This window comes from Marmota flaviventris, chromosome 15, assembly GCF_047511675.1.
Source record: "Marmota flaviventris isolate mMarFla1 chromosome 15, mMarFla1.hap1, whole genome shotgun sequence".
In the NCBI taxonomy this organism is placed as follows: Eukaryota; Metazoa; Chordata; class Mammalia; order Rodentia; family Sciuridae; genus Marmota; species Marmota flaviventris.
The window spans coordinates 20,592,172-20,664,260 of NC_092512.1; the positions used below are offsets into that span (position 1 = coordinate 20,592,172).

At 38.4% G+C, this 72,089-nt stretch overlaps 1 protein-coding gene across 1 annotated transcript; it reads left to right on the forward strand.

Moving 5' to 3' along the window:
- Positions 1-24,108: 24,108 nt before the first annotated feature.
- Tnfrsf11b (TNF receptor superfamily member 11b) lies at positions 24,109-51,491 on the forward strand. The gene is made up of 5 exons (XM_027952792.2): positions 24,109-24,367; positions 42,258-42,627; positions 46,491-46,682; positions 48,326-48,550; positions 50,290-51,491. The coding sequence occupies exons 1-5, from the start codon at positions 24,338-24,340 to the stop codon at positions 50,676-50,678; spliced, it is 1,206 nt and encodes a 401-aa protein (XP_027808593.1). The 5' UTR covers positions 24,109-24,337; the 3' UTR covers positions 50,679-51,491.
- Positions 51,492-72,089: the final 20,598 nt, after the last annotated feature.

Below are 72,089 nucleotides of genomic sequence, written 5' to 3' on the forward strand. Positions count from 1 at the left end.
TGCTAGATTTAATATGAAAGGACATCTCACTGATCTTCAAAGCACAGCTCCACCAACACTCCTTCTCATGTGGGAGAAGGCAGGACTGCAGAAGGGGCTTCTGCCTTCCCACCCCAGTGAGATAAGGCCTCACACCACAGAGCTCAGGCCCTTTGCTAGGAACCTAATGAGGATTGTCACTAAGCTTCACCAAATACCATTCATTTCCAGAAAGAGAGTGAAGTAAACAGCTCTTGGGTTTGTTCCTTCTCAGCTTCTTCTGAAAGCCATCCTAAGGCTGTGGCTCAGATGGATCTAATATACCCAGGTGCTCAGAATAGGATGGATGGAAGATCAAGATGGTGAATGTATGGTTTTATTTTGGAGCAATGCGATAGAAAGGGGCAGGCAGAGTGTGAGTTCACATGGATGAACTAGGCATGTGTTCCCTAAAAGGAGGGCCCCTGTGTTGGGTACATCAGGGACACATGGTGCCAGGGAACCCAGACAGAAGGATCAATAATGTTGCTCTGACCAGGCAGGAATCACATATTTAGGTATGACCAACATCAACCATGTTATGTCCATTGTAACCCAGCAGGTCTTGTGTTCTTGATCAACAATGACTCTTTTTATCCCTACTGTCCTTATCTAATAAGTTTTGGTCAGTCTAGCTTTATTCTCCTGCAGGAATGTGAAACTTTTATGAGTGCTTTGTTCAGTTTTGGAACTGTTGATCAACTCCATGGAGTCAGGAGCCCTGTCTGCCACACTCTCCGTCGTTCTTGCTGTGCATGGCACTCAGATGGTATTCAGTGAACTTTCAATAAGTGAGTAAATACTTAAGCCCCTGACCTCACCTCTCATCCTACTCAACAGGTTTCTATGGAAAGCACTTCACATGCCATTCCAGGTGAGCTTAGAATATATTGTGGCACCACAACATACACCAGGGGTTTAGTTCAGCGCCATGTCACCCTCACTATTGATCCCACTTTTAAGATAAGGATCCTGAAACTTAGGGAAGTCAGTTGTGTTCATCAAGGAAGTCAAATAGTGGAGACCAGATTTAACTTCAGTCATTCTATCAGCCTACTGAATCTTGCTACTATCATATTCTGTAAGAGGGAGACAGAGAGACGCTTTTAAGGATGTCTGGGCCTACAGTTGTTAAGGCCCTGTGTTTGGAATTGGTGGATTAAGCCCCACAGTCCTGTGTATATGTAGGCAGTACCTCAGATCTTTAATGTATCCTTTTTCTTCATTGGAAGTAGTGCTACTCTTTGATCAGGGTGGTGGCTACTTACCTAAGGTACTACACATCTGCCAGCACCTCTTCATAACTATCGCTGATAATTATCCATGCTAATGATAGATAATATTCATTAAAATTATTATAAAATTCATATTCATACAAAAACTATCCTTTCCATGACAAATTTTAGTAGCTTAGCCATCAGAGGATTGCCAATTCAGACTCTACCGCACATTCTTCTTCCCACATAGAGAAAAATACTTCCCAAGTACTGAGATGAGGATGTGGACTTGTTGGGAATGACAATTTCCATTGGTTAATAACCGATGGACTAGTTCTGTGGAGCAATGTGCCCTTTCTAAAAAGAATGTGTTGATCTAAAGTGCTCTCACACTGTCACAAGTCTTTGAAGTGATCAGAGGACACTACCAACTAACACTCAGGCAATGCACTGAAGTAAATATAATAGTCACAGAAACCCAGTCTAGCCAGCTTGCATAAATGAAGGAACTTATTACAAGGCTCCTGGGTAGTTAAAAAATTTAAAAGCGTCTCCACCTCTGAAAGAAATGGAGACAATGAAGCTCTAGGGATTGGGTATACCTCCATCAGAATCATCAGTTCCAATATTCTTTCTCCTGGGGATCTCTCTATTCCAGATTTTAATACCCAGGGTTCTGATAGAAACATTCAGAAAGGTATAGCATGGATCATACGCTTAATGCAATCAGCACTTGGCAGATACTAGCAGCAAAATAATCAAAGCATCTTTCAGATTCTCCAGTGGAGAATCCACCCCTTGCTTTTCCCAACTTTTAGAGAATGTAGGCATTCCTTGGCTTATGGCTGCATCACTCCAGTCTCTGCTTCCATTGGCTTAATTCCTTATACTGATTGGTCTTCTGGCCTCCTTCTTATAAATTTGGGTATGATTAGATTTAGCCTATGGGCAAAGCCCAGATAATTGCTCCATCTCAAGAGCCTCACTCTAATCAGACTTGCAAAGTTCCCTTAGTCCTGTACGTTGATATATGCATAAATTTTGGGAAGTGGAATATGAAAATCCTTGGGGGGAGGCACTATTCAGCCTCTCACAAAAGCCCTGTAATTCTGAAGCTCTGGAAAACTCACAGTATTGATGCTGAAGACAGAGACTATGGAGACACCTAGTCCGGTAGCCTGTGGAATTCACAGTCTATCACATCCAAGGTAACAAAGCCATTCTAGGGTAAATTAGAATTTCTGGAAGAGTATTTTGTGTGACACCTTTCTGTTGAATGATCCAAATAGTTTTCTTTTAGTAAATGTTAATGTCCGCTTGTGTACATAGTTCGTAATGTTAATGTCCCTGAAAATATTATTGTGTCCCTCTCTCACTTATAATTAAGAATTAAAAGTAAAAATTACTCTAAAGCACAAAATAAGGTTTTTCTTTTAGAAAAATGTTAATGTCCGCTTGTGTACATGGTTGATTTTTTTAAAATGGTCTTATTTGGTGTCCTCTTCTGCCTTCCTGCTGTACATTTCCATGTGTAATCAACAAACAGTAAGTACTTTATTAGGACCCACCAATTTTTTTCCACATCCCAGGAATCATCTTACATTCTGTTGTTTTCATTAAAACCCCACGCACTGTCTCCTCAGTAAACTTTCACTTCCTAAGATCTGATCTTTCCCCACTTAACTCAGTTTTCTTCCCAATTTGCTTTTAGATTATTTAACTAATGCCAAATTAGATACAATTTTAAAATGATACCACCACTAGCCCTCTGATGTTGAATTAGTATTTCAGTTGAACCACCCACTAGAAATATCTCTATGCCAAAATTTTGGAATAAGAACAAGTTTAGTTATAGTGGTTTTTTTTTTTTTTTTTTTAATTAACTCCACCTCCAAAATGGCATCACTGCAAGGGACATGGTCTAAATTTCTCACTCACATTGAATTCACAATCCCTAAAACTGAGTCAGACTCAAGACCAGACCAAAAACCATCAGGGAGCACCAAGACTTGAAAATATTATTGTGTCCCTCTCTCACTTATAATTAAGAATTAAAAGTAAAAACTACTCTAAATCACAAAATAAACATACAGAGCTAAAACAAATATGTAACTTATCCATGACTAATTAAATGTTTTGTTTGGAAATGCCTACATTTAATAATTTCATTTTTAGCTTAAAACCTGTCATTTTTTATATCTTCTTATTGTAATAAATAGATTCTTAATTATAATTGGATAATACAGCCCCCGATATTTCTAGCCTATAAGAAATAATACCATCCTTAATTACCCAAACCAGTAACTTCCAGATGTCATCTGATGATACCTTAGGGTCTTGCTAATGCCATTAAAGGGGGCTGTGGCATTTTTTTAATATTTATTTTTTAGTTTTAGGTGGACAAAATATCTTTATTTTTTTTTTAATTTTTTTATGTGGTGCTGAGGATCGAACCCAGTACCTCAAGCATGCTAGGAGAGTACACTACCACTTGAGCCACATACCCAGATCCGGGATTGTGGCATTTTTGATGCTAACATAATTACTTAAATTAAAATATGGGCCCAACATTTGTAATAAGAAGAACCTAAAACAAAATTCCACATAGATTTAGGTTTTTAAACTTTCTATCTACAAAACCAAATGTCTTTGTTTATAATCATTCGTGATTTTATGTGCTTTTAATCAAATACACTATTTAACCTACATTCTGAGCCTCTCCACAGTCAGGGATAATAGCAACTGACATTATTTGAGCCATTTTTTGTGTGTGTGCTCGTTTCTCATCAAGTATTTTATAATAATTTAATCTTATATGTAATACATAATTTAATCCCCAAACTACTGCAGGTTTTATTATTATACTCATTGTCTAGGTGAGTAAACTGAGGCCTGGAGAAGGTACAACAGAGCAGAAATTTGAATCCAGGGAGCTGATCTCTTAACTAATACACTATGGCAATTTTCAACATCACCATACTGGCAAGTTATCATGTTAGTCAGATGCAAGAAGCATTAGTTTTCTTCCATTTCTTTTTTCTTTCTTCTCTTTTGATGGCAAGTAGACCAATTGTTCTGAACCAGACTGGTTCATCATCAAAATACTTCCAATAAGTACTTCTAGTGTTTGGGAGATTTCTTGGAAAACTGGGAATGGAACCACCATTTGACCCAAGCTATCCCTCTCCCCATCTGGGAGATTCTGATTTGGCATGCCAACCCCAGTAGACCCTCTGGAACTCCAGAATGAATGCCTGGGGAAGAACTGCTTTATTAGATCTTATTGGATATTGAAAGTACATCACAACCCTCAAAAACTTAGAGGAATCTAGGGACTACGTGTAGCATTAGGAAGTTGATCAATAAAGGCAGAGAAAGTCTCCAAAAATATGAATTTAGTTCAGATGGAAAAAAAATTTACAGTGGAAACATGGTACTTTGGCTTGAGACATCATAACAGACACTATGATTTGGAGACACTTAGAGATGAATCAACCTCCTCTGGCCCTTTGTGGTTTCTTGTCCTGTGTTATGATTTGCCTTTGCATTCAGGAGAAGAAAGCCAGAATGGAGTGGAGACGAAAAATAAAACTCCAGATGAAGAAACCACTGAAAATACATGGAAGTTAAATAAGTGTTAGTCATAAATAAAATAAGATAAAATAAAGAGCAATCTCATTCAAAAAAGAATGGCAGGAAATAACCCCATGTTCATCTCTGATAATTCCCATTCTCCAGGAAAGCTCTCCCAATTCTGCCAAAGGATGTGACAAGGCTCAGAAAGATATGGAGAAAATCATTTCAAAGGATCAGTATGCTATGACAAGTTCCTACTAATTTTGAAATCTCCCTGAGTTACTTCATACAAATTATGTAAAATAATTCACCCCTTCAATGAAATGACCCATTTCTTCGTTTAGTCTGGGTGATTTTCTTTTTGTTGTTGTTGTTATAGTCTGAAAACAACTATTGAGCTTTTTATTTTGATTGTAGTTGTGGAAAAGGCAAAAAGAAGTTTTTCTCTCAGAAAAATGTTAATGTCCGCTTGTGTACATGGTTGATTTTTTTAAATGGACTAATTTGGTGTCCTCTTCAGCCTTCCTGCTGTACATTTCCATGTGTAATCAACAAACAGTAAGTACTTTATTAGGACCCACCAATTTTTTTCCACATCCCAGGGATCATCTTACATTCTGTTGTTTTCATTAAAACCCCACGCACGGTCTCCTCAGTAAACTTTCATTTCCTAAGATCTGATCTTTCCCCATTTAACTCCATTTTCTTCCCAAATTGCTTTTAGATTATATCACTATTGCCAGATTAGACACAATTTTAAAATGATACCACCACTAGCCCTCTGATGTTGAATTAGTATTTCAATTGAACCACCCACTAGAAATATCAATAGCCCACTCATTTAAGTGACAAAATTAAAATTCTTTTTCATCTGGTCATGGGGCTGAAAAGAATAGCTGATTTGACCACCTACTAGCCTGACCTGCTGTTGATTTTCTGTCTTCATGATAATGATTTAACAATCAACAAATATCAATTGAATGCTTATTGTGCAGAGAGTAAAACCATGCCAGACTTTGAGCATGAGACCCAGGAGAAACTCTCACTCCCTTATTTTCTGGTATTGAAAGAGTAAGTCAGAGGCCTACACAGCAATGTCTCCATCTCCCCCTTCTTCCCTTTCACTCTAACACTTCTTTCTAGTAAACAGATTCTTAGAGCAGTTTTGATTTGCATTTCTCTAATTGCTAGAGATGATGAGCATTTTTTCATATATTTGTTGATTGATTGTATATTCTCTTCTGAGTAGTGTCTGTTCAGGTCCTTGGCCCATTTGTTGATTGGGTTATTTGATTTGGGGCACTTAGCTTTTTGAGTTCTTCATATACCCTGGGGATTAGTGCTCTATCTGATGTGTGAGGAGTAAAACTTTGCTCCCAGGATGTGGGCTCTCTGTTCACCTCACAGATTGTTTCTTTTGCTGAGAAGAAACTTTTTAGTTTGATTACATCCCATTTATTGATTCTTAGTTTTAATTCTTGCGCTACAGGAGTCTTATTAAGGAAATTGGGGCCTAATCTCACATGATGAAGATTAGGGCCGACTTTTTCTTCTAGTAGATGAAGAGTCTCTGGTTTAATTCCTAGGTCCTTGATCCACTTTGAGTTGAGTTTTGTGCATGGTGAGAGAAGAGGTTTAATCTAATTTTGTTGCATATGGATTTCCAGTTTTCCCAGCACCATTTGTTGAAGATGCTATTTTTTCTCCAATGCATGTTTTTGGCACCTTTGTCTAATATAAGATAATTGTAATTTTGTGGGTTAATCTCTATGTCTCTGTACCATTGGTCTACCAGTCTGTTTGGGTGCCAGTACCATCCTGTTTTTGTTACTATTGCTCTATAGTATAGTTTAAGGTCTGGTATAGTTCTTCACTCTTCCTGCTAAGGATTGCTTTAGCTATTCTGGGTCTCTTACTTTTCCAGACAAATTTCATGATTGTTTTTTTCTTTTTCTATGAGGAATGCCATTGGGATTTTGATCGGAATTGCATTAAATCCATATAGTGTTTTTGGTAGTGTGGTCATTTTGATAATATTAATCATGCCTATCTAAGAGCAGCTATTATGAAGACAAACAATAAGTGTTGGTGAGGATGTGGGCAAAAATGTACACTCATACATTGCTGGTGGAACCACAAATTGGTGCAGCCAATATGGAAAGCAGTCTGGAGATTTCTTGGAAAACTGGGAATGGAACCACCATTTGACCCAGCTATCCCTCTCCTGGGTCTAGACCCAAAAGACTTAAAACCGGCATACTACAGGGACACAGCCACATCAATGTTTATAGCAGTACAATTCACAATAGCTAACCTATGGAGCCAACCTAGGTGCCCTTCAGTGGATGAATGGATAAAAAAATTGTGACATATATACACAATGGAATTTTACTCAGCAATAAAAGAGAATAAAATCATAGCATTTGCAGGTAAATGGATGGAATTGGAGAAGATAATGCTAAGTGAAGTTAGCCAATCCCCAAAAAAACAAATGCTGAATGTTTTCTCTGATATAAGGAGGCTGACTCATAGTGGGATTGTGAGGGGGAGCATGGGAGAAATAGATGAATTCTAGCTATGGAAGAGGGGTGGGAGGGAAAAGGAGGAGGCTGAGGATTAGCAAGGATGATGGGAATGTGATAGACATCATTATCCAAAGTACATGTATGAAGACACGAATTGGTGTCAACATACTTTATATACAACCAGAGAGATGAAAAATTGTGCTGTATAAGTGTAATAAGAATTGTAATGCATTCTGCTGTCATTTATTTTTTAAAAAAAATCAATAAAAAATAAAATAAAATAAACAGAGTCTTCCATCTAATGCAGAGACAGAAATGCCAAGTGTACATTCCCAGCCTTCCCTGCATGTAGAGCCTGGGCATGTGGCCCAGCCACCACCACTGGAACCTCAAGAAAAATCAGCTGAGACTGGGGTGAGATATGGGGGAAATGGGGCAAGAGTATTGTTTTTCACTTTGGTAAAGAGAATTTTGGGAAAAGTTGCCTCTTCTTGGACTTTATTTTAATAGAGTTGTATAAAAGCACCATGTCAAAACATTTGGTAGCCATCATGCCACCATGAGGGAAAAGCTTAAGAACAGAACCTAACATTCTAAGGGTGACAGCCGAAAGAATGAGCCTGTCCTCAATGATACTGTGAGCCACTGAAATGCCATTTGAGCATGAAATTCCCATGCTTCTCTCCTTCATATTAGGTGGAATTACAATTTCACTTATTGGATCCACTTTTAGTTGGGTGGTTTGACATTTGTAGTGGAAAGTATCCCATGTATTATCCCTACCTAATCCTTCCCTTTTTTCAAAATGTATTCAAGATATCAATGCCCTACAAAGTCTCTTTCAATAAACTATTTGATCTACTCCACACTACTCCCTGCCTCTGACACCTACCCAGATAGAACAAAATAACCCTCACTTTCAATTCCCATGGTACTCTGCATTATAAGTAATTATTTTCCTGCAAATAAGTTTTCAGACTAGTATCTCATCCATTAGCTCTAAAATCCAATGCAATCCCATCTAGCTGATGTCACCCTTTGTTCTACCTATTGATTCCAGGTATATTTGAGTGTCTTTATTAAGAGGGAGAGGGTGATGGGACTGACTCTGTTCACACTAAGAGAAACACTGATTGTGTTTGAAGATTTAGAGGCAAGGAGGATTCTAGGTTGCATTATATTGAAGTCATCAAACTATCAGTCTTCTTCTCAATATCATAAGCATTCAAATAAATGGATTGTATCCTACTTTTCTTTCATCTTAATTTCTTCTGTGCCCTGCAGAAAATTTAGCAGCTTAGGACATAGTAGCTCTTCAACTGTTAAAATGGACTAATTATTATTGTATTTATTTATTTAGGTACGGGAGATTGAACTCATGTGCCCTCAACTACTGAGCTACATCCCAAGTCCTATTTTATATTTTATTTAGTAACAGGGTCTCACTGAGTGGCTTAGTGCCTCACAGTTGCTGAGGCTGCCTTTGAAATCATGATCTCCCTTCCTCAGCCTCCCAAGCCACTGAGATTACAGTCATGTGCCACCATGTCCAGCCTTATTATTGCATTTAAATGTTAAAGCTCAATGATGCCTTAGAGATTCTCTAATATTACTTCCTAATGGGAAGGTAAAGATACTGAAGACTGGAGTAACTTCCTCCCTGTAAAATAGGGAAAAGTCAGAATGACCATCAGGCCTACTGTTCTACCAGAAAGGATCAGCACATGCAGATACAAGTGCTGTATACAGCTGCAAAGAGTGTGGTTTGGACTAGGATAATGATTTTTGGCTATTATATGTGCAAGGGGGGTTGATAGTCAGATTCTAGGATTCACTGCCTTCTCCCTTCTGGTATCAGCTTGGGATGCATTTCCTTAGAGAGGTCCTCCCTGACTTGCCAATCTAAATTTGGAAAACACTCCAGCCCCATTTATTTGCTCCACAGCACTTTCAATATTTTCAGTCCTCCCAGCTGCCCACAAAATCTCGTATTTGTTCATGCATTAATTTATTTGCATGTCTGTTTTATTTGCATCCCCTCCAGGAGGGCAGGAACCATGTCTGTGATATTTCTCACTCTATATCCAGCAATTCATTCAGCTTGCAACACATAATAGGTGCTCAGTATCTATTTGTCCTTCATTTGGTCAACAACTTTCCAAGTGATGGTGGATACAAAAAAGAAAAGGGCAGAAAAAAATCCATGCCCTCTCAGAACTTATATTCTACTAGGGAAAGAGAGAAAATAAACAATAGAGTGTAAGTAAAATGGTACGTATTTCAGGAATCACAAAAGCCAGTGTTCCAAAGATGCAGTGCTATTTTTGTGTACAAATGATGGAGAGGGCATAATGAATTCTGCCATGCTGCTGGTATTTTCATGCATCCTAACGCTAAGAGATGTAAAAATGTGAATAAAAGTACTCCTTAAAGTTGTTGAAATACAGTATATCGGATGTTAAATGATGACAAGTGGTAAAGTGAAATATAAAGGTAGACAGGATGTGTCAAGAGATAATTCCTGGAGCCAATGAATAAGTTCAGTTGGAACTAGGTGTGGGTAGAAGTGGGTAGTCATAAAGAATAGACATATTGGTCAAGAACCAACTTGTATTCACAGGGTATGAAGTAGCTTTAGTGGCAGATATATCCTGACTCCAGCTCTGGCTGTCCTTTGTTCTGGGGACTTGAACAAGTGTTTGAATCTTTGTTTCCTAATTAGAAAATGGGCAATGTGTACAAAAGACCCTGAACTTAATGATATGTTATAAATGGTTGTTTTAATTCACTTCATCATTTTATTCAGTGACTCCTCACTGAACGGCAGTGGCTTTCCTGCTTGTTTTTTGGACCCTGGGCTCTGTGCTACCAGGCCTGGGCTTCTACCCACTTCGTGAACCCCAATAGCACTCTGTGTTCTCTTTTGTACCTTCTGTTTCCACTTGTAACTAACCCATCTCCTCACTAGATAATTAATCCCGTGAGCATATGAACCCTGACATATTTATAGCCAATACTTGGCAGTTAGAAGGTTCTTGTAATATTTGTTGACTGGGTGAAAGAATGAATTTGGGTGAGCTAGTTACAGAAGAATAAATACTGCTGATTCCACTTATATGAGGCATCTATAATAGTCAAACTCACATGAGCAGAGAATACAGGAGTGCTTTCTGAGGACTGAAAGGTAGGGAAGTATGGAGCTATTCAACTGACATAAAGTTTCAGACTAGATAAATAAGTTCTAGAGATCTGTACAGCGTAGTACTTAAAATTAAAAAGAGAATTTGTTAAGAGGGTAGATCACATATCCAGTGTTCATACTACAAGAACAATATTAAGGAGACACAGGTCCCTTGGGAGATGTTGTATATCTATTACCTTTTACCAAGGGACAGTATCACAGGTGTGTATATGGCCAAACTCCTCAAACTGCACATCAGATATTTGCAATTCTTTGTGTACCAATTATGCCTCAATAAAAATGTTTGAAATCTAATTTATTGGATAAAGGATCTTGCAGGTAAAAGGAATATTTTCATTATAGCCTTTGTGACCAAATTATGAGGCCTCCATCCATTCACTCACCAAAACTTCATTTGAGCACTGACTGGCCAGAGCTTCAGAGGAGAAGTTAATTTGTTCCCTGGAATACCCAGGAACCTCTGATGGAATGTTAAAGTCAGCACTCATCCTGGGCTTCCTTGTCACATCACCACAGATAGTGACTCCTCTCAGTGGGACCTGGGTATGCTCCCTAGCAGACCACAGTCAAATGTTACCTTACAAGGTTTTAAAGACACTGCAAATGATCTTCTGCATTTTTGCATGGGTGCCAGAATTGATATTCACCACTGCTGTGCCAGAGACCATGTGGGCTTTTAGGTAATGCAAGAGGTGGGCCATGACAGGTTCCCTGGCCTTATTTAGACTAATAATCCTTGGAGAGCCTACGTAGGCCCACTAGCTGACGTGCCAACTTGCAAAGCACTTCTCCAAAAGTGACTTTTCATTTCTTAGGAACTGAGTAGAGTATTAAAAAATATCCAGAACCAAATTCCCATTGAAATTTTGAGGTCTCTCTAAGCAATAAAAACCTCCTGGCTTCAAAGGTCAAAAAACTATTAGAAATAAATAATGAGGGCTGGGGATGTGGCTCAAGCGGTAGCGCGTTCGCTTGGCATGCGTGTGGCCCAGGTCCATCCTCAGCACCACATACAAACAAAGATGTTATGTCCGCCAAGAACTAAAAAAAATAAATAAATAAATATTTTTAAAAATTTTCTCTCTCTCTCTCTTTCTCTCTCTCTCTCTTTAAGAAAAAGAAAGAAAGAAAGAATTGCTGCTCAAGGATGGTCTCAGGTCCAGCTACCCAGGAGCCAAAGCCAACACCACTTTGACGCAGATGGGTAACCCATCAGAAAAGGTAGGGCTCCAGGGTCAGACTTCCCCTGGGCCTCTGTCCTGGGAGTGAAAAAAAGGAGAGGAGAGGAGCAGGAGGCAGCCAGGAAATCAACGAAGTGCAACAGGTCTCACAGCCAAGTAGCATGGCAGAGTCCCTCCGTGCTGCTGACCACTTTCTGTACCATGCAGAGGGCTAGCTCCTGAATCAAACAACTTGTAGTTTTCCATCTTGGCACCCATCCACGGACTTCGAATCCATCAGTCACAAGCAAATAAAGATCCTAATCACAATCAAAATACCCTTTATCCTATAAATCATTGATAGCTTACTTGCACATGATGGATAATAGTTGCAATGGATTTAAACAGAACCAGCTATCAAAATATGATGGACCACAGAAGTTTTGAAAGAATCTGGAGTCCAAGCTTTTGCTTTAATCTTGGGTCCCTTTCTTTTTAAACATATCACTTGGGACTGGTCCTCCATCAGTCTTTATTTCCTCATTTCTATACCAGAAATATTAATCATATTTTTAATCTACCTGTCAGTTTACTTGGAAGATCAAATGATTAAATGACCAAATAATTTTGTGTAAATTTGAAAGGACTATGCAAATGTTAGATTTTGCCTTGTGGCTTAAATTATAAATTGATAGTATATATTTAAATATATGATGTCAACATAGATATAGCTTATGAATAAGGACATTGCTTCTTATTAAAACATTTGACACAGTCTCAAAGACAAGCAAAGTTTGTTTCCAAACAAATGGCACAGCAGGGTGGAATAAGCTCTTGTCCACAAGTCATCCATATGGTCTGTTCCCCTTCATCCTCATTCTTTCTAGGACATGAACAGGACACTTTCTTCCTCTTCTTGCTTTAAGAGCAATGGGCATAACTAGGCATAACTAGCACATTCTGGCTCCCTATGCAATGCACAGCATTGCTAGCAGGACAAGATGAAGTATGAAAAAAATACTTTAAAAAGAATAGTCATTTATAAATGGTGCTTTAAGCTTAGGTCTGACTGTGCTTGAAAACATTTTGAGCCTCTGCCTCCTAGAGAACAATCCAGCATTTAGCATTCAGATTCATCCACATGTTCCCTTAACCCCTTCTCTCTCTGTAGCTTTAGCTCTAGTGACTAGGTCCTCTCTCAGCTTTGCACATCTTCTCTCTGTTGGAACCACAGAATCTGCAGCATTTTGTTCTTCTATCACCACTAACAATACCCACCTCTTCTGTCTACTACAGGGCCTTCAGTATCCTTGCTTCTCCTGTCTGAAAGAAATCTTGTTTCTCCTTCTCATATCTGTTTGTCAAAGCCCTGCTAGTTTCTCAAAACTCCTTTTTCAAGAAGAATTTGCAGACACAATCTTCATCCAACTTCAATGCATTCCATCCTGACCCCTAAACTCCTAAAACTTTAAACAAAATATTTATAATTATGCCTTCTAACCCTCTTCACCACTACATTTCTCAAACTTTTTGAAAAGCACGTAACAGGATAGGACAAGCTTGGATTAAGAGATCAGACAGGTGAAAAGGAAGACACATCCATGTGCTTATGTACATCAATATCAGTATGTCCCACAGTGTCTGGCGTGGAATATTGCAGGTACTTGAGATACTTATGTTCTAGCTCACTTGACTGCCAGGGTCATTGGGAGATTTTGTGCTTTGGACATCTAGCTCATACTATCAAATAAGTACTAACTGTAGCATGAACATTCTGTAAAATTATAAAATCTTCCTGTGCAATGACCTTGACGGCCACGTTGACACAGCACAAAGTTCAATCACTCTAAGGTAATTTAGCAATGAATTTGATTGCAGATAGGAGCTAATGTTTGTGGAGAGCTACGGCTTGCCAGACATTGTTTTATGAAGCTTGCATATATTTTCTCATCAAATACTCAGAATAATCCTAAACCAGGCATGGTGGTACATGCCTGTGATCCCAGCTGCTTGGGATTACAGGCTGTGACAGGAGGATGGCAAGCTCAAGGCCAATCCTAGCAAGTTAGTGAGACCCTGTTTCAAAAAAATAAAAAGAGCTGGAGATATAGTTCACTGCTAGCATTGTATGTACCAGGCCCTGGATTCAATTTCCAGTACTGCACAGAGAAAAAAAAATTAAACATGGATATTATTATTAGACTGTTGCTAGCATCTCCAGTGTCTGGATGGTGAAACTGAGGCACAGAGAAATGAAAGGACACAACTAATGTGCAAGAGAGCAAGAATCCAAACGCCAGCAATTTAGCTTGAACTTGAGCTCTTAACCACCCCATCCTATTGTTTTTAGTCTATAAAGGCCTCAAATAACTTGACCATACTTGCTAATAAACTGCCAGATCTTCTTCCTATGCTATCCAAGCCTTATCTTCTGTCGGTTAAAAAAAGAAAAAGAAAAGAAAAGGCCACCAAAAGTCCCCTCTTTGCACTTCCTACTGTGCCTGCTGTTGGCACTTCTGCTTTTCTCTCCCTTTCATCTCCCTTATATCTAACAGCCACTAAAGAAGGGGTAGAGCTTCCTTCAAATGTAAACTGTGGTAAGTACCAGGTTGTTTGGAACCCAGGGAGCTCCTGAATCAGTCACTGTTTGCTGCTCCCTCTAACAAATATCTCTTTGAGATTCTGGAATGACTCAATTACACGTCCCACACCTGCCAAGCAGACTCAGCCGCCAAAGATCTGAGCTGTCCTGAGAGTACACAATTTCAAAGGGCGAGCCCATTTATAGAAGTGCTCGGTACAAGGATGCACTGGAGAGAAGAAAACAACCTTCCTTTATGTAACATCGAAAATTCAGGATCAGTATCCTGGACAAGAACTCCAGAGGATAAATATTGAAATATGACAAGTGATGATACAACAATATTATTATTAACCAAGGTACAAACATCACTTTTAAAAAATGAGCAGCAAATGTTTCATCATACTCCAAATCATTTCCCCCACTGAAGCCATAGGCCATGAACCTTCTGAAATTGAATGAGACATCTGTGTGAGCCTATGTACCATTTTTCTGGGCAAAAGACCCAAAGTTCCAGCCATGAGGTTTTCTCCTGCCAAGAAAACATTCCTGCCACATACGGACTGGAGTCCAACTGCTAAGACATCCTCTGTAGATCTGGTCTTCAGTTCCACAGTGCAAAACACTCCCACCTGGTCTGGTTTAGAAGTTCAAGTGTACCTTTGCCTTTACTGGAACTCCTTCTAGCAGGACTGGCATGTCTTTTCAGAGAAGAAACCAAAGCATAGATACTGTCCTTCCCACCAGAAGCCAAAGGTGACCTTGACTCTTTTCAAGATCTACTGATTTCATATTCCTCTCAACCAATGCCTTATGGTGCTTACAGAAAAATGAACCTTCAAAGGCCATTTCATGTGCCCAAGGAGGAGCGTTAGCTACACAAAGTTGGGCTGCTGGTCTTTATGTATTGTTAATACTCCTGCAGAGCCAAGCCCCATCCTGTCTCTCCTTCCCAGAATCGAATCTGGGCTATTCCCTACACACAAATCTCAACCTACTCACTTGTTCATGATCCCTATTATTATGTCTATAACTCATTTTAAACTACTTTAGCATGGGCATTGTGATCTTGTGGACACCTTAGTTAGGTTGAGCTCTTCCCTAAAAGTAGACAGTTGACTTAACCAGGATTCCCAAAGTCATTTTATCATAAGGTCTACATGCCAGTGTTTCAACCCTGAAACAACTAAAGCTTTGTTACTCAGCATAATGGTGGTAATTTTGTTCTCATTGGTGAAATTATGGGTATTCAAGGTGCTGGGTTAGCTTAAAACATGCATTCTCAATGACTGAGGGCAATGTTGTCTACAAATGGGCAAAACTTGGTTCTTAGAGGTTGGAAAGGTATTTTTAAAAAGTCTGAGCCAGGCCTAATGGTGCACACCTGTAATCCCAGCGGCTCCAGAGGCTGAGAGAAGAGGATTGTGAGTTCAAAGCCAGCCTCAGCCAAAGCGAAGCACAAAGTTTTGTCTCTAAATAAAATACAAAATAGGGCTGGGGATGTGGTTCAAGGGTTGAGTGCCCACTACGGAAAAAAAAAAAAAAGTCTGACCTTCTACTAGGGTTTGGTGGCCTGCTAATTCTAACCTGATAAAAATGCATTCCTTTGCACTTATCTCATTAAATTAAATTTAAAACTTCTCCTGTGGAAAAATAATAGCAGTACCAAAGAGGTGGAGAAACACTAGTTTAAAGCACTCTAACAACCTCTATGCCTTGTAGAAATGCCGGGTCTTCACCCTTTGTTTTCAGGCTTGATGTCCTAGGTTTGATTCTTGAACTGTCTGTACTCTACCTCTAGTTCTAGAGATACTTGTTTGATGGGAGCGCTGGAGTTCATTCTGCCACTGGTCAGTTGCACCCTTGATTCAGCCTGACCTTTTATGCAAATTAAGTTCAGAGCTCCCAGAACCCAAGAAAGCTGAGACTTTATCAAGATTCTAGTTCAGGGCTGGGGATGTGGCTCAGGCGGTAGTGCCCTCGCCTGGCATGCGTGCGGCCCAGGTTCTATCCTCAGCACCACATACAAACAAAGATGTTGTGTCCGCCAAAAAATAAATATTAAAAAAAAAAGATTCTAGTTCACACTGTGTCACTACTTGGGGACTGCTTACTGATAGGTATGTGCATCTGTGGCAGATTTTGGTCTAAGAAGAGAAGCTGACCTTTATCTTCTTGTAATTCCCCACTGCTCTGAAGATACACCAAATACCTATAGCTCTGTGTGATCAGACTGACTTCTAGCTTTTAAAAACCCTCAAATTTAGACCAGCAGCAGAGCTAGTGAAGAGATAAATGCTGAAATTAGACCACCTAGGTTCAAATCTTTCCACTAACTGTTGACATTATGCATGTTACTTAACCTCTCTGAGACTTAACCTCTCTAAGCCTGAGTCCTCTTTTCAGTAAAGAAGGAATGCAAAATACTGAGTGTGGTATTTTATAAATTGTAATCACTCAAAACTGTTATCATTATTTAGAGGACATTAAATACCAAATATTTAGAAAAAAATATATAGAAACTTCAAGAAATATAAAAGGTTTATATTTGCACTTAGAAGAAATGTTTCTTATTGTATCTCTACTTATTGTTTTATGTGGTTTTTTTTAAATTTGACATATAAAAATTGTACATATTTATGGGGTACCATGTAATGTTTCAATACATGCATACGTTGCATAATAGTCAAATTAGGGTAAGATTTGTCTGTCTCCTTAAATAGATTTTGTTGTATTAAAATATTTCTAGTGTTTTCTCCTGAAATACATAGCACATTACCTGCCTTTTCTACTATTCAATTGTCTTGTGCCTTTCTGTTCATGTTGAATGCTAACAAAAAAGAAGCCCCAGGGACATATCTTTAACTAGTAGTGATGGCAATTTACATAGCTCTTCATAACTTATAAAGTCCTTCACATACTTTATCTGATTCTCCTAGAATCCTTAGGAGGCATGCATAGCCACATTAGGTAACTAGAATGTCCATTTTATAGCTAGAAAACTCCGAAGCTAGAGACTCTCAGAGGCTCAGAGTGACTTAACCAAACTGTGCTGGAGCTGACTCCTCTTTCGCCTCTCAGGACCTGAAGGTGCAATGACGCTTGTCCTGGTGATAACTCAGTGGTCTCCTGCTTTACTCTGGCCACGTTTCCATCTCCCAGAAGTATCCTTTGGTATATGAGTCATATCATATCATTCACATTCAAGGCATCCCAGTGGCTTCAGACTCTGTAGACTGTGGTGACAAATTCTTGCCCTGGCCCTGAAGACTCTCCACAGACTGGCCCTGACCAGCTCTCTGACCACTACGGTTTAACTCTCCCTCTTTCTCCCATTGCCTCCTGACATTTCTCACATAGGCAATCTCACGTGCTCTTCCCTCATCTCCATCGTCTGGTCAAAATGGAAGGAAGGGAGGAGAGGAGGGATAGGAAGAGGGAAGACAGTAGAAGGAATTGGACATAACATTCCTATGTTCATTAAGGAATACACAACCAGTGTAACTACCCATCGTGTACAACCACAAGACTGGGATCCTAATTAAAATAAGCTACAATCCATGTATGTATAATACATCAAAATACACTTTACTATCATATGTATCTAAAAAGAACAAATTAAAAATTGCTTCCTTATTAAGGGAGCTAGTTCCTAAGAAGCCAGCTAAAGTAGCCCTTTTTAGCCACTCACACCACACTGACTTCTGTGTTGGACTTCACCTCACTGACCTTGCCCAAGAGTGCTACCTAGACTGAACCTAGAGTTCACCTTTAGGCTTACTTGATTATTTTCACTCCTTCATCTGAAGTGAAGTTTCCCTTCCCTGTGCATTAAATAGTTTTGCTCCTCTCTTTAGCATAAAGATATTCCTTTAGAATGTTTTCATATAAAGATATTCCTTTAGGCTCAACTTTTGCAGTCAAAATCTTAGTTTAGAAGGTGACTCCTTCTTGTAGGCTCATTTCTCTGAAGGCTACAAAACCTCTGTTTCTAAAGCTTTGTTTTAGTTAAAGGAGGGAACTTTCCCAAATAGAAGCACTGACTGACTATTAAGAGAATACTTCTAGGAATTCCCATCCATAATATCTTTACCATGTTAGGTGCTGACTAATTGTATGAATATTGGGGGATGATGAGAATTTTTGAATTAATACTAGAGATGACTAAATTCCATCTTGAATTTTTGAGGAAGAACCTGAGTAAGCATCCAGTGTTCTTACCATTCTGTGGATATAAACATTTGTTTGCTCAGAAGCCTTTGAGCAATTGCTTATTTGGGATATGCACCTTTATTTAATTAAGGAACCAACTTCTTGGGACTGTCTAGGTACCAGATGGTTATCTGAGTTTCAAGAAACTCCAGTTGAAGTGACTGTAGTGATTTTTATCATCAAGGGATTATGCCTCTTCCTCCAGCTGATCGAAACAGACCCTCTGTAATGGTTTACTGAAATTTTTATTCCTTATTTCCAACTTCTATGTCCAGAGGTATCATAAACTTGGCTTCCTCCTGTATGTTTGGATCTATGACCTTCAGAGGTCAGCAGGGTGAGGTTCAGAAAATTACACCCCACATCAGTTATAGTGGTCACATCACATTGCAATGGATTGAATGTTATATCCTCACAAAAATTCATGTTAAATTCCTAAACCTCAATATGATGGCATTAGGAAGAGGGGTCTTTGGAGGTTACTAGGTTATGAGGATGGAGCCCTCATCAGTGGAATTAGTGCCCTTACAAAAGAGACACAGAGAGCTGAATAACTCTCTTTCTGTCATGTGAGCACACAAATAGAAGTCAGAATTGTACATCCCGGAATGAGGCTTTCATCAGACTCCAACCAGGGTTGCTCCCTGTCTCAGACTTCCAGCTTTTAGAACCTGACAAATACATTTCTGTTGTTTTTAAGCCACCTAGTTTGTGGTGTTTTGTTATAGCAACCCAAACTGACTCAGATACCCTCCCATACTTAAAAATAAATGAATAAAATATACCAAAAATTACTGATCACTTTGCACTCACAGGTATGATTTGACCAGAAGAGTTTCAATGTCTAATGTTATCAAGTTTTTCACCCTAAATAACAAAAATAAATTAAACTAATAAAGAACAAGGAGACTCTAGGGCTTTATATGGTTCTTTGGAGAAAGACTGGACTCCATTACACTTCGCATCCTGAACACTCAGCTCCCCAGCCTTTCCCATCCCATTCACTGCCTTGCTCTCCATGCACCAGACACACCAGCCCTCTCCTAATTCTTTAAAATCACAGCTTGCTTCCTCCCATCTTGGGGCCTGCTAAACAAAAGATCTAACTGCTCCATTCCTTCTCTGCATCTCACTAATTGTTAACACGCTCATTTTTCAGAGGTTAGATATTCAATCCACAGATTCAGGGTTGCCTATGGCAACTTCTTTTCTTTCCATGTGTTTTAGTTATCTTTTTTGCTACTGTGACTAAAAGACCTGACAAGAACAACTTTAGAAGAGGAAAGGTTTATTTGGAGGGCTCATGGTTTCAGAGGTCTCAGTCCATAAAAGGTCAGCTCCATTCCCCGGGCTGGAGGTGAGGCAGAACATTATGGCGTAAATGGAGGGAAGTGGCCTACATGATGATGATCAGAAAGCAGAGAGAGACTCCCAATGACCCACCTCCTCCAGCCACACCCTATCCACCTTCAGTTACCACTCAATTAAGCCCATGGGGGAATAATTCGCTGATTGGGTTAAACGTCTCATAACCCAATTCATTTCACAAATGAGCTTTTGGGGGACACCTTATATCCAAACCACAAAATCATGAATGAACACATAATTTGGTTATATTTATGGGATTGTCTGATAAAGGCTAATTTTGAAAGAAAGTGTCACTTTACTGAATGAGTCACACAGTATTTACCATTGAGTAGGGAGCCCTAACTAGTGCCTGCTGACAGTGGCTCAACATTTTCAATCAGATCCTTAAGCAACTGGTGACTCCCTTCACCAGAAAAATGCCTTTGCTGGACAGCCTTGCCTTTTCAGCTATGATTTTTATAAAACAAGTACACATGCAACCCTGAACATAGTCTACAATACCTTTACAGTCAGAATATTAATGTTTAGAAGGTTAATTCAGTTAAATTTGTCAATGAAGAAACTGGCAAACATTAATAAAATCAGATCATTGACTTATTTGCACAATACTTTCTTTCTTTCCCTCTGTTCCTTCTAGGAGATCAGAATAAAGCTTCTTTTGATAACAGTGAAATAACAAGGAATTTAGTTTTGCTCTTCAAGTTGATATACTTTTGTATGCATAACCTCAGAATGAGTATTTCTTTTCTTTTCATTTTTTTTTTCAGGTGAAGAACAGAAGCACAAGATGTTTTAGACACTTGATCAGTCACCTCAGAGTCCTTGTCACCTCAGAGCAAGCCTTGTCTCCCAAATCATCTAAATCAATTGCTGTCTGAGCTACAGCCCTTCCCATGATGCTGATGATAACGAATGACCTTCTGTACCAGGTGCTGAACTGCTGTGCAGAAGAGATGGACTACATTCCCCATGGGAGCTCCCAGTATTCAGGTACCATTTATCTTAGAGCTGGGAGTGGGCAGAGTAGGGGATTGGGGGAGATGACAGTGTGTTTTCAAGGACAATCAGAAATACCAGCAATGAGAATGTTTTAAGTGAAGAACTTGATTCAGAGAAGTTTAGGGAAGAGAAGATAAGGGGTATCAGGTGAGGTCTCTTCTAGAAAGCTAGTCTCACACATTCTTGGTGCCCAGAAAAAAAAAAAGGTTAAATTTGTGGAACCCTGCTTAATATCACAAAGGCCTGTGCCTACAAGGGATCTCTCTGTCACAGGAAGAAGAATGTAGTCTGCCAAGTTCCTATTCAAATACCCCTCATTGGGTGCAGTCAGGAATCACAGGGTCTTTCCAATTAAATCTTGAGATGAACTCTAGCTTCAGTGTTGGGAGCCTGCTACCCACAATAGTGGATCACTTGGGAATATCCCGGGGGATTGGCCAGATTGGTCCAGGAGTATAATAAATTAAATGACCAATAACTCATGGTCTCTGTCAGTTTCCTTCCAGGGAGTGATTAATGAACAGCCTATAGTCAGGTTCTGAGATACTTAGTCAATACTGAGTCTATTTTGTGATTCTAGATAAATGGTATACCAATCTGACTCAAGATTTCAGCTAATTATCAGTCCTCCCAGGGCCCCTACAAGCCACCAACATCACTCCATTATTTATTGAAGTTGAAAAGAGCTAAAGCTGAGCTAAAATCTTCAGGGAATACCATAGGAAAATACAGGGTTCCTGCTCTCAGGGGCTTTGATTCATCTTGTGCTCATGTAAGTATCTCAAGAACCTCATGAGAAAAATGCTAAAAATAATAACTAACACTAGGTGCTAGATATTATTTTTAGTGTTTTACATGTTTTATCTAATGTAATGCTCATAAATCCCTTAATAATATGGGTAGATGTGATTATTATTGTTTTTACCCAGATAGAGAAATCAAAAGGAAACAACTAAGTTAGGCAATTGCTGAGGTCACAGAGCTAGGAAGATGTGGGGCTAGAGCTCAAAACTACGTGTCTGAATCTAAAGACCAGTATTAGTTATTTCCCTAGAATAATCACAGCTAGAATTCAGTAAATATTTCCTACGGGCACTGTGCTAAGTTAGTTTCAATGCATCGTTTTATTTAATGCTCATGACAATGATTATGATCTTGTAATGCTTTTAAAAATGTTTCTATTTGCTTTTTCTGCAATACCAGATTTTGTTTGTTTGTTAGTTTGTTTTGTTTGGGTTTGGGTTTTGGTTTTTTAGCCCTATGAAGAAAGAAACCGAGGCTTAGAGAGGCATGAACGTTTTCCAGGTTTAAGAAAAAGACTTAATCTTTGATCAGTTTTCTCCAAGGCCTAAATCTCACATATTGGTATTGTGTTATTGCTTCGAGAAAAAAGTGACTTCAAATAATATCCTAGACAAATATTACTCTAACAGAAACAATAGCACTGCCATTTATGTAGGCCTTTATGATTAGCACCTGAGTTTCATGTAAGTCTAAGTGTAGTAGGTTAGGCTGTAACTGTCAAAACTGAAGTTCAAAATATAAGGGGCTCCTAGGGAGTCCTCCACTTACTAATTAGTTGACCTACATTATCAATAATTCACTTGACAAGCTAGCATGTTGGTATGTGCCACCTTCAGAGAGACAAAGTTGAATGTGACTCCCTCTGTCCCAGAAATCAGAGTGGAAATTCATTTTTCCTGAAATTCATTTTTTTTCCAAGAATTTTCTGCTTAGTCTGTGGATGAGCTGGTGGTGGAATGGTGTCCATTTGAAGGGGTGGGCATTCTGATCCTTGTTGACAAACTTGCCCTCCAACAGACCTCTTTCCTGATTTCTCACTTTCCTCTCCCTGAACTTTGGTGAAAAGTAGAATGTGCCTTTCTCAAGTGACATATCACGGAACCCTTGGCCCTAATGGGGAAGTCAGTTCTGCAGGAACTTTTTCAGTCATGTATAAACAGAGTTTGTGTCACAACCTGAAAGCTGTGATCCCTGAACTGCACACAGGATACTGGCATGGAAATTCAGTTGAAAAATGATCAAGTCAAGCTGTGTGTGTGGTAGTGTACACCTGTAAATCCTAGTTATTAGGGAGGCTGAGGTAGGAGGATCACAAGTTTAAGGCCAGCCTGGACAATTTAGTGAGACCCTGTCTCAAAAGAGGTGTGTGTGTGGGGGTTGCTGGATATGTAGCTCAGTGGTAAAGTACCCCTGGGTTTCATCCCCAGTACCATAAAAAATGAAAAAGGAGGAGGAGAAGGAGAAGGAGGAAGGTGAGGGAGAGGAAGAGAAGAAGAGGAGGAGGAATTATTATTATTATTATTATTATTATTATTATTATTACTAGTAGTAGTAGTGGTGTTGGTGTTGGTGGTGATCAAGTCTTACTTCCAGACAAAGGAAGTGATTGGTTCCAGACAAGCAGCTGGTGAGATTGATGAGGAAGACAAGATCCCTTTATGAAAAGCACCAAACTTCTATTTAAAGTCTGGGGCAGTGGAATGACCCTGAAGAATGGATCTGGAGGTTCAATGTATGGTATACTAAGGTACCAACAGCACTTTAAGGATGATGTAAATAGTAGGTTGCAAGGTTGTCCCTGAGTTAGGCAGTAAAATTCATTCTTCTGATTCTTTCTGGCTCTGAATAGCCCAGACAACAAGAAGTGAACGGTGGCAAGCACGGGCTTTAGACTTGGACATCACTTACGGAAGTTCCTTCTTCTTAGGTTCGATGCAACCTTGAAGATTAATTGTTGCAAACTTCCCAAACAGTGCTCCCAGGAACGCATAAATGAGAGGCCTTGTTATCCCAGCTCTCTGAACCTGGCAGAAAAGGGGCCAGACAACCGGGCAAAGCGGAAACTCACAGCTCTCCCAGAGGGGACAAAGTCTGGGACACTCCAGCTGTGTCCGGATCTTGGCTTAGTTGGACACTCTGGGTGGAGGAGCCACCAGCACAGCGGCTACCCAGCGTGTGCCCAACCCTCCCACCGCTGGTCCTGGCTGCCAGGAGGCCGGCCGCTGGCGGGAAGAGGCTGGGAAACCTCAGGGCCAGCCGCGGAGACAGCTGCCGCCTTGTTCCGCAGCCTGGTGGCTTTGCTTTCTCCCCCGCCCCCACCCCCACCCCCTTGCAGAGACCAGACATCCCCGCCCTCCCCCACCCCTGCCCCACCTCTCAGGGGGATTCTTTCCACCCGGCTCTGAAAGCGTTAACCCTGGAGCTTTCCGCGGCCCCGCACCCCACCCCCCACTCCCCACCGCCGGCTCCCGCCCAAGGTTCCTAAAAAGGGAAGGTGCAAAGTTTGGTCCAGGACAAAGAAATGACTGATCAAAGCCAGAGATACTTCCTGTTGCTGGAACGTTATATAAAACGTCACCAACGCAGTGGCTGCGGAGAAGCACCTAGCGTTGCTGGCCCAGCCGCTGCCACCGCCGCCGCCGCCTTCCAGCGCCTGAGGTTTCCCGGGGACCACAATGAACAAGTTGCTGTGCTGCGCGCTCGTGGTGAGTCCCTGGGCCAGGGGAAGCGGGCGCCGGGCCTGGACGTCTGGGGCGGCTACCTGCCACCTGGTCTCCGGACCTCCCAGCCCACTGATGGGGACCCAGCTTAACTTTCTCTCCCAGGAGGGATCTGGGGTCAGGTTGGAACAGGAAACCTCTTTCTAGCTATTTCGTGCCTCCCCTGGGGCTCCTCTTCACCCTGCAAAGTTCCTTAATGGGGAAAGGAGACCAGAGATCCATTTGATTTATTTTCTTCATCTCTGCTCTCATGTTGTTCATTATATTTTTGCTTAATTATCTTGGTCTTTTTATCATTTAGCAATGCTGTGGCTCCTGAGAGTATTTTTTGTTTGTTTGTTGTAGTGCTGGGGATTGAACCCAGGACCTTGTGAATGTGAGGCAAGCTCTCTACCAACGGTTTTAAAAACTATTATATAGAACACAATTTGGATGCCATGAACATAACATAACACGATACATCATTAGGCTCACTTTTATAAGAGTTGTGGTCAATTCGGAATCATTAGCAACAGGGAAAAGATATTCTCTCTCTCTCTCTCCAAACACACACACACACACCATTCACTGTGACATTTAATATTTTAATACCTTTATTGTTAAAAAAGATTATTCCAGTTCTCAACTTCAATATAATGTGGTAAAATGTTATTAAGTGTATGCAAGAATACATTTAAGTAATTGAAGTTCAGCACTACTAAATAAGGCTAAGAACGATGTTAAATGCTGTTTGGAAAATAAAGGATTCTCTGTAATTTATTTTAGGTTGGGTTTTTGATGGATCATTGTTAAGATCTGTATGTAGGTTGTTTTATAACCAAATAGCTATTTCCTTTATGTCAGTAAGAGTGTTGAATATATTAATTTACTAATCAGACATTCATGCAAGGGTAGGAAAATTCGTATATAAGCCACATTTGTGTTTTGGATGTGTTAGAGTAAATGTTTAAACTTCAGCCTCTAACCCACAAAGTGTGAATGGAAGTCTAGGTAGTGTTCCACTTAGTTCCTGTGCTAGACAGGCCCAAATAAGTACATATAACAAAGTCATCCAAGAAAAGTTGGACAGGAATTCATGTATGTCAATTATATATATCATCTATACATATAATATATATACATATATATTATATATAAATTATATATGTATGCTAATACAGATACCCTGGAGAACTTTTTAGAAAATGAAGCTTTATAAATATATAACAAAAAAATTGTACAAGTTGTTAAGTGCTAATGAAATTTTCAAATTGAGCAGTTGTGAGCTGACACACAGATCAAGAACTACATTACCAATACTACCTGAAAAGTTTCCTGTCCCCATCCCTGTCACTGCTATGTTCGTGGCCACAAGAATCAATATTCTGAATGGAACAACATATGTATATTGTGCTTATTCTTGAACTTTATATTTTAAAAAATCTTTGTGTGGTTTTTGCATTTGGCTCCTTTCACTCAAAGTTCTGTAGTGAAGTTCATCATAAGTGTTGGGAGTACAGTAGTTTGTCCATTTTCATCACTGTATAGTGTTCCATTGTATGGATACACAACTAATCATTCCAGGTTCTGGATAGGATATATAACCCTTCTGTAAATGAGGGAGCATTTTTATTCTCTCTAACCCTTTTTATTGTGTCATAGAATTTATTAACAATAAACAGATTGTTAATAACTTCTAAATTTGGAGATTTCTTCTAAACTACATGTTCTTAATAGCAAGCAGAAATATTTGTATGTAGTCTATATAGGGAAATAGAGATGTATGCAGGTAACACAATTTTAGGTGCTACAGCATTATCTGAAGACAAAATTTGTGTTTTGAACACAGCAAATACTTCAAATAGGAAGGATTTCACTTTGCCCTTCTTTAGTGTCTGAGATTGTCTTAATTCATGAATAATTAGAAGTGGACACTTTGTATTTACACATACAGAGTCTGAATCCCCTTTTATAAGAAAACACAGAGAGGCAATTCTAGGAATCAGAAGCAATATAGCTACTTGGTCTTGTAGCAACATGCCACCAGCGGGTCAGGACAGATTGAAAACCAGGATGGACACCCTGCTGCCCCCATAGAACTCAGCGCCTAGTGGAGAAGGCAGATATAAACGGGTTAAAATGATATGCATACATTCAAAAAAACACACAGAGTTCCTGCTCCATATTAACAGTAACTTCTAACTTTATGTTCACAGCTAACTATAAGATGATCTAGAACCAAGTGAATATGTAAAACAAAAAGAAAAAAAATAATGCAGGTGATACTCAGAGGAGGGAGAATCACCTGGAAGGAGGGGTAGGACATTTTCACTGTTGGAGATGAAGTCAGGGCATCCTGAACCCAGCACGTAGAAGAAGCAAAATTCTATGTTAAAGCAGAATTCTAGATTCTTTTTGTGAGAGCAGAGGACATTTCAGTTTGGCAAGCAGTGAAAGGAAGGAGGGGGTATCATCCTGGGCTTTCCTTGAATGCTTGAGTGTAGTTGGGAGACACTTGCTCTGAAGGATGAGATAGTAATAACACGATGGTATTTCTTTTATGGTTGCCCATGAATTACTTGGTGTCCTAGGAACACACTGGTCTAGGCCTGTGTTTTAACTGGTGGCTGGAACTTCCTACCATGTACTGCCAGAACCACCCACTGAATTTAAAGCTAAGCTCAGAATTAATCCAAGGACACTAGAAGTTTGGATGGAGGGGTGGGAGGTGTAGAGATGATTTTTCTTCAGGCCATCTTCCTTTATCCTAAAGGATAAAGATGGTCTGACCATCTAACTTTAGAATAAAGCCCTTTGGGGCTTTTGACTTTTTGTTTGTGTTTATTTTGGTTTCCCTCCCCTTCTTCCAGTGGCTGAGTATGTGTATTTGCCTAGCCATTTTTTTTTTTTTTTTAAGAAAATGAGTACTGTGCAGTTTCTAGGAGAATCTGACATACTCCACTCCAAACAGTGCTGATCCCCCTCTACTGCAACCTTCCTGGCCTCGGTCACCTAGCAACCTTCAGGCAGTTCCTAATTTCAATCTGGTTGTTCATTTTACTTTTTAGGCTAAAATCTCAGCTGTCAGATATCATTGGTGGAGAAAGAAAACATTCTGTGTCAAATGTTTTATCCAGTTTGTTCTAGAGGGAGAACTCTGGCAACGTTCACCAAAAGGACAGTGAACACCCTCCAAGGTTCTTGCTCTTCCATCCACTAACTCACCTCCTGGGTTTTTCCTCTCAAGAACCCTCAGCTCCCTGACTGTGCTCCCTTTGCAGGAGAGTTTTCTGTGAAAAGCATTCTTTTCTTGAGCATCTTATTAACCAACAGCATTCTCTTTAGCCTGCACTCTCTTTTTTTTTGTAATCAAAAATGAATAACTAGCAAAATTAAAAAGAACTGAGGAGTAGACTGAAGAGAAAGAGTAATCTTACAAAAATTTATGTATGCATTTTTCAAGGTCTTGCCTGATGACGCCTGGCTGCCCCATAGGTCACTGTGATGGAGCAAAGATGACAAAATTATCAGTGTGTTTGTCTGCTTTACCCTGCAGGGCAGTAGTTCTCAATTATATCAGACTCCTTCCCTGCGCTTGTATAATAAATCTTTTGTAACAACCTCCTTGTCTCCTGAAATGAAATTCAGAGTACATATATTTTGCTTCCACATATAATTGTTATAAAATCAATATCCTGGCATTACTATACTATAAAAGAGTAATGAAAGAAAAGTAATTTATAATAAAATAGCTTCTCTAGAAGTCATAAAGAAGTTATGATCTGCTGTCATCTTTATGTGGAATTGCCACCAGATACACCGCAACGAAGGGAGGCTGGGCTTGTGTGTCATACTGTGGCTCAACAGTGTGACCAGGGTTGGCTTTGGTGCTGTGATTTTTTCTAAAATGGTGGACAAATCTTGTTAGAGTTTTAAACATCACAAAGTTCCATCATCTCTCAAATTTTATGTAGACAAATTCCTGGAAAGTACCATATGTAGAATAATTATGTAAAAACTACTCTGTGTATAGATAAAATGGAGCTCCGATCTAGGCTCAAGTAGGTTTTTCACTTAGATTATGTATGTCAGTTGTCAATAGGACATTTGTATGCATGTGGTACATGTATTTGTTCAGGACACCAGCAGCAGTCATAGTGCCCTAGGGACGCCCTTCATGTTCATATTCCCAGAACTTCTCTGAGGTCAACCAAATATGAGCTCTTTACATGCAAAGATTTTTATCTTACTCATCACAGCCCTGTGGTCTCCATAGTGCCTGACACAAAGGAGCTATGGTGAGATTTTCTAAAGTATTGGTTAATCCACTGTCAGTTTCCATGAATGTTCCAACAGAATTTAGCTTATTCCCAGTAAACAACAATCTAATATTGGCTTTGATCTCATACTAATATAAAACTCTTTCTAGCTGACCAATATTTCAAATATTTTTTTTTCAAAATACCTTTATTTTGTTTATTTACTTTTTCGTGTTGCTGAGGATGAAACCCAGTGCCTCACACGTGCGAGGCAAGTGCTCTACTGCTGAGCCACAACCCCAACCCCTTAAATATTCTTTTGTGCATTTCTATTATGAAGATTTATATCAGGAGCTTGGATGTAACTCAGTGGTAGAGCTTTTAGATAGCATGCATGAGGCCCTGGATTTGATCTTCAGCACTACTAAAAAAGAAAGAAAAAAAGAAAAGGTGCATGTCAATACTGTGTGAAAGCTCGCACTTAAGCAAGCAACAAAAATAAGCCACATTCATATATTGGTCCTCAAAAGTGCAACATAAGCTCAACTGAACTAGCTTTCTTACTTTCCCATCTGGTTGGATTGTGTGCCATCTTCGGTGATTATGGGGTTCATGGTATTAATGTTGGCCATTAAGTATTCATTTCGGATTTGAGAAATGTTCTATGTTTGTAAAATAATCCAATAGAGCTTCCAACTAAGTATTTAGAATAAAGAAATTTTAGGCCATAGGAGAAACTTGAACTGGAAATAAAAAAATTGGGTCACTGTCCTAGAGAGTCATAGAGAAAAATGACCTTTCATGGCAAAAAAAGGAGAGGGTAGAGCTGTTCCCAGACCACATTTCTGATATCGATAGTCTGGTAAACAAAATGCAAATAAGAACAGCACTAGCAGCCATGTTTAGAAAAGAAAACAAAAATCAAAATAAAACTTAGCAACCCACAATAGCAGGAACTAGTGAATAGGAAGTCCTAGCAACATCTGTAAACTATCTATGCAAGAAGAATGAGTGAGGTACGGCCAACTTGAAATAGATACAAGGACAGTATTTTTATGTGACATGTAATTAGTTTTTGGAACTCAGTACCACAGAATATTTTGGGGTAACTAGCATAGAAAGTCTAAAAAAAGAATTTTTTTAGACAGTTGTAAGGGATAAGAATAGTGTTGCAACATGATAGGTGAGAAGCTGTGTGGTACCCACTCTCACACTTACCTGGCCTCTCTAAATTAATGTTTCACAGCCAGAACACTTTACAGACATACCAAAATGGTTTCTTCCAGCTACAAGGTGACATAATTTCCCAGGTGCTTGGGTAGGTTTTTAACTCCAATTTCTCGGAAGCACCTGAACTAGCCATATCGTAAATGGATATAAGACGCTAGAGAAATGAAGTCCTTCTAAAATAGTGATGAGCTATTCATGGCCTTGATTTATCACTTTCTTATAAGTTTTTCAAAAAATGCAATTCCTTAGAATTTTATAACCTTACCATGAAAATACTCTTAATCTCCTTGAATCATCTTGTTTTAAATTTGTATTTTTATAAAAACTGTATATATTTAAAGTATATAATATAAAGGGTTTGCTAAACATTGTAAAGTGATTACTACCATCTAATTAATGTATCCATCTGCCCAGAAATGTTTTGGACTTATCTTATCCTGGTTTTATTCTTGGCCTTGGCCTTGGCCTTGTTCTTGGTCTTGCTCTTGGCCATGTGTTTTATTGATGAGAAGCAAAAACTTTTTATTACTTTCTTATTTAAAAAACTGTACATTTTTTTCCTTAAAAATATGCATTCAGGACCCTATTCATTATGATTCCTCTCACCATCACTTTGCATCATCACCACCAGAAACAACAAAGTGTAACTTAGGAGTTCAGTTGTAAGCATTGTGACAATACTCTGCAACAGCAAGAGCAGAGGAGAGACAAAGATTTGAATTTCTTAGTCCTGCCTTAGACTTTGAGGGGCAATCAGTGACTCCACTTCTCTGCGTCTTCCAACATAGAGGTGATGTAACAGGTCATATATGAAAGGTATACTTTAGATTTAAATATTTTACATCTGAATTGAAAAATAAAAGATTGGTTATTACTATTTCCCACCACAATCATGCAAATAAATACCATTTTTTTGTATAAAAACATTACTCTATAGAAATGTTTTAAAAATAATCTATTTTGTCAAAATTTCTTCTGCCCCATTAGTTCATGTATAGGAAATTCTGTGGAGGTCAATGAGATCACAAGAGGAATCGGCTTTTGAAATATTACCTACTTTTAGGTAGCATGACTTACATATTTTAGGATCACAAATTGTTCTTTTAAGCCAAAAAACTATTTTCTCATTGTGAAACAAGCTCTTCCTGTCTTTAGCAGGTGTGCATAGAATTTGTTAATATGGGTATTTTTTTTTTTTTTCATATTTCATTTAGTGAAAAGTCAGGTCTAAGACATTCCTTCAGGACTTACTGAAGAGGTATAATTATGGTCACTAGCAGTCTCCTTAGACTCATTGAGCAGAATTTTCTTTGAATTTGTATTCACAAAGAAGTACTTGACAATTGCACACTGCTCTTTGGAATAAATGTCAAACCTTCAGGCATAATAAGCATGATAATAGGTAGCTTGGCAAGACCATTAAAAACTACATTTGAATAATACACCAGGCTGATAGACAGAGGACCTCTGCTACCCACACTCTGTTCCTTGCCTCCTCTTTTACTGTCCAGTAAAAAGAAAGAAAAAAATCAAGTAGGTTGGGCTGAATAAGTGTGAACTAGAAAGTATTGAGTGATGTTTTGGAGGGGATGGTGTGATATTATTTTCTGCCAATTGTTCTCAATTCTTCTTCCTTCCAGAAACTTGGCAGGACTGTAATTCCCAGTCTTCTCGCTATGAAGATGCAGTGAGGGAGGATATGAATAGTTCTGGCCAAACTTGCAACTTAAAAAAGATATGTCATTTCCAAATTAGAACACTTAATTACCCATCTATGCCCTCCAAGGGTTGGGGTTTTTCTTTATTTTGTTTTGTTTTGTTGTTCTTTTCTTTTTCCAAAGCAAACTGGCAATTTTTCAGATATTGGTGGCCCTAGGTCCTGGACAGGGGACTTTGCTTAACGCCATCAGCAGAGACAGTATCATGAGTGAGAAATAAACCTTTATTGTTGTTTTTAAGCCACAGATATTTCAATGTTGTTTATTAGAACAACATAAAACCTAACCAGATATGACTGATTCAAGCAAAACCCCAGCTCTGTCTGCTCATTGAGGGGCATTAATTACAAAGACAATTTAAAAATCACAAATGACCTAAATCCATAATTCTAGATTACCAGTTAAAATTCCTTTTTCATCAAAACCAGTACTAGAAAATTATTGAAAAAGAAACTCTTCTTTCTTTTATTGCTAAAATTTCAAAATTTTAGGCAACTGAAATTACATACAGGCTTATCTGGGCTGCAAATGAGGAAGCCCAACAGGTACTTAGTAGGAGACTAAATCAAATATCTATTATGTAAGGGTGACCAAACAGAAATCATATTGTAAGGGTCCAGCGAACGTCGGAGGAAGAGACCACCAAGAGACCGGCTCATGCAAAAGCAAGTGGGGTTTATTGAGGATCCAATCCAGCGTGCTGGGGCTCTGTGCTCACTCAAGAAGGGAGAGCAGCCCAGAGCCCAGAGCAGGGGTTGTGCAATGCTTAAGTACACTTTTGGGGAGGGCGGGGACTTTACATACATCACAGTCTCCTTTAACAAATCATCATACACCGCGGGAAAATCAAACAACAATTCCTAAACATGATTAGTTCATTCATTGGCGGGAACAGGTTGGGCAGGAGTGATAGGTCAGTTCTAAAGCGGGATACACATTCAAACTGATAGGTTTAGGCCCTGCGATGCCTACGTGCAAAATCGCACAAGGCCCTAAGTTATTAAACAGCCAGGCGGTCGGGGAATATTTACTGGGCAGTTCGAGTATTGTCTTAACAGCTACAGGAACTTCAGGTTTTGCGTGTAGCATAGGAACTTAACAATACCTGGTCCTTTATATTTTAACTCAGGCCTTGCAGCTTAGAAACTTTACAGTGCCCCGTCTTTTACACTTTAACTTCAATTTCTTTTACCCTTACAAACAGAAGTCATATTTTATTTCTTCATGGTTTCTGAGCATTTCTTTGTAAATGTTGACTCATCTTCATCTACAACTTCTACCCAAGTAAGACCAGCCATAAGGAGGAGACCACAAAATAGAAAGATATTAACCATGTTGATAATAGACATCAGATTTGGATATCACAGGTAATTTTTCACTTAATTTTTATAAAAATCCTTGGTGCAGAGATTAGTATCTCTGTTTTGCAGATAAGGAAATAGAGAAGTTAGGCAACTTTCCCCTAAGATTACTGAGATGACATGTTCTTTCCTACTTTGTCATAGAGTATGCTAATGTCTAGTAGCTAAGACCAGAGAAAACTACTCATAAATCAGAGCCATGTCTCTGGGTACCTTCAACTCCTAGTTCTCTGCATGGGGTTCATGAGGGCCAACTCCTCAGACAAAGTGATTCCAGTGTGTTTTAATCTCTTTTTCAATTCCTTCAGCTCTAGGGAGCCACCATACTTTTTTTTTTTCTTTGACAACTAAATGTCTTGGTTTCCTTACAGGATATGAGTCTGCACCCAGACTCCCTAGGTAACATGGCATGAGGCCAAAAGCTTTAGTAGCTTATGAGAGAGTGCAACCCTGGAGAAGCAAGAGTGAGCCTATGATGAGTAAGGTAGGAAAGGAGGAAGAGCCAACTCATGGGAGCACACTACTGAGAGCTGCTTGCCCAGCCCCACAGGACCACCTGCAGACAGGATGTGTGAACTACTGCTTCACGGAACAGGAGAAGAAAGAATTATTGTTCATCAGGAAGGGTGGATGGACAGACAGACTGATAAAGATAGGATAAAAGAAGATAGACAAATGATAGATCACTCTGAATTCTATGTTACAGTGGATCATGTACCTGTCTGTCTCTTTCATAAGACTGAAGATCCCCACAGAGAAAAGTCAGTTGATTTGAATCCCACCTTGACTATGTGCTACTTCTGTGACCTTTGACTCACCCAACTTCTCTGCGACTCAGTTTCTTCCTCTATGAAGTGGGGCTAGCCACATCCTCGTAGAGATAGGTGGAGGGATGGAAGATAAAAGGATGTGAAGAGTGGGCTTAGTCCAGAGTCTGCTGTCTAACAAGATCATAGTAGACTCACTTACTGTCGTTCACCAAATTATCCAGGACAACAATTGGATATTTCCCACATGGCAGACACAGAGGAAATAGTCACGTGTTTAATTCATAAGTGGCTTGATTCCATTTTTACTCCTGGTTTCTGTTCCATGTCATTGCCTTCATGGCTTTCCTTACTTCTCTCACCCTTAGCCATATGTTGATTGGACTTTAACAGGTTTCATTAGCAATCAAAAGGTGTGGTGGACTAAAGTTATCTTTTTTAAAGAGATGCACTTGGGGTTGGGGCTGGGGCTCAGCGGTAGAACTCCTGCCTTGCATGTGTGAGGCACTGGGTTCGATCTCAGCACCACATAACGAAATAGAGTATTGTGTCCATCTACAACTAAAAAAATAAAATAAAATAAATATTAAAAAAAGAGAAGCACTAAAGAAATAAAATGGAACTTCAAAACACATTCAGAGGTACCAGCATACTAAAATGTATTGCCAGTGGTGAGCCCGAGGGGATAGAAACTGTCTGGGGAATCTTGAGGAAGTGTTGCTGCCTTGTGCTTGTGAAGGGACCTGAAGGAGATAAAGGCACAGGACATCATGGTGTCCAGGTCTGATGTCATGTCTCAAATCTAGTAATAAACAGAAGCCAAAGAAAAGAAATGTTAAGATCCAGGGAGTCAAATTATGTGAGATTTCTGTTTATCTACATCATGTTTACCTGTATTACAAGTTCTTTCTTCTTAGGGTTTTTCTTTTTTTTTTTTTTTTTTGCCTTTAATCGTTAATCTATCAAATGTTAATTGTCTATAAAAATTCTCTGAAGCAGCAAAAGCGTCATAAGCAAATCCATTCTGACAATTCTGATGGATTCCCACCCCAAACAAGTTACTGCTAATTAATTTTAAAGCCTTCAGACAACTGCAGGAAACTTCTGAAGGGAACAAAAATTACACTCAAAGTTGAATTTTACCTGGAGACAGTTCTCCATCCCCATGGGAAGCAAAACAGTGTAGAATTGGGCCCAGTGATTCATCTAATAAATCATAATTATTTGTGTTTCTTGTCCCCGTTTGCCTAGGAAAGCTGTTGGCAGCAAATAAGTCCTGTAGAGATGAACAGATTTAATTCACTTGCTCTTATTTTTTTTTTTTTTTTTTTTTTTACCTAGAGAGACAATCCTCAGCCAAACAGCTGGCTATTGTGAACGTTATTAAGCAGGAGTAGACCTTCAGGTGGGGAGCTGGCAGCACTAGATAAACCTCTCAAATGAACTGCCTTTCTTCCACAGCCACCTTTAATATTGCAGCCACATAGAAATGGAACAGTCCATGCAAAATGCCATGAAAAATGAAAGACACTTTAAAAAATAGCTTCCTTTAGGCTGATTCTGTCATGCCTATCATTTTAGATGAGGAAATTGCAGACTTTGCTCTTGCCCTTGCAAATGTGTCCTTTACATCTCAGATATTTATCTGCATCTGTATGATCCCCAATGATCCTAATTACACATAGTAGGTTTTTAATATAGCTGTTGAGTTAAATACAGTTAATCTGTTTATATTGAATACATTCTATGTATGCAACCTCATACTAAGCATTTAAGGAATAGGGAGACAAATGCTTTCCTCTCCTCTCCTCTCCTCTCCTCTCCTCTCCCCTCCCCTCCTCTCCCCTCCCCTCCCCTCTCCTGCTTGTTTGGAACTTCCTTCCTTATCATCAATTTCATTTGTCTTCTTACTGGTTTGAAATATGCCAATTGTCTGGGGCTGAGTAACACAAGGATCCTTCTCATCAGTGAGTTAGTGAGTGACCTGGGATTACTAAACTAGTGGTAGAATTGCAAATGCCAGCTTCCCAGCTGAAAATGCTTTTACTAATTCACACTTTTCAAAAGCCATTATTCATTACTCATTTAGTGTCCTTCCTGAAATTCTCCATGATGTTCCTACATTTTTACCTGCTCTTTTTCATCCAATCTCTCAAATGTTTGTTAAGTCCCAAAGGTTAATGATTTTGTCCTTTTTGCTTGTATGCTATTTCCTTGGGTGATGCTATCCACTTTTTCTGCTCCTAAAGAGATTTATGTGCTTTTAATCCTAAAAGATGTGTCTTCTGTTGTATTTCTGCCCCCAAATTCTCATTGCATACATCCATTCATTTGCTAAGTATTATCACTTGAGTCTCAAAGATGGAAATTGTTCCCAACTAAATCCACTCTCTCTCTCCATAACTTTCTGCTTCTCCTGCTGATAGAATCAATGGCAACATCTAATGCCTAATCCTTGGAATTCAAAGGCCTGTTCTTCAACTGCTTATTCTAGCACCACCCCCTTTTAAAGTAATCAGCTGACTTACCAGATCTATCCCTTCCTCTCCTTCTCCATTACAGTGCTCCTCGTAATTCCTGACTTCTTTCTCTGTTGAGTCTTTTCTTAGTCTTTATTCTCCTCTCTTCTGCCTCCAGTTGCTTTGCCAGTGAGAAGTTTATGAATATTTTACACCAGCCTGGGCTTTTATATAAATGTTCTTCTTAACTGCATTTCCAGGGCACAGCCATTGTTTCAATAAATATTTGCTGAATTAATGAATAAACTATTTACTTAAGGGATGGAGGGAGGGCAGAGAAGAGAACCTGCACTGTACAACTATTTTTAAAAATTAAATAAACTGACCCTTATGGGAAAATAGTTTGTTTCTAATAATCACTATAATTTATATTACAAGAAATATTTAGGAAATTCAGCATGATATATATTCTGGATGTTTTCTTTCATGGTTAAGATGAACTAGAAAATGGCATGGTTTCCAAACTGACCAAAAGTTTAGCTAACTCTGGATAGTCCTCAAATAGTTCTCTGCGGCAAAGATCATGACGAGGGATCACAAAAGGAACTCCCAAACCAAATGGTTATTTCAGGCTTTGCGTGGGCTCCTTTTAATGAATCTTCCATAAATGGAAACCCACTGGGTCATTCATGGTTCTGCATACCAGAGAGCAAGCCCTGGCTATGGGATGGGCTGCATTGCGTAATGCAAAAATAAGCTTGCTAGAGGAAGTGTATCCTTTTGTCATTCAGATGCATAAAGCATTTTAGTGCTCTAATCAAATCACTTGTCATCTGCGAAATTTCCAGCTCAGAAGCTTTGAACAAGACCTAGTCTTAGTACAAAGAGAGAAACGTCATTATCCGTTTGTTCATTTGGACTTTAGAAAGGCTTTGGTTGTTCTTCTAATGCTAGTGGTCTCCTAAGTCTCTGCCCTTGAGTTTGAATGAGCACTAAGTACTTTGGGGTTTACTACTGCACTATGTGTAAAGGCAACAGTATAAGTGAAAGCATTAGTTAAATGTTGGAATTTGACCCTCCACCAAAATAGTTTTATGAGGCATATGCTGTGGGTTTGAATTTGGCTGGCAGTGATTACTATGACCTAGGACATGTTAATTAACCTTCCTAAGACTTGTGTTTGTAGCTGGTGGAGACTTAGTGATAATAATGGTAAAAAGAATTCTAAAGTGAGTACTAACCAAAATATTTTATGTGCTGCTTATTAGCCCATTGCCTTGCACAGAGTAGATTTAAAACATGTATGTTTAAATGGAATAGACAAAATGGAATTCCATCTTCATATTAATGAATTAATGAATAAACTATTTACTTAGTTTTTTTTTTTTCCTGCTTACACATACCATTACCATACTGCTCTACTTACTAAATATGAGGCACTATTGTCAGAAATTTATATGCGTTTGGGACCAATAGTTGGACCATCAATTGTAAGGTCAGAGCATTTAATAATAAAGATTATAAACATATATCTGAAATATTTCATTTTGATTTAAATAAATATTCATCTGTATTTTGAGATATGACCAACTCTTTTATTGGAGTCTCTGTTTGCTAACTAGACTCTTATGCTGTATTACCTACAAAACCCTTCTCTGTGAGTATGGCCCATCTATTCAGTTTAAAACTTGAAGATACTCATAAAACTAATTGATTGCATATAATACTTCTTTATGCTTTCCTTATTGTTTTTTCTAGAATTGTGTTGCTTACTTTAAATTCTATGGTGGGTTGATTTTATTATTATTTTTGCAGGGTTTTTGTTTGATTGTTTGTGGGAGGGAGCAGTATTGTTCAACTCATCCCAAAACATTCAATTTACTTTTCATAGAAATATAATTATTTTTTCATCAATGTTTGATACTTTACATATTTAATTGAATTACTTTATTGCAGTTATAACTAGCACCCACTAGATCAGCAACAAATGTACAACTGGCTTTTGTTAAACATGAGACTCTTCCAGGAAGATCAAGCACAAGATGCATGCTAGAGAGCAGGCATACCTACCAGCAGGCTGGGACATCAGGTGGTTATACAGAGGACAGGGAAGGCAGGAGTGAATCTGAAAAGTGAATAGTGGCAAAAATACTTCATCTGTACAGAGGAGTTTTGTAAATAGAGTGGAGGAAGAAGAATGAAGGCGATGAGACTAAAGCATTTGCTCCCAAGTTCATTGGCTAATTAAATTGCCAGACCAAAAACAAGAACATGATAGAACTAGCAAAGACTTTAGAGAACAACTGATTCAGCCCAGCCACAATCTTCACTCTCTACAGTCATCTGCTAAAATTTGATGGATGAGGGAAGACAGATAGGCTTGAAATAGAAAGTTCTTCAGTTCCCAACATTAAAAATGGAAGACGAGGGGGAGCATGAGGCTATCAGAGAGGCAGCCAAAACTGTCTTTGAGATGTGGAAGCTTGGGAAAGAAGTCCTGGGACTAGTCTCAGCACCACATAAATAAATAAATATATGGATAGATAGATACATAAAATAAAGGTCCATTGATATATATATCATATATATATATATATATCAATATATATTGATATATATATATCAATATATATATATGTTAAGTAGAATATTGGAGGACTTTCAAATTTTCTTCAAGAATGAGTGGTTTATACTAAAGAATGAATAGACAGGGTAAGGGAGGAGGATAAAAGAAAAAAAAAACCAGAAAATTCTACTTTATTCTTTATAAATCAAGGGCAAAACACAAGAAAGAAGGGGCTCTTCTATAGAAAGCACTTTATGCTTTTGTAGACACCCTTGTACATGCTGTTATGGGTGTTCATCAGTGGTCATTTGGAGACTGCATTGCATAAAAATTCATTTTAAAACTCTTATTAGGTTTTAAATATCAGCTGGCAAAAGGAGCTCTAGCCAGTGATATGGTGGTCTGTTCTATATCTTCATTTTCCTTGAGTTTTCAGGAAACTCAGAAGAAAGTGACAGAAAGGACTGAGACAAAGAGCTCTATTAATCTTGCCCATCCTCTGTCCAGTAACCAGTTCCAGAAATTCTGTGTGGGAATTGGGGCTAACCGAAGATTGAGACCTAAACATCCAATTCTGGCCACACAGAGTTCTGTCTTTTTACCAAAGTGGAAATTTTTCAAATAAAACACAGAGATCCTATTGAACTCCCTGAAAACAAGCCTGTAATTCCTCAAGACTTTCTAATTTTTAAAAATGTAGATGATGTGTCCATATGGTTGCCTTGGAGAAATGCCTTCGCTGCTTACTCTCTAATCCTTAAGTCAAGCTTCTTTATTTATTCTTCTCTGAGCATTTCTTTCTTCCCAACTTCCCTGTATGCGAAAGAAATGGCTACTAATTTCCAAAGCATGGTTTCAGGAAACCAACAATGTCATGTCCAATTACTTAGAAAAATATACATTTTATTAGCATTCTTAGTCACAAAGGTTGAGTTACCCTAATCTGAGAAGCTAGAAACAAGAAGTATTTTAGATTTTAGATTTTTTTTTTAAGTTTGGGAATATTTGCATAGACTTTACCTGATGAGAATACCTAATTTAAAATTTCAAATCTGAAGTTTTTTTGAGCACCAATATGATGCTTAGAAAGATTGGAATTTTGGAGCATTTCAGATTTTGGACTTCCAGATTGGGAACATAAACATCATTGGTTGGGATTTCTCATCCCATCCCCATCACTTTTAAGTAAGGGAGAGTCAATACTGATGATCAGATGGAAACACAGGCCATGTTGTAATGGGAACAGCGCAACAATGAGAAGTCAGGCTGGGGAAAATCTTGGGGTTGCAATACACCAGGATGTGGCTCACTTAACTGTAGCCCTTGAGATAAAGGGTCTCTCTGGGTCTCTGAGTCACGCCTCTTGAAAGCAGACAGAACTCCAAAAGTGGCTTTCCAGGAAATTTAAAATAAACAGCAAGAGGATTTTTCTTTCTTACTGCTTTCATATGTATTTACAAGTTGTGTAAGGAAAACCTCATTTGATTGCATTGAGTATTCTAGAACTATTTGAACTAAATCCATGCATAGGGCCTTAAAAGATGCCTTGTAATACATTCAAATGACCAACCAGAAAGTCTGTCATTTCATCTTGCTTTCTTTCCTTCAAGATAACAAAAAGCCCCCAGGGAAATTCAAGAACAAGCTGTCCCCAGAAACTCCCAGGTCAAGAGGCTGTCTTGCAAAGACTGCTGAAGGAGCCCTGAGTTCTCACTATATTCTGCTTCGTTGTTGTTGTTGTTAGTTGGGACTCCCTTACATCAAATCACTCTTTGAAAATTGCTCCTTGCTAGAAGATCTATGGCCCTGAGTGTGATGTTTTGTTATTTTCTTCTGGTTTGTCAGCTCCTACTAGGTCCAAGCAGCCCAGACACCTGCCATGTTCCAGTATGAAATGAATGAAATTACTTACATTAAAATACCTAAATGTTTATGAAAAAGGACATTCTTTACCTGTACTACCTCTAATTCAAAACTGATTGCTGTTTCTTTAGCTTGGAATGCTTTTTCCAGTTCAGGGGGTTTCTGTGACATTTCCTGAGCTCTGCAAAGAAGTGAGTTTGGAAAAAATTATTGTGTTTGGTTTGCCACCTCCCAAGAGTCTGAAAATAGTCAGTGTTGATTCCTGCACCAAAAACAAACAATAGAAACCAAATAAGCCACCCCCCCCAAACAACACTGCTTCTTCTCAGTGTGTATTTCCTGAAATTAGTGTGAAGAATTTCTCCAATGCTCCCTTGAAGCATTGAAGATGTAGAATAACAAAGATAGATGCCCACGTGAAGCTGGTGAAACACTTTTTTTCCTGATGAAGACTCCTTCCTGCCATTATGTGTGGCAACTTCTGAAACCTTGCCTGCTCCTTGGAAGTTTTCCCAATTAACTTGAGGAGAGGGAGTGAATTTTATTTTGTAGATATCACTCACCCATGAGATTCATGAGTGTTGACCCAAATGACCTTTGGAGAAAATGTCAACCTCAAAATTCCAGTGGAAGGTGAGCTTATGGAAACAATAGTCATATTGGACTCACCAGCATATTCCTGGTGCTTGACTCCTAGTGGATCATCATTGAATGAATGAGGACTGTGGGTGTGATCCTTTATCTTCACACAACACTGACTCTTGACTTTGTTGCTCATCATAAAGTCTTATAATAGGAAAACTCAAAGAGATATCATCTAGTCTTAAATATGACTATTGTGACCACCCCACTTAGAAATTATGATCTTCCCACCTTACCCTCCCGGTTTCCTGTCTCCTTTACCTGATCTTTTCTTTTTGTTACAATACTTCTATTAATACATTATTTATCTACAGTGTATTTTCTTAATCCTCCATTTGGATAGTAAATGTCTCAAGGGCAGAACTTCTTGCCTATTTTAGTCAGGATTGTATTCTAGGTAGTCAGAAACAGAGTTTGGAACATATTGAGGACTCAATAACTAGTTGTCCAATCAATAAATGAAAGAATAATTATTAGCATGTTCTCTGTGCATTAGAATCACTCTAGAAGTTGTTGGGAGTTTTTCTTTTCTTTCTTTCTTTTTTTTTTTTTTTTTTTTTTGCTCCCCTGGCTCAGCTCCACACTGATGAAGGCTAAGGGCTTAAGGCTTTGAATCCCAGGAGCCTACATTTTTAGTAAGGAGTCTAGGTGATTTGATTTCAGCTATTCTGGGAGCCACCAGTTCATCCACTCACTAATCTAGAGAAAATCCTGAATCCCAGGTTTTTTCAAGTCACATGGTTGTATAGCAAGTTATCAAAGTGTAAGTTGTGTTCTGATAAACTTTCTGTTTCAGTCATCTATGAGCCTGGATTTATTTACTATATTTATTGCTATCCACATTCATGGTCTTTGAGTTTCAGCCACTGAAAGCAAAAATTATGGCTTCTAAACTTACTTTGTGGCCATCTCAAGAGACAAGAATGGCCTTAAGCTTAAGTACTAAGGGACTTTTTGAGTCTAATGCTGCCTTTGCATAGAACAACCTTATTTCCATGCTAAATTGCCACTATGTCTCTTTCTCCTTCTAGTTCCTGGACATCTCTATTAAATGGACCACCCAGGAAACTTTTCCTCCAAAGTACCTTCATTATGATCCAGAAACCTCTCACCAGCTCATGTGTGACAAATGTCCTCCTGGCACCTACCTAAAGCAACACTGTACTGCGAGGCGGAAGACCGTGTGCACCCCTTGCCCTGACCACTACTACACAGACAGCTGGCACACCAGTGACGAGTGTCTGTACTGCAGCTCAGTGTGCAAGGAGCTGCAGTATGTCAAACAGGAGTGCAATCGCACCCACAACCGTGTGTGCGAGTGTGAGGAAGGGCGCTACCTCGAAGTAGAGTTCTGCTTGAAGCACAGGAGCTGTCCCCCTGGATTTGGAGTGGTGCAAGCTGGTACGTGTCTGCTTCCAACATGCAGAAAAACAGGATTGTGCCAAGCTAGATAGTAGTGAAATATTTGAGGGACACCTTAGTCATGATGATAGCTACAGGATGGCAAATTGCAAAGGTAATGGAACATGCTGGGTATATACTATATATCTGGATTGCTCCCAAGGCCCTTTCTCTGAGGAATACTTTGCCTCTGCAGGGTAATTTAGTGAGGGATCTCAAATGCAGCAAATTGCTCCCTAATGAGATGCATGATGGATTGCCCTTTTTTAAAGGAACATGCTCTAAGTCGCACCAATGATAGTGGCTATATACCTTCACTTCAGCATGGACATCTTAAAATTGAAGTGCTTTTTGACAAACATCAGAAATGTTAATTGATACCAAGAGAGTAATTATGCTGATATTAATGAGGCTCTAGAGTGCTAACAATGAGCAGTTATAATTAATTATGTAAAAAATGAAATGGTTAGGGGAAATGCATTTCATTATTACAAATGAAGCTAGTTCTTTCTCTAGCACCCTAGTGGAGTATCTGGAAGGATAAACACTCTAGCAGCCTCCTTAAACGGCTTATTCTTTATGTTAGACAAAACAGATGTCAAGCCAAGTGGAAGCCTTAACCATGAACAAAATGCTTTCCCTTTCTGCATTTCCAGCAGCATAGGTTAGGACCAGTGTGTGCAAACTCTGTTAAATCTGCAGCCTCAAATTCTTTTTTCTATTCATGCACAAACCTTCCATGTAGATAAGAACTTCCTCATGGTTTGGAAAAATCAAGAGTATTCACTTACTCAGCTGGAAGAAGGAGTAATCTGCATAGATTACTGAAATAGTGTTTCTCAACTTCAGCACCATTGACATTGGGGCTGGGGGATTCTTCCTTGGTGGGCAGCGGTCCTGTGTACTGTAGGGTATTCAGTAGCAACCCTGACCTCTACCACAGGGTGTCAATAGCAGTATTGTCACCATAGAGCCAACCAAAAATGTCTCTAGACATTGTCACAAGTCCTCTGGCTAGCAAAACACCCCTGGTCAAGAACCACTGGACTAGTGGATGCTAATTATATGTAATTTTTAAAAGGGAAATCCAAGCAACCTGGGAGGCAGGAGAATCATGAGTTCAAGATCAGCCTCAGCAATTTAGCAAGAGCCTCAGAAACTTGGTGAAACCTTGTCTCAAAATAAAAAATAAAAAAGAACTGAGAAATGAAAGTAATAACGCACTCCTTGGTTCAATCCTGCATGCGCACGCGCACACACACACATAGAGTAATAATACATAAAGTCAATTGTTAGATGACAAATACTTTAGGTCTAAATGCATTCAAAGGGAATATCCCAAAATTGAAATCTATTCAGTCTAAGTAGTGAAACTTAAAAAAAAATTATCAGAGAAACTTAAAAAAAAATTAATCAAATTGCATGGAGAACCCTAAGATGCCTCCGGTATGAGTATCTGAGGGAGGAACTAGTAACATTTTCTACTTTTTACTGAGTGATATTTGGGACTCAAATGCTAAACCAAATTGTGGAGTGAGGGAAGCCCACCCCACTAAACCAAATACATTTCATTCAGTGCAGTAAGTAGTTTATGCAAAATAATTAAGCATGGTCTATGCAGCTTAGAAACTGGAAAATTCTGAAAAATAATGGAAATGGCAAAAGAGGCTTCATATGCATGAAAGTCTGAATGTAGAATGAAGTACATAGGCAACCAGGAGACTTAGGACAAAGGTACATGTTTTATTCTGTGGCACCACTGTGGGATTTACTTATCTCTTCCGCCTAAAAATCCACATGAAAAATAAAAGGTTTCCAGCCCAAGGACAAAGAAGCATTATGTGCTGTTACTCTTTAAAGTGTTTAATAACCATCCATTTGTTGTTGCTGCTGCTTTTAAGTCAGATTTTCTTTTCTCCCATTTTATTTACACCTTTCTATCTTCTAGTTGGCCTTCTGATTTCTTATGAGATTACCTATGTGGACAGCATGGTGAATTATTAACTGTAAAACCATACTCTTTTCATCATATAATATTTCATATTTTGCCTTACAGGTTGTAATTCTCATATTTCCAATATATTAATAAGGCAGAATCATTACTAGATGAGTAAATCTTTTTATATATAAAAAGCTCTACCAGTTATAAAGAGAGAAGTCCTGTCTAGAAAGATCATTAGAGATCCCTCTACACATAAAGCATTAGTTCTCCCATTCTTCAGTCCTTTGGTTAAAGAACTTAAAGACTAACTTACCTAAAATACTATCTCATACACATGATCTTCTCATTAAGATGCACAAAAAGACCTAAATATGTATCCAAAGAATGGCAAGATTCTTCTTTGTGTAGAACCTGTGGGAGTTGGCAAAAGGATACTTGGGTCCATATACCCAATTCATTTATTCCTAGTGAATTAGCAATGAATGAATGTCCTGAAATTATTGCTCAAATATCTCTGCTTATGATATTGTAGAATTTGGGGTAGAATTGGATTCCATTTAAGAAAAAGCATATAGTAAGAAAGTACTTTAAAAAAAATAAAAATAAAAACCTCCTTGCTTTGTTAGCTGGTTCCTAAGATAATGATAATGTCACTACAATGCTGAAAATAGCATTTAATATGTGAAGGTTTCAGGCTGTTGTGGTTTTCTCTCTCTCTCTCTCTCTCTCTCTCTCTCTCTCTCTCTCGTTTCTGCCAGTCTTTTGTCATTTTTATAGGTCAATGAATCATCAGTCTTTTAGAAAGGGACAAGAGATAAAACTAGAACCAATCCATTTGGCTCCTCTTTTTTATTTTCCTTTCGTTTGGTAAAAAAAATATAATGAAGTAAGAGGTTGAAATTTTTAATAAATGAAGTTTAATAACTTTCTGTAGCTTTCATTTGTCTCTTTTGCATTTGTTATCTCCCATAAGCCAGAATTGGCCTGTAAAATCTACATTTGAATACCCAAGTCTAAATTGTTCAACTAGCTTACACTAGATGGAGATATTTTCATATGCAAATACACTATAATGTCAGATCTATCCATGCATAATAGAGTCAAGGGTTTGAAGTTACTTAGTTTTCACAGCTACTTTGGTTGCTGACTGGTTCATATACTCTGATTAGCCATGTCTCCAAATTTATCAAATACCTCACCACAGTAAAGTCAGATGTCCTTGCAGTTACCTTTCCTGAAGTCTTAATGATGTGTTCCTTCTCTCAACAATTCAAGCAAATGGTATATCACTTTCCATTTACTCTTGTGATTCGCTGCAGGCTTACGTTTTTGAGTCAGCGGCCAACTTTACTGCCACTTTCAGAAGTTTATTGTAACGTTGTAAATCTTTACTTCTCAAGGTTAGTACGCTTACGAGTTGCTTTGCAATTAGGATTCAGGAAAGAAAGAACTTCAGTAGGAACTGATTGGAATTTAATGAGGCAACCTTCAGTGGGTGCTGATTTCGAAGGATGGTGTTACAGCAGACACATGGCAGTTACCTTGATGATATTCCAGGAATAATTGTGTGAAGAATGCAGTTGACAACCCGCCTTCCTGCCATCCAGCAGAGGCAGGACTAATGAACACCCTCCCTTCCTCTCCTTTCCTCTCACATTTCAGGATCATTTTGTAGGTAACAGCAAAACAAACTTGCATTTGTATTAGGAGAAGGGGAGCCTGCCTAAGGGGCTGACTGTAGAAGTTTTGTTCTCTCTGTCTAATGAAGTGAAAAATGAAAATGCCTAAAGTTTTATGCAACATAATACATAATAGTAGCAGTAAAAACCAAGTGAGAAGTCTTTCCAGAACTGTTTTAAGAGAGTATCTGCTGTGAAAGTATTTGAGAAGAAGGTGCTAAATCGCTTGGTGTTTTTTCTAGGAACCCCGGAGCGAAATACAGTTTGCAAAAGATGTCCAGATGGGTTCTTCTCCAATGAGACGTCCTCTAAAGCTCCCTGTAGAAAACACACAAACTGCAGCATATTTGGTCTCTTGCTAACTCAGAAAGGAAACGCGACGCATGACAATGTATGTTCTGCAAACAATGAATCGACTCAAAAATGTGGAATAGGTAATGGCATTCCAAACTCAGCCTTTGTCTCATTTTCACTGTCATCTCTCTCTGAATGGAACACAACAGACTGTGGCCAAGTTCTTAGTCACATTTTCCCTGTCCTGATTCTTAACCAGCTTAACATCTGCTAAAGCCACAACTCAAAATCTCTGAAAAAGTCCTCATCTTCTCACAGATAACACCCCAAACCCTGACTTTCTCCCCTTCTTTTCACATTCAAATTCAGTGTTATTCATAGGCGGTGTCAAGTTTGTTACTTGAGGTCAAATTAGCAGAGTTCAAGTTGTAGAATTGATGGACATTTTATCATGTTCTAGAATGACTTTTTTATTAGCTAAATTATAATTGGCAACCAAGAAGCAAGATGACATAAGCTGACGACAAATTAGAACGTATACTTGGCTTTGTCACCAATGGATTTAGACTGTTTAGTGCATGAAGTTCCAAATTCCTCTGGTGGTTCTAACTCTTTGAGCCTGCCCCATATTGTTGATGACATTAATCGGACTGGAGTATGTCTCACCCTGTCACCCCACCACTAGACTACAATCAGACCTTCCCTGGAGGATATATCAAACCAAGGGTGATCTGTCTTTGGCATCTAATCAAACAATAGCATGAACCAGCTTGACTCTCCCCAAATGTCTTTCTGAAATGCATAGAAGTATTTGAAACATAGGAATGTGGGTTGATGCATTTATCATTCCAACCAAGTTTCCACATTTCTTCACTATGTTGTTGATTTCTTAGACAAGTTCTCTAGCCTTTCTGATTTCTCATCTAATAATTGAAATAAGGCAAGAGATAATAAAAAGAGTGACTCCTAACTTTAGCATTCTCTTTAATTTATTTAGTTCACTTTAATTTTATTTTTTGTCATTCATGGAGCACTTACTATTTGCTAAGTACTTTGCTATATAGGCTTTAAGATTTACAGAAACACAGTGAATGATAGGTGTGAATGTCAGAGTCAAGTTCAGATGCAGATCTGATGAATCTAAAAACAAGTTCCCAATCCCTGTAATATATGGACCCTAACCAGATACTTAGGCCATCACAACCCTTTACTGAGTGACTTTTTTTTTTTTAGGTTTATTTTTTTTTCAGTTAATGCATGCTATTTTATATGTGTCAGACTGGGGCTTGAGCTCAGGGTCCTGAACATGCTAGGCAAGTGCTTTACCACTGAGCCACACCCAAATGCCTTAATGCATATTTAGAAATCTATCTCCTGCCTTGAGTACACAGGTAAACTGTATGTTTATATATGTATATATTCATGCTCCTTACAGTCAGTGATTATATTGGTTTTGACACTGATCTTGAAGGAAATAAATCTTTGAATGTTAATATTTATATCAAATTATAGAATTTTGACAAAATATGTAATTTATTTGTAGCTATTTACATTCTTATTTAACATTTATTAAACTTCCCCACACCCTAAATGCCCATAAAAAAAAATTAGAAAGCACTTAAGTTCAGTAAGACTCTATCTCTAAGAGCCTCAAACTTTGCATTCTAGCATATTATATCTTGGAAAACACCATTTGCTGCTTTTCGTTTGTTTGTTTGTATTCAAAATACTTCCAGAAATCCGATCCTTGAGTAAATCTTCTTGGTTTCCTTACCTTCTTTAGATGTCACCCTGTGTGAAGAGGCATTCTTCAGGTTTGCTGTTCCTACGAAATTTACCCCTAATTGGCTCAGCATCCTGGTAGACAATTTGCCAGGAACCAAAGTAAATGCAGAAAGCGTTGAGAGGATAAAGCGGCGGCACAGCTCACAAGAACAAACTTTCCAGCTGCTGAAATTATGGAAGCATCAAAACAAAGACCAAGATATGGTCAAGAAGATCATCCAAGGTGTGTACACCTGAGATGGGAGCTCAGTCAGAAATCAAAGATACTGAGTTGTCATAAAACAGGAGCTAGACCACATGCCTGCATAGTTGTGCATGATGTTTCCTTTAAAGAATCAGAGTTGGACTGAACAGATTTTCAAGTGACAATGTAGATGTTATTCCTACAGCAGTTGTGTAAGGTTTTGTTCTTGCCCCTGCTCCCAATTTCTCTTTAAAGTGCATTGGATGCTCCAAAAGGACTAGACCTTAGGGAATCTGCTTGCAAATTCTTTAGCTATTTTCTTAGCTTCCCTGCATGCCTAGGAGAAGGTCTTTAGCCACTTTGGATCTTGTCTCACATTTCCACCAAGAAGCTGTGCTCTGTGTATTTGGCAGTTCTCTCCAGAGAGATGCTACTGTCTTCTGTGGACCCTCCCATTCATTCTCACCACGTGGCCTGTATTAAAATCGCCATTTAAATGGCATGTATAGAGAGGATTCATAAGATAGTGTGAAAAGTGCTTGAGTGTCTTGGGGAAAAAATGGTTAAGACCATATACTCTAATGTTTTAGAGATTTCCAAAGAATCTCCTTTAGAAATGAATGCTGTGTTAGAAAAGAGAGAGAGAGAGAGAGAGAGAGAGAGAGAGAGAGAGAGAGAGAGAGAGAAATTGAGATAAAGGAGGAGAGAGAGAGAGAAAGAACCTGTTATGTGATGGAAAACACAAAGAATGTGATAGAAAATGCAAAGAGAGGAAATCTCTATGGGCTATAACCTTGTGTGGACTGTAAGCTTTAGGATGTACAATGGAAAGAGTTTCATCTTCAACTATCATTGGGAGGACATGTCAGAAAAATGAGGGTGGTTTTCCTAAAGCAGACAATGCCAATAAGAAATTCATTTTGCTCTTCACTCATAGTTAAATAACTGAGCTTTCCTACACCATCCTGAAAACCCCAAACATCTGGAACCAGAGCAATGGATTTTAGGAGACTAACATATTTGAGAGTTGAATGCTTTTGCTTATGCAAAGAGCTAACTTTTCTTCTGTTTTTGGCAAAACAAAAGTGTTCTTTGAACATATAATTAGCCCTGAAGCCGAAAGAACAGGAAATAGAGAATTAGAAACTGTTAGAATTGGAAGGGACCAAATTCCCTATTTTATAAATGAGTATATTTCAACTCCCAAAAGATGAACTGAGTTTTCTTGCCTTCAGGCTCACAGATAATAAATGACAAATGTCATTAATAGGAATATTACTTACTGCCTCATGTTTATGCCGAACTCCCTGCTGAAATATCCTCTGGAGTGTATACTCTAGTTCTTTGGACTCACACTCTTCAAAGAGTGCCCATGTCAGTGACTGACTAGAGAAATTTATGTTACAACACAGCTAACTTGACTTTCTTTATTTTCTGAACTCTTATGATCTCAAACTGATCATAGAAAACTGAGAGCAATGTGCCTTTAATTCTCCACTATTAATTTTCAAAATTAGGGGCCCTCATAAAGTTTTATTGGGTGCCTAAAATATATAGCATCTTATTATAGCATGAAATAATATTTATCTTAGTTCTCAGAAATAACTAGTGTCACTTAAGTCGCCTGGAAAAAAAAAAAGGGGTGGGGGAGGAAAGTTTAAAAATTATGAAATTCTGCGAGAACCTTTTGCCTCAGTCTGTTTTTTTTTTTTTTTTTTTTATGGCATTAGATGAATATAAATGATGTGAACATCTCTTTGGGCTTTTGCTTTATGCAGATATTGACCTCTGTGAAAATGGTGTGCAGCGGCACATTGGGCACGCAAACCTCACCTTTGAGCAGCTTCGCAGCTTGATGGAAAGCTTACCGGGGAAGAAAGTTGGAATAGAAGACATCGAAAGAACAAGAAAGACATGCAAATCAAGTGAGCAGCTCCTGAAGCTGCTCAGCTTATGGAGAATAAAAAATGGCAACCAGGACACCTTGAAGGGCCTGATGCATGCGCTCAAGCACTTGAAAACATACCACTTCCCCAAAACTGTCACACACAGCCTGAAGAAGTCCATCCGGTTCCTTCACAGCTTCACGATGTACAGATTATACCAGAAGCTATTTTTAGAAATGATAGGCAACCAGGTCCAATCAGGAAAAATAAGCTGCTTATAACCAGACTCACAATGGGCCAGATCTGATGGATAAGTAGACTGTTTCTCAGGCATTGAGGGGGTACAGTGATTTCTTTCTCATCACTAATGGCTAATTTTGCCACAGGGCACTAAAAGCAACTATGATGTAAAGAAAGAACTAATGTCTCCTGAAAACTTCCCCAATAAACCCCAAATAATTGATCCAACTGTCAGGACTGGCCCAGTGTCCACTGACTGTATGTTCCCATGTTACTGCTTGCAGTAATTTAACTGGAAATAATAATAAAAACTAGACTCCACTGTGTCTTTCTAAATATGGGAATGTCTAACTTAAGTAGCTTTGAGATTTCAGCTGTGCTATGGGCTTTTATTAGAAAGCCACATTGTTGTTGTTTTATTTTTTGTTTCATTTGCAAAAGTTACTAATATATCTGTAACACTATTCCAGTATTGCTATTTATATTCATTCAGATATAAGATTTGTACATATTATCGTCCTAGAGAGAAATGGTATAAGACTTAATTTTAGAAATAAAAACTATATTCTGTTTATTATTATGAAAGATGAAAGAGATAAAATATATATTTTTAATGGAAAGTTTGTAGGGTTTTCTAATAGGTGTTGCCATTTTTTCCTGTGTGGAGTGTTTTTGTGATATAATTTTATCTGTATAAGCTGTAATATCATTTTATCGAAAATGTATTATTTAGTCAATTGTTTAATGTTGGGAAGTGTGTGAATTATAAATGATCTGAATATTAGAAGCTCTGAGAAATTGAATGTACCTTATTTAAGAGATTTTATGGTTTTACTATATAAACATCATTAAAGTTTTCCAAGTATTTTTCATTGCTTTTCCTCTTGTTTGTATTTGAATGGGACCTTATAATGGGGCCTGAACTCTTGATTTCTCTATTTCTCTTTCATCACAGGAATATTTGGGAGTTGTTAAAAATGGAGATTCCCAGGTTAATCTTCTGAAAATTTCAGGGGATGAGGGCAGAAGCCTATGTTTTTAAGAGGCTCCAAAGTAATTTTTTTTTTAACACTACAATTGGAGAATTTCAGAAGTCAGGCTTAGTAAACAGGTGGTACAAGCCACTTATAATTGCTGCTACAAACTTTGAGGGGGCAAACTAGTAAGTTCTTCCAGTTGAAAATAATAGAAACTGGCACTACTTAATTTGAGAAAAAGAAGAAATTAATCGGAAGGATGGTTTGTTGTTTGGGTTGAATAATGGTCCCCTAAATTTATGTCATCATAAGAACCTGTGAATGTTACTTTATCAAAAAAAAAAAAAGATTTTGTAGATGAATTAATATATGCATTTTTGAGATGAAGAGATCATCCTCTATTATCCAAGGGGGCCATGAATCCAATGACAGTTGTCTTTATAAGAGGCACACAGAGTGGACAGACAGAAGAGGAAGAGATGATGTAGATGGAGACAGAATTGGAAGGGACTTCCAAAGTCAAGGGACCAGGGATGGGTTTACCCTCAGCACCTCTATAGGGAGCAGAGCCCTGCTGACCCCTTGATTTTGGAATTTCTGGCCTCCAACTGTGAGCATAAATTACTATGTTTCAAGCCATCCAGTTCATGGGAAATTTCTACAACAGGCACAGGAAACCAATGTAGGTGGCTAGATCCTAGCTTCAGAAAGCGCAGACGCAAGACAACCCTGGGTCCCTTGGAGGCCAAATTTCCCACTCTTTCTCCGAATCTCGTCTCTCTATATCCTTCACTTTGAAGTTTCAAATTCCTAGGAGACAGACTTGGATTATTTTAGGTTGGGTTTGTTGTACAGACAAGGAGAGTGAGAGTCTGTCTTTAAGTTTCAATTCCCAAGAAGGAGATTCCCCTGTGATCAGATTCCACTATATCCTGCCCTTTCCTGGTCTGTCTCCTCTTCTCTCTCACTTTACCATGACCTTAGAATATAGCTGTGATGCAGATCAACCCTGTTTATGAAATCAGATCAGTTATGGCCACCTTCATAGAAGGGCATCATGCTGGGGAAATAAAAAGCAAAGGTGTAGTCAAGAGCTCAAACCTGGGAACCAGCATTCCAGTGTTACCATCCTTGATGTGGAGAAGGTGTGTCCATTAAATGCTGAAGGTTTAAGCAGGAGGCCAGGGGCTTCCTCACAAATTCCCGGCAGAAGCCCCAGTTCGTCCACTAAAGTTCCCCTTTTCAGAAACTGCAATGACCTACACCTGTTAGCAAGGTTTAAGAAATGTGTGAAAGTTCATAGCAACAAGGCTAAATTACTCAGATTCTTACTTATCTGGCCTCACTAGAGACTCATTTGGGATCTCAAGCTTCTCTTCAAGGGACATAAAATATATAAAAGACATGTCTCACTTTTTTAAACTTTTAATATGAAATAATTTTCCTTCCTCCAGCCCCCTAATGAGATATTTTTCATTTCATTAGAAAATGGTATTTTCTAATCCAAGATCTTTGCTACTGAGGTATCATTCCTTCTAGGTCTTCTTAGTCAAAAAAGCTATGAACTTATGCATCTATATTAATTCATAGATGCATATGTATGAACACACACACACACACATATATATATATAAGTGTGTAAATACACTGCATGTGTGCAAATATCTATGTGTGAATACAGGTACACATAAACACACACATATGTATACATATGCATGTGTGTATACATGTGTGTACATACATGTGTATGTGTGTATTGCATACATATGAATACACATGTGTGTATATATTACACATGCATGCATGTCTGTTGTGTATGCATACACTTCTATGTGCACATGTGTGCACATGCATCTGTTTTTAGTCAGCTTTTTTGGTGATTCAACTAAAAGATCTGACCAGAACAATTTTAGGGCAGGAAGAGCTTATTTGAGGTCTTAGTCCATAGAAGGCCAGCTCCATTCCTTGGGGCTCCAGGTAAGGCAGAACATCATATTGGAAGAGTGTGGCAAAGGGAAACAGCTCACATGTTGATCAGAAAGCAGACAGAGAGAGAGATTTCACTTTTCAGAATCAAAATATATACCCCATAGCCACGCCCAAATTCCCATCTCCTCCAGCCACACCCTTCCAGTAGAGTTAATCCCATCCGGGATTAATTCACTGATTAGGCTAAGGCTATAACACAATCATTTCTCCTCTAAACTTTCTTGTATTAACTGTGAGCTTTGGGGTGACACCACATCTAAACCATAACAGCATGTGTGCAACATGTGCGTATGCACATGTGCGTATATGTGTGCATGCATGTATGTGTGTATTTGTATGCACACATATGCATATGTGAGTCTATTGTGCAAATAGGTGTGCATCAGTGTGTGTGCATATTTGTGTAATGTACATGTGTATATGCATGTGTGTCTATATATGTATACACACATGTGGATATGTGTTTGTATATATGTGTGTGTATTGTATAAATCACACATACTTACCTCATTAAGTTCATTCTAGCTTTTTTCCTCCTTCCCCCTGATTATTTTAATTTCTTTCTCAGAGTGAGAAACATTCCTGACATGATATATAACACTTGTTTTTTCACCATAGATGCATATCAAATATCTTCAGAATTGCTGAGATTTACTCATATGAGAAACAAATTTACCCATTAGAATGCAGTATTATTATACAGATCCTTTGTCTCTAATTCTATAGTATCCATTCAAAACACTGGTTTCCAAAGTGACTTAGGCTAGGTCTTTTTGTCCTCATCCACTTACATGACATTATATTGAATACAGTTGTACTTATTTGTTACCATCTAAATTCCATCCTGGGATTTCCCCTACATCTTGGATGTTTTGAATTTACATACATTTAAACTTTTTTTTGGTGGCAAACTAAAGCATTTGACAAGAACACAGTACTAGGGATCCACCAGCTAGTGTCATACCTAGCAGTTCTATCACCTGACAGTGTTGTGTGCCTCCTTCATCATCAGCCCTCCCTGCTTCTACCAACTCTTGGTAACCATTGAACTCTTCCCCATCCCTATGATTCTGCCTTTACCAAAAGTTCATGAGAACCAATTCACATAATATATTGTTTTTTTGTGACTTTTTAAACTTAACAAAATGCATTTATAATCCTGGGTGAATCAATAGTTTGCCGCTTTATAATTCTCAGTAGCACTTCATCAAAAAGATGTTCCAGGGGGCTGGGGATGTGGCTCAAGCGGTAGCACGCTCGCCTGGCATGCGTGCGGCCCGGGTTCGATCCTCAGAACCACATACAAAGATGTTGTGCCCGCCGAAAACTAAAAAATAAATATCAAAAAATTATCTCTCACTCCTTCCCTCTCTCTCTCTCTCTCTCTCTCTCTCTCTGTCTCTCTCTCTCTTTAAAAAAAAAAAAAAGATGTTCCAGACTCTTGGTTATTCATTCACCTGTTGAAGTACACTGTAATTGTCTTGTTTGGGGGGTAATTATGTATAAAGTTGCTATAAATGTTTGTTTATTCAATTAACTTAGGCAAATACCAAGGAGTAGGAGACTGTTAGGTCTTGGTAGTGTTTGTATAACTTTGTAAGAAACTACCAAATGCTTCCATGATAGCTGTACCACTTTGCATTCCCTCCAAGAGGTGTTTTTTGTTTGCTTATATATTTGTTTGTTTGTTGGTACTGGGACCTGAACCCAGGCATGCTTTGCCATTGTGATACATTCCCAGACCTTTTAGTTTTGTTCATTCTTCCTTCCTTCCTTTCTTTTTTATTTATGTATTTATTTATTTATTTATGTTGAGATAGGGTCTCCTTAAGTTGTTGAGGCTGGCCTTGCAATTGTGATCCTCCTGCCTCAACCTCTAGAATTGCTGGGATTATAGGTATGCACCACCACATCAAACCTAAGGAAGAGTTCTTACTGTTTTACATCTTGGCTAGTGCCTCGCATTGTCAGGTTTAATTTTTCATATATCATCCATTTCTGTATTGTATGGTGGTATCTCACTGTGTTTTAATTTGCATTTGACTAATGATTTATGACTAATTATATTAGTCTGCTAAGGTTGTCATAACAAAATGCCACAGGCTGGGATGGCTTAAACAACAGAAATTTATTTCTCACAGTTGTGGTGGCTGGAAGTCCAAGATCAAAGTGTTGTCAGGGTTGGTTTCTGGTGTGGCCTCTCTTGCTGATGTATAGATAGATGACTGTCTCACCATTGTGTCCTCACAGGTTCTTCCTCTGTGCACATGCAGAGAGTGCTCTGGTGTCTCTTACTCTCCAGATAAGGAGACCACCTTAGGACTTCACTTAGCCTTAATTATCTTCTTACTGGCCTTGTCTCCAAATACCTGGGACAGAGAGGGGGTTGTGCACACAAAGGGTGGCAGGTGGTGATTAGTATATGAATCAGGGAGGACACAAGTGAGTCCATAACTCTGAAGATGTTGAGCATCTTTTCACTTATTTATTGGCATGTCCATCTTCTTTGGGGAAGTTTCTGTCCATTTTAAAAAATCATATTGCATACTTTCTAACTATTGAATTTTAAGAGTACTTTACCTATTCTGGGTGCAAGCCCTCTATCAGTATGTGCTTTACAAACAGTTGTTCAATCTATGGCATACTGTGTGTTTCACAAAGCAAAAGTTTTAGGTGTTAATATAGTTTAGCATTTTTAAAAATGAATTGTGCTCTCAGTGTCATATCTAAATATTCATCACCAGATCCAAAGCCACACAGATTGTCTTTTTTCACAGGTTTATATTACAAATTTAGTTTCCTGAACTACTTTAATTTTTGTACAGTGTGTGATATGTTGAAGTTTTTTTTTTTGTTTTTGTTTTTGTTTTGCATATGGATGTCCAATTGTTCCAGCATAATTTGTGAAGACTAAGAGACTAGCATTTCTCTATTGAATTGTCTTCTCCTCTTTGTCAAGAACTAGCTGATAATATTTGTGTGCCACATTTCTGGGCTTTCTATTCTATTCCATTAATTTTAAAAGTCTATTCTTTCACCAATGCCATACATTATTAATTACTGTCACTTTACAATCGGTCTTGAGATTATTTCTGAAAATTGTTCTGTCCCTTGGGGAAATAATATTTTTTCTTACTTCTTATTGCGCTTCATAATTTTGTTTGTTAAAATCCACATAGATTGTAAAGTTTAGTAAATATAAGTAAAGTTTTTTAGATCAATCAATGAACATGCCTTTCTTTCCTTCTATAAGAACCTTAATAGAAACTGTGTATTAATCCAATTAGTAATTGGACTATTTTTTTTATTTTTTATTTTTGTTGTTGCTATAGTTACTCTCAGTGCAGCACTGATTTCAAACTCCTACAGATAGAGGTGTAGAAAGCCCATGGATGGTTACTACACAGATAGAGGTGTAGAAAGCCCATGGATGGTTACTACAGCAATGTCTATCTGGGCTTAGGTCTTTCCTTTCAGCTGTGCCTCATAGAGTTTCTCTTTCCACATATTTGATGTTCACCATCCCTCTCTGCACTATCTTGCTGCAGATGTTATCTGAAGCTTCTTAGCCTCACAGTGGGGGTGGAGGTCTGATGAAGGCTGTCTTAGGGACATACATGGCCTTTTCAATTCTCCTTCTGACAGCACTTATGGGCTCAGCACCGAATCCTGCCTCCCTTCCCAAGACTAGGCTTTTTCTCCTTCCTGCTTCCTTCCCTAAACTGCAATGAGTGTCACCAGATGTCCTAAAGCCAGCAGGTTGGCCCTTTCCCTGATAGACTAGCCCTTCTGTTTCTCCAGTGAGGTTTCTTGGCCTGTCGACAGGGCCATTGCTCTTCTGCCTTTAATGTTCTATGGCTCTTTCTGAGCACTATTCTGTTGGCCACTCAGTGGAGTTCATGGAGAAAGAACCTCCATAAAGGAGTAGGCTTCCTCAATTTCCATAGCATCCAGAGGTCTTCACTCTGCCACTAGCCTACACTGATCCTCCACTGACTTATCATCCAGCTGAATTCTTCCTAGTGTCCAGATGCATGCAATCCAGGTGAGCATGCATTTGTGTGTTTTCTTTCCTTGGAGTCTCACTGTCTCTTCTTAGATTTGGGGCCAATTATTTGTTTTGTGATCTCAGGTCTCCAGTGGGTTTTTAAAGGTTTTTTAAAGAATTTGAACGTAATTTGGTTCTTTTTTGTCCTAAGTTTGGGAGCATCGTTAAAGCTTCCTCTCTACTTCCTCCAGTTCTGTGCATACCAAAGTGAAAACCAAAGTTTTCAGTCAATCTTGCGTAAAAAAGTGATGTAAAAGATTAAATTAAATTGGAGTTAAAACTGTCACCATGAGTCTGTATTCGCTGTCATTTTCTGTCCATCCAGAAACATTTAGAAGTTATAATTTCGATGGGTTAGTAGTATGGACTAAAATGTTAACAAATAATTTTGATGGGGATTGCATTGCATCGTACATCACTTTTGGACATTTTGATCTTGTTAATCCTGTGAATCCAAGAACATGAGAGGTCTTTCCATCTTTTAAGGTCATCTTCAATTTTTTTCTTTTGTGTTTTGTAATTTTCATTATAGAATTTTTCACTTCCTTGGTTAGATTTATTCTAAAGTTATTTTACTTTTAGGTTATTGTGAATGGAATAGTTTTCCTGATTACTTTTTCAGCAGATTCATTATTGTCATATAGGAAATCTATTTTTCATATTGATTTCATAGGCTGCTACTTTGCTGAATTTGTTTATTAGCTCTATAAGTCTTCTGGTGGAATTTTTGTTTTATTTTGATTTGTTTTGTGGTGGAGAGGGGAATTTTCTACATGGAGGATTATGTCACCAGCAAACAGAAATAGTTTGATTTCTTCTTTTCCTATCTGTATTCCTTTAATTTCCTTCCCTTGCCTCATTGCTCTGGCTAGAGTTTCAGGAACTATGTTGAATAGGAGTGGTGAGAGTGGACATTCTTCACAGAACTAGAAAAAGGAATCCTAAATTCCTGTGGAATAATAAAAGATCCAGTATAGCCAAAGCAATACTGAGGAAGAAGAGTGACACTGGAGGCATCACAATACCTGATATCAAATTATACTACAGAGCTATAATAACAAACAGTACAGAATTGCCATCAAAACAGATATGAAGACAAATTGAATTGGCTATAAGACACAGAGACAAACCCACATACATACAGTCAACGGTTACTCAACAAAGGTACCAGAAACATGTTGGAGAAAAGATAGCCTTGTTAACAAATGCTGCTGGGAAAACTGAATGTCTGTATGTAGAAGAGGGAAACTCGATCTCTACTTCTAACCCTGCACTACTTTCAACTCAAAGTAGATCAAAGATCTAAGAATTAGATCATAAACTTTGCAACTGCTAGATGAAAACACACGGCCAACCAACATATTGCTACAGGCACCAATTTCCGTAACAAGATTCCTAAAGCACAGAAGTAAAACCAAATCAGTAATCATGATGACATCAAATTAGAAAGCTTTTTCAAAGCAAAGGAAACAATTAAAAAACATAAAGAGGAAGCCTACAGAATAGTAGGCTATATTTGCCAGCTGCTTCTTCAACAGATTGATAATCAGAATATACAAAGAACTCACAAGTTTCACACCAAAACCCAAACAACCGAATCAATAAATGGGCAAAAGAACTAAACAGACACTTCACAAAAGAAGAAATACAAATGGCCAAAAAATAAATGGAAAATATTCAACATAATTCAACATCCCTAGGAATCAGGAAAATGCAAATCAAAACTACACTGAGGTTTTATCTTACTCCAGTTAACAATCATCAAGAATGCAAGTAATAATAAATGCTGCCAAAGATGTGGAGGGGGAAGCATGCTTATACATTGTTGGTGGGACTGCAAATTAGTACAACCACCCTAGAAAGCAGTAAGGAGATTCCTCAAAAGACTAGGAATCACCATATCTTCCAGCTATCCCACTCCTCAGTATTTATCCAAAAGAACTAAAAAGCAGCATACTGTAGTGATATAGGCACATCACAATAGCCAAGGTATGGAAGGAACTCATGTGCTTATCAACAGACAAATGGACAAAGGAAATGGATATATACACAATGGAGTTTGATTCAACCATAAAAAAGAATCAAATGATGTCTTTTGCTGGAAATCATATAGAACTGGAGAACATCGCACTAAGTAAAATAAGCCAGACTCAAAAAGTCAAAAGTTGAGTATTTTCTCTCATGTGCGGAAGCTAGAATAAAATAATTTTTAAAATGTGGAAATTCCATGAAAATAGAAGGGAGATTGGTGGAGCAGAGGAATGACATTGAAGGGGAGAAGAGAGATGGCAAAAGAGAGTAACTGTGAAATTAAATTGATTAAATTATACCATGTGCATATCTGACTATATCACAGTGAATTCCACATTTTTGTATATCTATAAAGCACCAATTAAAAAATAAATAAATAGAAGGAAGCCCAGTCAAATAGAAGAAAGGGGACTGGGAGAGGAAGCAAGGGAGGGAAGTGGAAATACTGGGGATTGAAATGGAGCAAATTACACTCCATGCAGGTGTGAATATATCAAAACAAACCCTACTGTGATGCATAACTATAGTGCACTAATAAAAACATTAAAAAAGAGCTAATTTTGAAAAAGACTTTTCCTAAATGTGTCAGCAAAAACATTCCATGAAGCCTTTGTTTATATAATCACTATTTTCTGTTCTATGTATTGTAAATGTCTTATTCAACACACTACCTTCAATATTTATTTATATGTTAAAAATCTTAATTGACAATTATTTGAAAAAATATTTCAAGTAACAAATTTAGAGGACTCAAGACCATGCACTTAATGACCATTTTTAAGCAAGGGACACAGTTGTAAACCAGCATTGCCCTCAAGAGCATCAAGTATTTGGTTGTTTTTCTTTGCTATTTGTGAAGCCATCCTTGACAAACACAAGGTGTTTGTGCTTTGGTATAGAGATGAGTGTGAGAAAAAGGAAAAACACAAAGAAAAGAGAACTGTAAGCCCTTTCTTTCCAGTGGGTCCTCTGGCCCTATACTGGGTCCTTTCTAACATACTTAGTCCTGTTGAAGCTGCTTCCTGAACTGATACCTAAATACAATCTGAGGGATAAACTCTGTTCCCTTGATCAGAATTTCCAGTGGCTACTATCCATTGAATCAGGATAATTATGATTGGTAGTGTCAAATCTAGTTATGATCTAATTCTTTATGGCTCTCTTACTGTAGTTTTCCAAATTTCTCTTCCTACATCTAATAAGTTATAAAAGAGGAATTTACCCACAATGCTTTTCCAGCAGCAATTATGACTATAACTAAATTTAATATATATCTTCCTGAAGATGGTTTACTCTCTTTGGGAAAACAGGGTACAAACATGAAAGAGTAATTGCTGATATTATATAGTAAGTGCCTAGTATCAGTTGAGTCCAGTAAACATGGTACCTTGATGGAATGATATCTCTGAACTCCAGGACAGATCAAGAAGCAGAAACTTTAGATAGGTCTTATAGGAGACTATAGGCAGAGAGAAATAGGTGGCAAATTTTAGACACAGGGAATTGTATTGGAAAATCCTCAAAGATTAAAATGGATATATATAAATGTTGAGGAAACATTGGTTAGACCCCTGTGGTTTGTATATAAATTGTGAATAGCATAAAGTACACTAATAGAAGTTGATAACTAAGACACTGTAATTGCTTTATCTACTCAGAACCCTTCATTTTTATCTACAATACCTCTTTCTTTTAAGGAGCTGCTTCACACACCCTACCTCAACTCAACCATGTGGTTCCAATTGGGTCTGATAACTCCCAAACTCTCCTCTTCCTCAAATGAAGGCATCTAGTCAAAGATCTTTCTTAGGATCTGAACATTTGGAATTACTTAAAAAGGACTATTTTTCTCTTTGATTAAAGCCACATAGGTGTAAACCTAAAGCCTCCAGAGGCCCCAGGGAAAGAGACTGAATAGAAGAACTAGGAGAAGAGATGAACAAAGAATTTTGATGTTCGAGCCCCTGATTCTATTCTCTTGTTTTCTTCTTGTTATTTAGTTTGGTGAATCACTGAATTTCCTATGTCAGTTTCTATGATTCATAAACATGAATCCTGACTAATATATGAAGTAAGTAAGAGGGCCTTGAATGTCAAATGAAGATATTTGGGTTTCAGGAGCTGACTGTCCACTTGAGATTGAGAATCTTTAATTTTATATTTTCTTTTTTAAAATTTTTTAGATGTTGATGGACCTTTGTTTCATTCATATATTTATGTGTGGTGCTGAGAATCAAACCCAGTGCCTCACACATGCTAGGCAAGTGCTCTACCATGGAGCCACAACCCCAGCCCTAATTTTATATTTTCTATTAGCACAATGACAGTCATTGGGATCTTAAGAATGGTATTATTACTTTCCAAGAGGATACTGGAAGGACTATTTTGGCACAAGAGTATTGAATGAATTGGAGCAAAATTGGGTTACAGACAATTAAAGCAGTTGGTTGAATACCAGAACCATCTTGAGATAAGTAGACAACTCAGCTTGGATGGGGGTGGAGGGAGTCTCATGTGGAAAGGATGGGTCAGATTAAAGAACCATTAATCTTTCCAGAAGAGTCATAAAAAGTGGAACATTATCACGGATATTTGGTTATGACTAATGGATTGAGACTTCTGTCTTTTTCCAAGTACTGAGTACAAAAAAATCTTCCATTTCCCTGGGGTTTCTTGAGTCTTTTCCGAGGGAAATCCACCTCATCTTTTGAGACACAGAAGCATAAGTCATAGTTCCACAAAAATTCTTCTAACTAAAACAAAGCCATCTTCCAATTTGACATCTCTATTGCAATTTTGGCTTTTCATGACTCACTGACTTCAGACAAGTGGAGATAAACAGCAGATGATGTACAAAATAAGTGTCATTCTCAAGGAATCATAGGTTTCTAAGAGACAATACAAGGTCACCTGGTCATAGCTCCTGCTCTGGTCCAACTATACCTTAGCCATCCTGGAGAGCGATGACTTGGGAATCAACCACTTTGAAAATATCTTATCACTATAATGATTCCCCCTACACACACACATATACACACTGACACAGAACCAGGTGAACTGAATTCCAGAATTTTAATACTCTCGTTCTGTAATTGGGAGTGGGAAAAAAAAAATGGTTTCTTAACTAGTAGTACCACCTACTTTCTCGGAATTTTAGAGCAGATGGTAAGGGGGCTTTATGGATTGTTGTAGCCCAGTATACTTCAAATTTACCTGATCCTAAGATTACTTGTTCAAAATGAGTTTTCCTAGTACTTTACCAGCACACTTCCATGCTGATCAGAGGGTAAAGTACTGGAATTCTTATTGGGAAGTCTGAGGAAATATAATCTTCGCTTCTCTGTAAGCGTCTAAACAAGGATGTGAGAAATTAAATTGCTCAGCTTGTGGTAGAGCTCAGTACTCCTTGGTCCTACTAAGACTCTTGTTTAACTTTGTGTTTCTTTTAGTGCAGATGAGAACAATTCTTCTATTTGTATGGATGCAACTATTGATGCAATTTGTCATCTGACTTCATAATAGTCCGTTTACCTGTCCTCTTTAATTCTAAAGATAATAATAATCACTATTATTTATTAAGGAACTTCCTCTTTCCAGACACTGGATCTATTCATGTTCCTAGAAAGCAAAGTTTCACAAAGCCAAAACCCAGGAGATCCCCAATTCATCTTGCTCTGATTTGCTGCTGCTTCTACCGTGACCTTGCTGCTTACAGCAAAAGCCATTTGTTGAGAAATTGCAAAGAGCACAGCCCTGTACTTAAGACCGTTACAGGCATCATCTCATTAAATCCCAATGATCCAATTATCTCACTCCCCCTGACCTCCACTACTCATTTATTTTATCATCATCACTTTATTAAATCTTAACAGCTTTAGCAGCTACTTCCCCTGATGTGAACCACCTTTCTGTTGGGATCTCTACTCCTACCTACTGCCCAGACTGGGAACAAACTGTGCTTTATCTCATAGCCCCAACTATACCAAGTATGTCACATCTAACCAAGGAGCAATTCTGATTCTACCTTTAGATTTAAGCTTGAGAAGTCAAACACCACCCCCTGAATTAGGATGGCATCAAGAATCAGAAAGAAAAAGTCACATTTCTGGGAAATGAGAAATTCGCTAGCCAGCGATGGTAATGGTTTTTCATGGAAAACTTCGTCTGCTCTTTGTGGGTTCTGGATCAGATTTTCCTCTCCAGTCAGGAGAATATGTCACCTGGGATGGTGACAAGATGTACTCTGCCATGAAACACTCTTGGCAAGGAAAGGATTTGTTTACTAAAGAGGAGATGGCAAAAGAAGCAAACTTTGCTAAAGCCTCCAGAATAAATTTCTGTAAAACCCAAACCATGAAGTTGAGACTGGTTATAAAACAAAATATAAAAGAAGCAGACTGGCACTTGGGTGTAGTTGACGTTATTTTATTTCCCAATAATTTGTAAATAAACTGTTGACTAAGCCACATATAGAGAATAAGGAATGTCATAAATTTTCTAGAAAAAATAAGGTCTGGTAAGGTCTGAGAATAAAAAGAAAAATAAGAGCAGGTTCAATCTAGAAATAAGCAAGTCTTTCTTAAAAGCAGCCCCATGTTTACTGGCTAATAGAAACTGGGCAAAGGGAAAATGACTTTGGAATTTGACATAGCAGGTTTGAAATCTTGGCTCTTCTAGATAGTGTAACTTTGAGTGCGTCACGTGATCATTTAAGGGCTCAGCCTCTCTCTGTTCATAATGAATGGAATATGATCCCAGAAACTTCATTCCCTATCTATTTATTTTTTTCATAACAAGCATTTTATCTTTATTTGAAACACACATTGCTAAATATTAATTTTAATAATCATGTCTAAAATTAAAAGATTTTTTTTAAATTTTTTATTGTTGGTTGTTCAAAACATTACATAGTTCTTGATATATCATATTTCACACTTTGCTTCAAGTGGGTTATGAACTCCCATTTTTACCCCATATACAGATTGCAGAATCACATCAGTTACACATCCATTGATTTACATATTGCCATACTAGTGTCTGTTGTGTTCTGCTGCCTTTCCTATCCTCTACTATCCCCCCTCCCCTCCCCTCCCCTCCCCTCCCCTCTTCTCTCTCTACCCCCTCTACTGTCATTCATTTCTCCCCCTTGTATTATTTTTCCCTTTCCCCTCACTTCCTCTTGTATGTACTTTTGTATAACCCTGAGGGTCTCCTTCCATTTCCATGCAATTTCCCTTCTCTCTCCCTTTCCCTCCCACCTCTCATCCCTGTTTAATGTTAATCTTCTTCTCATGCTCTTCGTCCCTACTCTGTTCTTAGTTACTCTCCTTATATCAAAGAAGACATTTGGCATTTGTTTTTTAGGGATTGGCTAGCTTCACTTAGCATAATCTGCTCTAATGCCATCCATTTCCCTGCAAATTCTATGATTTATTTTTGATGTAACAAGTCTTTCATATAATAAAAGGGACGACTAAGTGGAAAATTTGAGATGATTCTCTGGTTAAACCATTTAAATGCTATTTTTTTTAACTTATTGGTTTTAGATATACATGAGTGTATGGAGTATTTTGACATTCATGGAGTGCAACCCATTCCCATTTGCATACCATTTTCTTGTGGTTGTACATGATGTGGAGTTACACTGGTCATGTGTTCATACACGAGCAAAGGAAAGTTATGTCCAATTCATTCTACTTCCTTTCTTATTTCCTTCTCCTCTCCCTTCCCTTCATTCCCCAATGAACTTCTATATTTCCCCTCCCTTGTGGGTTAGCATCCACATATCAGAGAGAACATTCAGCCTTTGTTTTTTTGGGATTGACTTATTTCACTTAAAATGATATTCTCCAGTTCCATCTATTTACTGGTGAATACCATAATTTCATTCTTCTTTAAGGCTGAGTAAGATTCCATCGTGTTTATATACCACATCTCTCCTTCATGTTGGCTCAGGAAAGGATTTCCTCAGTAAGACTTCTAAAGCAAAAGAAGTAAAATTGTGAATCTGTGATAGTGGAAGCAAATGTGACTCCATTTTGTTTTATGACTTCATCCTGTAAAACAACCATGCCAAGTAGAAGAGTCATGACTGGAGCAAGATGTTCTTTTCCTTTTGCTATAGAAACCTTTAAGAACACGGAACTACCTATTGGGGTATTGTTCTGTAACTAGGGTAACGGGACTCTGTTTCTGTAACTGGGGTGACTGGGCTAACTGTGATTGGTTAGGCTTCCCTCCGCTTGACTGCACTGTCCCGCTTCTGTAACCCGGCTTGCTTGCATTGGCTAGACCCCCTGAACATCCCTTTTGCGGTTTTCAGGCTTATAAGGAGTGCCCTTGCAATTGTTCAGGGCTGATCAGGGGAACAGCTTTATGTTCTGGTCAGCCGCCACCGATGTGCTTCAATAAAGGCTTGATTCGATTATACGTGAGTGGTCTGGAAGTCAGTTTATGAAACCCTGGGACAAAGCTTTAACTATAACAAATCAATAAATAGGATGGCATCAAACTAAGATGCTTCTTCACAGCAAAGTAAACAATCAAGAATGTGAACAGAGAGCTTATAGAATGGGAGAAATTTCACCTCCTGAACCTCAGTCAGAACATTAAGCTCCAGAATATACAAATAACTAAAAAAAAAAAAAAAAAAAAAAAAAAAGCTTAACACCACAAAATCAAATAACCCAATCAGTAAATGGGCAAAGGAATTAGACAGGCATTTAACAGGAAAAGAAATATGAATGGTCAAAAAATCTATGAAAAAATGTTCAACATCTCTAGCAATTAGAGAAATGCAAATTAAAATTACACTGAGATTCCATCTCACTCCAGTCAGAATGGCAATCAAGAATACAAATAACAATAAATGTTGATGAGGATGTGGGGGAAAATGTTCACTCACACATTGCTGGTGGACTGCAAATTGGTATAAGCACTATGGAAAGCAGTATGGAGTTTCCTTAGAAAACTTGGAATAGAACCACCATTTGAACCAGTTATCCCACTCCTTGGCTTCTACCCAAAGAACTTAAAATCAGCACACTACAATGACACAGCCACATCAATGTTCATAGCAGCTCAATTCACAATAGCCAAGCTATGGAACCAACGTAGAGGTCCCTATCCATTTCTATCTTAGCTAGTATTTTACATAGTAAACAAATGTTTACAGCATGTATTCCTTCCCAAGGGTGAATTCACATGGGTGTAGTGTCTAGCCATCTCATGCAATCACTTTTAGGACAATAATTATCAGGGCATTCCTCTTGTTAATGATGCCAGTTATTTGGTTCAGAGCTGAAACCATATCATCACAAAATGGAAGAGAGGCAAATCAGAAGAGGACGGTTGAAGATCTAAGGAGGTGTCCATCGGCCTGGCTTTCACTCTGGCCTCCAGACTTGCTTGGTTTCCCTGGAAAAGTCACATAAGCTTACAGCGTGCCTATTGCAGGGTGCTGCTCAGAGCCTCTCAGTGCTCCTGTACTCAGAGAGCAGTACTGTCTAGATGTCTCCCTTCCCCAGAGAAGAGATGGTGAATTTTTCAATTGTGACAAGACTTTCCTTGAGACAAAACTGGAACAGCCACTGGCATTTGGGAAAATGAGTCAGCATATCCCCCAATGTCAGACAGTTCCTTGAATGCTCAGTGAAGCCACATCAATCACTTTGACTTCCTTTTGATAAATCTGGATAAAAGGAAAAACTCTCTCAGAAAGAACCATTTCAACTGCAACTAATCTTAAAGGACAGCAGAAAATTGTGTTCATTGAGCGTCTCTCCTCTGCCAAGATCTTACCTTTTTTATGTTCATCTTCTTAGTAGCTTTACAAATTAGGCATTAATATTCCCATTTTAAAATAAAGGGCTATCACCCTTAAAGAATAAGTTACATGCCCAGCATTCCATAGCAAGTACGAAATAGAGACAGAATTTGAACTCAGTTCTGTCTTTAAAAGCCCTGATATTTGATTCCATGACACTGGCCCAAAGTCACTGGGGAATCCAGAGAGGTCAATCAAGAACCAAAAGTGGATGTTGAAAAGTTATATTAATGTTCTCTGCATTTTCTTCCTACCCCAGGATCGAGGTCTTGCACAACTCTGTTTTGCCCACTATCAAATTCTTTATTATACCACATCATCCTACCCCATCCCACCCCTCCAACTTGATATCTTTTGTGGCATTTCAGATTCTGTCTGGAGCACCATCAATCCCACTTTGATCCTGCCAGACTTGAAAATCTCCAGTCCTCCTGACTCTGCCTTCCTTTGTCATTCTTAAATAAAGTAATTTCTTTGGGTTGACTTTCTTCTGAAGGTTTCCTGGATTTGTTTTCTCCTCTCCATTCCCATGGTGACTGTCAGGCAGAGCCTCCATTAGGCTCTGCCCCAGGAACTTGTTATTCTAACTTCCTGACTGATCTGCCTGCTTCCATCTTTACCTGCTTTAGTCCTTCTCACACACAAAGATCAGATCAATCTTTAAACATTCCAGGAATTAGCAGCAATTCGTTTCTCTAAGAGGCTTTTGGAGAATCCTTTTTTTTTCTCTGCATCTTAAGGTCCTCAAAGACATCACACTTTCTTGCCTTGCACTCAAGAAATCTCAGAAAAACCACTAAACTTTCAAAGGATCTTAGCAAAGAGATAAAACACAGTATGGAAACTGTGATGGGTCACTGGTTCTGGAGTCCGGAAGGCTCAAGTTTGAATCCTGGAACAACTATAAATACAAATGTCTACCTGTTCAGACCTTGTGTGTAGCAGATATCGAAAATGTGTGCCATATATAGATAATCACAATACACTTTGGTTTATTTTTCTTAAACTTTAGCACATTTGCCTCTATTATTTATTAAACCATATTTTTTGGCTTAGCCAGCCAGGTCCTCGTGTACTTCTCCAAATTATTATGTACTATGCTCCAACAGAAAATTGAATCTGTAGCTAACTGGTATTTTCTATTCTTACCATATATTTCTCAAAATTCTATATTTTTCTTAAGATACTGTACTAATTTTCTGTCAAGTCCAATTATCCTGAGCAGTGGCTTTAACAATGCAAATTAATTTTCTTACAGTTCTGGAGATAAGAAGCCCTAAATGGGTCTCACTGGGTACAGTCAAGATGTTGGCAAGGCTAGGCTCATTCTGGATGCTGGGGAGAGAGTCTGTGTCTCAATCTTCTCCTTGACTGACTGCATTCCTTGAGACCATTCATCATCTTCAGAGCTGAAATATTGGACCAAGTGCCCCTCAGGCTGCCATCTGATTCTCTCACCTTCTTCCACTCTTAAAGACCATTGTGATTCTATTGGGTCTTGCCTGGGAAATCCAAACAAATTCTCCATTTTAAGTTTACCCAATTAATAACTTCATTCCATCGTCAGGGCTAGTTCCCCTTTATCATGTAAAGTTATCAGAGTTCCACTGGGGAGGGCTTTATTCTGCTTAAACAGGCCAAGTTCAGGTAAGCTTTTGCCTGTTAAGATTTCCTAATGCCTCTCATCTGTATTGTCTTCATTCCTCTAATCCAGTACTTCACTGTATATTAGAGTTAGTTACCAGGGCATTTTCAAATGCCTGGGTCTCATTCTTGAGGCATAGAATGAAAATTTTCCAGGCTATATGCTGAGCAAAGAAGTTTTTTAAAGTCCCTCTCAATGATTCTATCACACAGCCAAGATTGAAAAACACTGTTTTGGTAACTGTTTGTTATTTTGTGTTATCTGATACTGTAGAAAGTCTATAGTATAATGATTAAAATGGAGATGATCAAGGGCACAGTGGCACATGCCTGCCATCTCAGCAACTTGGAAGAGCAGGAGGCAGGAGGATCACAAGTTTGAGGCCAGTTAGCAAGAGCCTATTTCAAGATAAAAAATAAAAAGGGATGGGGATGTAGCTCCATTATAGAGTATCATGGGTTCAATCTCTAATATATAAATAATATATATAATAATATTTGTAATGTATATATATATATTATATAATAAATATATTATATTTATTCATTATATATACATTATATATTATATATATTATATATATTTTATATATATATATATATATATATATATATATATATATATATATATATACACATTATATATAATAAATAAAGCAATCTAATTTCCACTATTCAAATCTCTCAGCTTCACTTCTGATGGTGGGCGGGTCATACACCATGGCTGAGCAATCATTTGGTGCCTCTGTTTCTCCATTTGTTGAGAGTTGCTAAGAGGATTAAATGAGATAATGTGGGGTCAGTGTTTGACACAGCACATGGCTCAGAGAAGGCTCTCAACCAATATGACCTTAGAGTGTTTCATGGTCATTCACCTTATCTTTGAGACACACCAAGATGATGTGTATGGGCATGAACAACTTTTTTTTCTTTCTGTGGTTCTCAAAAAACACTTGTTATTTGATGGATAGGAAATAAGCAAGTATAGCAAAACCACAGGATTGCAGCTCTTTGAGCCAGAAACCTTATTTTATTTTTAGGGTAGTTTTGTTCTCTTTGTTTTCTGAGTATCTTCAACCTGGATGCATATTAGAATCATTCTGAAGCTTTTTTAAAACATCTGGTCTACTCCCTCCAACCTTGAAGATAATGACTCCATCAGGCCACCCTGGGGTCTCTCCCACCATGTATCTATTAAGCTCCCCAGGTAATTCTAATGCAGGGAAAGGGGTGAGAATATCAGACTTGGACTAAATGGCCACAGCTGTTTATGTTCTGAGTACTTCCCATGAGGCTAACGGCTTCTGCCTAGGTATGCCGTGACAGGTCTATTGATCAAGAAAAAGCAGTAAAAGAGAAGAAAGTGGAAAAAAAGGAAGCTGAAGGAGAAACCAGAGACAGAAAGCAAAGCAAAAAACATGCTGACACACAGCTAAAAGGTATCTATCTCTTGGCCACTTGTGGCCACTCACATTGTGTGTTAACTGGACTTCTCCATCCCAACTAGGTCTGTAGGGAGGGATGGGAATCCATGAATAGAATCTCATTAAAGAAGTGGATTCTGAACCCTTCCCAGAGTATATCTCAGCAGATCTGAAACTAGTAGCAGTCAATACTTGTTCTGTGAATACTAATATAGAAAGTACCAGAAGATTTTAAAAAGATAAAACATTCCTTAAACATCCCCAGAGAGGAAATTCCTTGCTCATCCTGAGTAGCACATGGGTCAAAATGGGTACTGCAGAAATATGAGTCAGAAGAGCTAATTGCTCAATAAAGTTGCCCAATCTCCTTCCATCCGGTGGTGGAAAGAGGCTGTAAGTCACCTCAAGGTGACTCCTAGGCAGATGACACCAGCCAGTCAATAGCATCAGGCAGGTGGACACAGCACAAAGGATTTCCTGTCTACCACAGAAGAGCTGAGACAAGTCATCATATCTTATATTTACATTTCTTTTTTAATTTAAAAACTCCTTTTTAATTTACAAAACTCTTACCTGATTTTTGTTTCAGGGAGAATGAAACAAAGGCCTTGTAAAATATATAGATCAAATATTTTCCCCCATACCTCAGATGAGGAAGGTAATACTTAGGTAGTTGGTGACCAAATGGTAGAGGTAAAAGCTTCTGGTTTTCTTTTTTCTGGATGCATTCTTCCTTAAGAAAAGTAAAGTTCATCGTGGCATAGATGATTCCAAAATGAACAATAAGTATTTAAAAATAATAAATTATTATGATGGTGAAAATCAGCATGAGTTAGCATTCATATATCTAAACCGCTAAGGGAAATGGAAATTTAGTATAATCAATATCTTGAAATCAAAAGGAGACTATACCTACTGCGACATACACTCAGAGTACAAGTGAGATCTTACTTGTCAAATGTTATTGTTAAAAGATAGTTTGTTAGTAATGGCTACTAATCATTAAATATCTAAGTCATAAAATAATCCGAAATTCTTGACATGCATTGACCACCTAATCCTAACAACTTCCCTATAACATAGTTAATGATTATAAGGTTATTCTAAGTTCATGGACAAGGACACAGAGGCCACCAGGCCAGTGCCCCAGAGCTGTTGGATGGCAGAGCCATGATTCAGACCCAGGACTCTCTGACTGCAGCACAATGCTCTTTCCACTGTTCTATGCCATCTCCTCAAAGCCCATAATTAAGCAAAATAATATGCCCTTCACAAATGAAAAGATATCATGCAGTAAAGTGACGAGACGGCTTTCAGTTGATGGGCTTCCAAATACGCAGCGGATCCTTTTTCTGGAAACCGCATTTGGCATGAAGGGACCAAAATCCAGACAGTTTCGATGACATAACTCAAGGTCTCCGTGGATATTGGCCTGCAGTCTGAAATAGCTCTGAGGCCTCCCGTCCTGGCGTCTCCCCTGTTTCCCCCCAGCCCAGCTCAGACTGCCCACAGGA

Bases quoted from the DNA above. Each gene is read 5' to 3' on its own strand.
- Tnfrsf11b (XM_027952792.2), top strand. From the start codon at position 24,338: ATGAACAAGTTGCTGTGCTGCGCGCTCGTG. The intron at 42,628-46,490 runs GTACGTGTCTGC...TGTTTTTTCTAG, and splicing joins ATTTGGAGTGGTGCAAGCTG to GAACCCCGGAGCGAAATACA. The intron at 46,683-48,325 runs GTAATGGCATTC...TACCTTCTTTAG, and splicing joins GACTCAAAAATGTGGAATAG to ATGTCACCCTGTGTGAAGAG.